At 32.0% G+C, this 72,089-nt stretch overlaps 5 protein-coding genes and 1 long non-coding RNA gene across 10 annotated transcripts; 3 read left to right on the plus strand and 3 right to left on the minus strand.

The window, feature by feature from the left end:
• Positions 1–2,872: 2,872 nt before the first annotated feature.
• LOC112800551 (SKP1-like protein 1A) lies at positions 2,873–3,922 on the plus strand. Its single transcript, XM_025842877.2, has one exon. The coding sequence runs from the start codon at positions 3,133–3,135 to the stop codon at positions 3,571–3,573; it is 441 nt and encodes a 146-aa protein (XP_025698662.1). The 5' UTR covers positions 2,873–3,132; the 3' UTR covers positions 3,574–3,922.
• A 2,468-nt stretch (positions 3,923–6,390) lies between these two features.
• LOC112800552 (probable beta-1,4-xylosyltransferase IRX14H) lies at positions 6,391–10,529 on the minus strand. The gene is made up of 3 exons (XM_025842878.3): positions 9,090–10,529; positions 8,249–8,797; positions 6,391–7,018 (listed from the first exon to the last, which is right to left on the minus strand). Exons 1-3 carry the CDS (start codon positions 9,830–9,832, stop codon positions 6,769–6,771), a joined length of 1,542 nt encoding a protein of 513 aa, XP_025698663.1. The 5' UTR covers positions 9,833–10,529; the 3' UTR covers positions 6,391–6,768.
• An 8,314-nt stretch (positions 10,530–18,843) lies between these two features.
• Positions 18,844–22,491, plus strand: LOC112800554 (uncharacterized). 2 transcript variants are annotated; one of them, XR_011881761.1, is made up of 3 exons: positions 18,844–19,484; positions 19,576–21,457; positions 21,733–22,491. It is a non-coding gene; the product is annotated as an uncharacterized lncRNA (long non-coding RNA). The 2 variants fall into 2 exon arrangements; XR_003201423.3 differs by having other exon boundaries at positions 18,850–19,484; positions 19,576–19,726.
• On the minus strand, positions 20,185–22,203 carry LOC112800553 (soyasapogenol B glucuronide galactosyltransferase). The gene is made up of 2 exons (XM_025842879.3): positions 21,724–22,203; positions 20,185–21,473 (listed from the first exon to the last, which is right to left on the minus strand). The coding sequence occupies exons 1-2, from the start codon at positions 22,201–22,203 to the stop codon at positions 20,451–20,453; spliced, it is 1,503 nt and encodes a 500-aa protein (XP_025698664.1). The 3' UTR covers positions 20,185–20,450.
• Positions 22,492–23,397: 906 nt separating the features above from the next.
• Positions 23,398–25,539, minus strand: LOC112800555 (soyasapogenol B glucuronide galactosyltransferase). The gene has a single exon (XM_025842880.3). It carries the CDS (start codon positions 25,445–25,447, stop codon positions 23,948–23,950), a length of 1,500 nt encoding a protein of 499 aa, XP_025698665.1. The 5' UTR covers positions 25,448–25,539; the 3' UTR covers positions 23,398–23,947.
• Positions 25,540–57,208: 31,669 nt separating this feature from the next.
• On the plus strand, positions 57,209–61,257 carry LOC112800556 (uncharacterized). Of its 4 annotated transcripts, none has more exons than XM_025842883.3 (10): positions 57,209–57,670; positions 57,780–57,842; positions 58,012–58,096; positions 58,355–58,414; positions 58,624–58,705; positions 58,945–58,996; positions 59,934–60,046; positions 60,132–60,201; positions 60,665–60,750; positions 60,834–61,257. In XM_025842883.3, exons 1-10 carry the CDS (start codon positions 57,332–57,334, stop codon positions 60,874–60,876), a joined length of 993 nt encoding a protein of 330 aa, XP_025698668.1. In that variant the 5' UTR covers positions 57,209–57,331; the 3' UTR covers positions 60,877–61,257. The 4 variants fall into 4 exon arrangements, with proteins under 4 accessions (XP_025698668.1, XP_072092756.1, XP_072092757.1 ...); XM_025842885.3 differs by having other exon boundaries at positions 57,210–57,670; positions 58,627–58,705; XM_072236655.1 differs by having other exon boundaries at positions 60,665–61,008.
• Positions 61,258–72,089: the final 10,832 nt, after the last annotated feature.

The following is a 72,089-nucleotide window of genomic DNA, read 5'->3' on the forward strand; positions in this document are numbered from 1 at the left end:
TAATATTATATCCTCAAGTTTTTATAACTTTCAAATTAGTTTTTATATAATAATCTCTATATTTATTTAAAAAAATTATTTGTTTATTTTCTATTAACATATTTAAAATGTATATTATTATATTAATAATAACTTACATAATAATATTTTGATAATCACATTATGTACTTTAGATATTCTTTTCTTATAAAAAATACTTATTTTTCTTCTAAATTTACGTTAAACTTTTATAAAAATATCTTATATCTTGTATTCTCTAAAAGTATTGTGTCTTTCAAATAATTAATAATTTATCATTGATTTTCAAATTGTTAAAATTTTTTGAAAGAATTAATTTTAATTAATAAGATATGTGATCATTTTTAACTAAACACGCTATAAATTATTGGTACTTTATAATTTTATATGTACTATTGGATATTGTTATATTTTTTTATGTAACTATCATATTAAAAATAAAATTGTGAAAAAAAATTTATAATTATATATATATATATATATATATAAAGTTTTTAAAAACTAACTCTAATAACTATATGTTAATTATTTTTATAGAATGAAAAAAAATTATCTAAAATTCGGCCCCTCTATACTAAACTTTCTGGATCCGTCCAACATTAGTTAATGTTTTTTTTACTTAAATAGTATTTCCCAACTTGACAGGTTAAAGACTAATTCATCGCGAATTTGAACTCTATTTAAGGGTCTACCGCTGATTAATAAGTTATTACATACACAAGGCAGAGTTCGAACTCCCGACACTTACTTAAACAAATAAATGAGCTGGCCACTCGACCAACTCAAATTGATTACCATTAGTTAATGTTAATCACGTAACTAGAGATTCAATCAACGCTTAGTTATAGGACCACATTGGGCCCTAAGGCCTTTGTACGGGTAGTAATCCTCTGTGTGGATGCCACCATTTTGGATGATGAAAGTACAGGCTTTGTCCATAACCATAAGGCCCTCATTGCAACCATTGTGAGATCTGTCGCAATTCACAAGTTATAGCTCTGACAGAGAAACAAGCTCACCGGTGACGACTTTTCTTATTGCTTTTACTGTTGTCATTGCTGAGAAAATACAACTTCCTGTCTGAAAACTTATAAAAGGCCCAAAAAAGCTTACGGTCCAACACCCGTGTAATAAAATAAAGAGTAAAATATTATTTTAATTAGTATGAAAAAATTTATTAGCTAACAACAATCTTTTAATGAAGGCCATCATTAGTACATGTATAGTAAAAGAGTAATACTAAATGATCAATAAAATTTATTATTTTTTTAGTATTAAATTATAAATTTTAGACTCTAAAATCTAATCCTAATAGTATAAAAGTGTTTATACTATGATCTAAAATGACTAAAATTAAGGCATAAAAGTGGATTTATAACTGCTGTTGGAATAAAATTAGAAATGTTTGTGAATTGGATACGATTAAAATTTTGATTTAATACATACTAAATTTATCATATCATATCTATTATCCACATTTTTTATATTCAGAATTGATTTATACTAATAAAAAGAATAAAACTTAGTTTTCACTATAAAAAATTTTTATTTATTATTTTAATCTTCTTTACTCCTAAAATATTAATAAATTAATTTTTTTAAATAATAAAAATAAAATAATACAGTATATATATAAATAATAATTATTAATTAAAATAAAATATATTATTTATTTATTTATTATCTGATACTGATGTGCAGATCAGATTTTCAAATATATATGTGATATTTGCATTCTAATTCTATTAAAGTACAGATAAATACCACGAAATTTTGATATGATCCAATCTATAAACACTCATAGCTAAAGAGTTCGGATGTCAGGATTGGATCCAACCTGACTTGAGGAGCAAACAACAACTCTCTCTATTCACCCTTAGAGGAATAACCACCTCAGTGTAAGTTGACTTTCACACAATACAGAGAATAACCATCTACTATCTTTAGAAAAGATCACATTTACTAATGACCAATCATCATTTTACTCTATAAACATCAGAACACTTATTCGAAATGATTTCGAGTATTTCTCATTCTATTCAACTTAGTATTTCTCATTCTACTTTAACTCCGGCTAATTTGAGTATTATAATCTGAATAAGTTTAGTGTTCTTGACATCTTATCCCATGACAACAATAAAGACGTCTCACGGGCTGGTGGCAAGCGGGAAAATCCGCTCCAGCCTGGCCTGCCCCGCCAGAAGCTCGTCCCACCCCGCCTAGTGAAGCGGTTCTAGAATTCCACCCCGCCCCACCTAACTGCGGGCTGGCGGGCTAAGCCCGCCAAAGCTCCTCTTTTTTTTACTATTAACTACTGACTAATATATATAATTTCACAACGATATTAATAAATTTATAATTTCTAATTGCATAAAAAATTATACTTTTTTATATTCACAAATATTAAAATCTTTATAATTATAAATATCTAATAAATATAATTATAAACCAAGTTTTCATCCAAAACATAAGTATAAATATTTTCTTCAAAGCAAAATAAACATAATCCAAAATATAATTATAAATATTGTGTCCAAAGTAACATAAACATAATCCAAAACATTCAATTTTTATCTTCATACTCTTATAAATTAGGTTTTGACAAAAGAAAATTACAAAAATACCCCCCACTAAAAAAACCTTAGCTCGGTGGGGAAGCCCACCCCAGCCCGCCAAAGCCCGCAGTTTAAACTATGCGGGTTAGACAGATTTTTGCTATTTGACGATCCTGATTTTCCAGCCCGACCCGTCCTTTCAGGCGGGTTACGCAAGCCGACCCGGCGAATTTAAGCTCGTTTGTCACCCTACTCACGATCTATAAATTCAGCCCAACAGAATACACAAATTTAATTATAATTTTAATCTTTATCTTATCTTTATTTACTTTTATCTTTTATAAACCAATGTTTTATATATATTTAATTTTACCTTCATAGTTTACAATTTTCAATTAATCAACGATTAATAAAATTTTTTCATTCTCTCTTCAATTAGAAGAAAAAAGAAAGGAGAAAAAAGAACAACGAAATTAGGGTTAGGATTTTAGCCTTCTTTCTTCTTCGTGTATATCTAATTCAGCAAAGAATCTCTCTTTTCTTCTTCAATCGATAATAAATGGCGTCAACGAAGAAGATCATTTTGAAAAGTTCCGATGGCGAGGCGTTTGAGGTTGACGAGGCAGTGGCTCTCGAATCGCAGACGATCAAGCACATGATCGAAGACGATTGCGCTGACAGTGGAATTCCTCTTCCAAACGTCACCAGCAAGATCCTTGCGAAGGTGATTGAGTATTGCAAGAAGCACGTCGATGCTGCTGCTTCCGAGGAGAAGCCGTCTGAGGAGGATCTCAAGATGTGGGATGCTGAATTCGTTAAGGTCGATCAGGCCACGCTCTTCGATCTCATTCTGGCTGCAAACTACTTGAACATCAAGAGCCTCTTGGACCTTACTTGCCAGACAGTGGCAGACATGATCAAGGGCAAGACTCCGGAGGAGATTCGCAAGACGTTCAATATCAAGAACGACTTCACGCCGCGAAAACCAGTGGGCGTTTGAATGATGATGATCTGCTGCTTCTCCTGCTGCATGCTTAGCTTCTGAGATTGGTGCCCTGTGGTTCCATTTATGTTATAGTTGTTAGTTTTACTTTGATGGTTTATCTTGTTTTCCCTATTTTTGTTATGTCAATGTTGGTGACTTGGTGACAAGACTTTCTCTTATTTGGATCTTGAAATTGTAAGTATTTGATTATGGCGGAGGAATGATTTGTTTTTGGGTACCATGTTTTAATGTTCAATTCTTTGCCGAAAAAAATTTATTGATTATTGATTTATGAAAGTAAAAAATTAGGTATATATAGAACATCGGTCTATAAAAAATAAAAATAAATATAAATAAAGATAAGATAAGATAAAAAATTAAAATTATAATTAAATTTGTGTATTCTGTTTAGACTGAATTTATGGACCGTGAGACATAAGATGGAAGAGTTATTTAATACGCTTTTATAAAAAATCTTTTTTTGAGTTATCTTTTTTAAAAGATCTTGTAAAGAAGTAAAAGTAATTTTATGTTTGGATATCTCATCTAAAAAGGTTTTTTTATCTATCAATTATGTTTGGGTATAACAATATAAAAGTACTTTTTTGTTTATTTATTACATGAAAAATATCTTTTTTTTAAGAAAAAAGATCTTTTAAAAAAATGTAAATTACAGCTTCTCAAAAAAGATTTTTTTATTTTATTAGTGCTTTTACTTTTACTACTAAAAATTTGTCAAAAACATTAAAAAATAAAATTTTTTAACAAAATAATAGCATCCAAACATATACTAAACTTATTGGGATTAAGATGGAATAGTGGTTTAATAGTTTAAAAATAGACGTGAAGCCATCTTAAAACAGTCCGTTTCAAGTACACCTTAAAACAATAAGTAAGATGTTGATCTAAAATGTTGGTTAATAACTTAATATTAATAAAAATGTTGGCCTAATATTTTTCATAGTTAAAAACATTATTAATTAAACAATATTTTTGTGTGAATATTTTAATAGTATAATTTTAAAGATAAGACAAAAGCTAATAATGTTTAAGGCTAGTTTGTAGGTGTGGTTTTGATCATTATGCTCATCAATGAATTTCAAGTTATCCTTGAAAATTTTAAATTTTTCATTTTTCCTCCCAACCCATTATGTGTTTTTCGGTGCTTGATCAGCCACTCCTCGTAGATAGCCATGGCTTGGTCATCACTTCGCCAATGCAATTGGTCAAAAGCCAACGAGAGAGTGAACAAAAGGAAAAACATGGTGGATGTCACCATTACAGCAGCCATATCAAGAGGAAAGATCGATAACTAGCTAGTTAAGCATTGAGAGGATTTGGAGCTAGCTCAGGGAGAAGAGAAGGTTGGGATTACTTGGAAAATCAGGTAGAGCTGAACAATAGTTTTCTTGATGAAAAACGGTTAGAACTCTATTTTATTGGGATGAAAATGGCTTGCATATCATAAGGTTAAGTTGACCGGCTACTCAAAACACACATCAATAAATCACTTTTAGTGGCTTGGGTGAAATTTACATTTATTTTGGCTTTACTAACAGATTAAGTTGAAATGAGCAAATGGAAATATATATAAACAAAGTGCAAATTAAGGATCAAACTCATACATATAATTGATAGAATTTTTTAAATAAACGTTTAAAATTAAAAACTTCTTCCTAATATATGTTGGACTCATAGGGTTTGCGTGATATTCTGTTTATTGATAGTTTGGCCCATGAACTCGCTGCATCGTCTTGATTAGGCTGTTCTAGTTTTTCATTCATAGAGATCACCCATTCAGACTCTGCTGATTTCTCTTCATCTTCATTGATGCCAATATGCAATGCTTCTGAAGGCTCCTGCTGAAGCTTGTGCTGCTCTGGAAACTCAGTTGATCCGGTACCTTCATTAGGAGAAGCTGGAATTCCAGATTCTAAGGTTTCTTTGAGCTTCAGGGTGATTAGGTACCAGCTCAAGAGATCTTTGTTGAACACAGCTACCATTTTCTTTTTAATAGTGACTTTCAATGCTTCCTTTACTTTGTGATGATTGGATGAAGACTCAGTTGTGAATCATAAAAATGAAGGCATTTCAAATCAAACTATGGTGTGAAAGGAGATAAACTAAACAGGTTTTTTTTCTTAACATGGTTTATGTAATTGACTTGAACTGATTGTGCAGCTCGTATGGGACCCCTTTCAACCCAAATAAATAGCAGTAGTTATTGTTAAAATATATTAGGATTAATTAATATTTATTAAAATTATTTAGTATATCTAAATATTTGTTATAGTATATTATATTTTTATTATTTTGATTCTCTTAGACTGTGATTGGAAGAGAAACTGAAACTGAGTTATGTTGTATTATATTTAGTCTAAGATACATATGAAAATTAAGAGATAAATTTAAATTTTGAAAAGTTAAATGACAATACTTAAAAAAATATTATTAAAATTTCAGTTTTTATCCAAAAATTTTCAATCACTTGCGTTTCTACTTTCTAGAAGTATTGAAGGTGAAGGGATTAAAATTTTAGTTTCAACTCACCAAACACAATACTAAATTTTAGTATATTATATCATCTTAGTTTCAACTCACCAAACACAATACTATAAATATTCTTGTATATTATATCATCTTACACAATTTGAATATACACAAATATTTTTTTAAATAAACGTTTAAAATTAAAGACTTCTTCCTAATATATGTTGGACTCATAGGGTTTGCGTGATATTCTGTTTAGTTGGATCATGTGCCCCTCTAATCAGGAGTGGACTTTATTGTTGGGAGAAAAAAAGAAAGAAAAACTATAGAAGACAAAGTGTATAATCCTATTGAGAAGAATATGTATTAACATGGAATAAAATTTGAATACAGGCTTCCTGCAAGACAGCAACTGCTGCAAAACTAATTCATGCGAACGGAATATATAGCACCCTCAACAAAAATAAGGAAACAAAAAAGAAAAGAAAAAATCACTTTGAAAGAAAAAAAATTGGGTGAAATCAGACCGGAATGCACAGATGCTGGTCCACCATAAAAGTTACAAGGCCGATGTATGTATCCATTGTCCATTATAGGACATTGGCTTCTCCTTTTGGTTGAATTCAGTTTCATTCTTGTTTCTGAAAGACCAGCATTCTATTCTCTTCTCTTCTTTATCCACAGGCCAGAAAATTCCTCAAATGTACTCTTATTAACATATCAGTTTTGTTGTTCAGAAACAGAAAGCGTAGATGCTTGCACACCTATCACTTTGGTGTCGTGCCTTCTCTTAGTTCTACTGCGCCTTGTTCTTGGTGTTTTCGTTTTTGTAGAATGCTTGTTTATCTGCTGGTCTTGTGTTTGAGCGCCATCTGACATTTTCTCATTAGATGGGAGCTCAGGAGGGGCATCTGGCCATGGAGTTCGCTTCGAGGGGACAGTGATGTCCAGAGGAGGGTCAATTATCCATCTGCATCAAATAGAGTTACCACATATGATCAGCCAATAGGACCAATCTTAGCATGCTTAAAGTTTTTACCTAACAATAGTACAAGCACAAAAATTGGGGTGAGATGGACCCCCAAAATAAACTAAATTGACTTTCAGACGAAACTTTAGGAAGTACAAACAGAAATACCACTTATTTGACTAATACTTCAGTATCCAAGGGAAGAGCATATTACGGAGCAAGAAACATAGCAGTCAGCAAAAGTTGACTTAATGAAGAAAAAGAAGTAAAGGGAAAAACATGGTGGGTGTGAAAAGTGTGAAAAGTATGCACCACCTACTTGTTGCACAGGATGTCCTAAATAGAAGGTAAGGCTTAGAGATTAGATTGATGGTAGAATGAGTGATTGACCAAACATAATCTTGGGCATCTTCTTGAATGTAGAAAAATATTATGTAATGATGCAAGATCCTAATCCAAGCATCATGAAAAAACTATTAATAATTGACTAGATAATCTGGTTGAAGTTTATAGCCATTAGACATAACCGAAAATTCCAACAAAAAAACAGAGGATGTCCCATTTGATAATACTTAGCCTTTCTTCTAGCAAATCCATCTAAATGCAGAAACTGACTTGACATGTAGTCTAAATTAAAATCACCAATTCTTGGAGAAAAAGTTCGGAGTGATGTTGTCCAATTAATTTTAATCAGGAAAACAATCAGAGACTATTGTTTCCTTGTACTATAAATTCTCCTTTCCCTTTGACCATTTTGGTTGTTTCAGGTCAGCCAAATATAAAGGGGAAGAATGTTTTGTATACAGTGACTTTCTCAGATTCAGCTTTGCATGAGACTCTCTACAAGTCAGCACAATAGTATTCCTAGATGTTTTAACATAGACAATATTATATGGTTTCTGAAAAAATTCTGCCCCAGTTTAGCAACAGTTTGATTTACCCAGTGGGCTTTCCTTGACTCGATCTGACCAGGATCATCTTATCTATTGCTTCAAAAGCACTACTTGGTGGGCTTTCCTTGACTCGATCTGACCAGGATCATCTTATCTATTGCTTCAAAAGCACTACTTACGTGGGGAAACTATGAATATCCTAGAAAATAAGTCTACATTGAATGATACCAATGGCCAATTTAAGTATACATCTATATTCCTAATAAGATTATCCCATGGATAGCATCAAACTTGAGAGAAAAAACGAAGTTTCTAAGTCAAAGAGAAGAGGACTTACTGAGCAGGGAATTTGCTGTCTGAGCGAGCTTCAACCCGCAACCACCAGAGCAAAACTTGGCGGCCACAATTCCCAAGTGGTTCTACCATGGAAGTGGTCTTGAGCAAGGACAATGGACTCTCTACCTCCTCTCCAGCCCCGTCCAACTCATCAAGATCCTTAACCCACTCTGGCTTGTCATCAACATCCTTCCATACCAATCTGGAATTCAACACAAATCCAGACCACTCTAGCTTCCTGGGCAGTACAGGTGCTCGGTCATCAATATAAACTGCACTTCTTCCTGCATATCGCAATGAATTGAAGGTGTGCCACCCAACTAACTTATTGGTAGCATTACAAGCAGGACCTTGCACGGGCATTGGGGTGGATTCCTCCTCGCCCTCTCTTTGAATCGTAGCTGAAGAGTCAGTAGAATGAAGAAGTATCCCAACCGAAACAGCACCAATCCACTTCACATTTTGGATTTCATCAAATAGCTCCATACTATGCATATTACTATCATCAGCAAACATCACCACGCCATCCAGCTTCTGTTCCCTCACAATCCTGTTTGGTCACATGGCAACAAAATCAATCAAAACATTCCATTAAGGAATCACGCCATAAAATAAAATCGCCAATAATTATACCGTTTTCCACTGTATTAGGCACCACACAATACAAAGAAGTGGAAAAAATAGTAACGTTTCATCATTAATCCATAATCAAGTTTCCATAATAACAAAAGGAGAATACTAGGGGGAGTCATTTTAGTTTAAAAAAAAAGAATAACAGAAAGCAACTGGAATTTCGATCAATGAAAAACCAAAAAAGAATAAAGAGCTCAGAATTCACGCACCCCAAAGCATGAAGACGCATACGAGACTCCAATTTGTGTCTTCCCTCCCAAGAATTCGGCATTGTTTGCCTAAACCCAACGTGGATAGTTCTGAGTCCCGATTTAGCAATGATGGAAGCAGTTTCGTTGGTGACGCCACCAGCCTCCACCACGATCCAAACCAGATCGTACGGCACCAGCATCAGAGAGTGCATAACGCCGGTCAGGTGAAGCTTCTGGAAGGTTCTGGCGTAGGTCGGGGTGACCGCGATCACCGTCCTAGGGTTCTTCACGCCGAACAGCGCCCTCTGCTCCCTCTGGACCCGCTCAAGTATCTGGTGAGCCTTCATTACTTCCACGGGATCCGGATGCGGCCACGGCCGGATTCGGATCCCGTGCCGCCCGACCACCACCCTGCTGGTGGAGCTCGCCACGACCGCCGTCATGTTCCCAGGGACGCTGTCGGCGGCACCGGTGACGGGAGTCGAGCGAACGTCGAGGTGAGAGGCGATTTCGGCTGCGCCGCGGAAGGGAGCGGTGTAGAGGTTGGTGGCGGAAGTGGAGAAGATAAAGAAGAAGACGAGACGGGAGAAGCGGAAGCCAAGGACGAGGCTGATAAGGCAGCATACGCCGTGGAGTACGAGCCAGAAGACCGCCGCCGGCGACTTTACTGAGCCATCAGCAGCGGAATCGAGCTGCGCGGATCCTCTGAAGCTGTTGCTCCGGCGGTTGAGGTAGCTCTGCTGCAACGCCGAGAGCTTCATTCTGTGTGTATATGTAAGCGCGCGCGTGTGGCACACACACTGTGAAAGTCACGCGGATTCAAATCAAAGGGAGGATTGAAGTGATAGAAGGTTGTTGTTGGTGGCTAATGAGTTATTGAGGTTGGGGATTTGGTTTTTGAAGGGGATGGAGGAGCAGGTTGGAGATGGTGGTGGTGGTGGCTTTTGCTTTAGGTTGCTGCTTGCTCCTTCCTCTCTCATTCAATCCTCCTTCATTTCTTTCGATTTACGGATAACTTCTTCTCTTTTTTCAAAATTAAAAATGATTAATCACTCTAACCACTTTCCGCTTCCACAATTATTGAAATGTAAAATGAAAAAAATGAAGAAAGGTAGACTCATTCTTCGACCTTGTTGGTAATTGCTAGTAGTATTTGTATTACTGTTATGCTGGGGCTAGCTAGCCACGTGTACGCGTGGACACGTTCTATTGGATACAGTAATATTTAGATTAGCAATTTGGTAATCCAGTCTTGTTAGTAGACTGAGAGTGACATATTAAGTCACACAGTAATTAGAATTTTTTTTTTTACCTTTTTTGAAGTTATCTGTATATATATTCAGCCTAATAAGTCGTCGGAGAAAAAGGTGTGTTAAAATCATTGAAAACTATAGCGGTTAATTACTTTAGATTGAAAAAATTAAGTCGTGTCTCTTATTGTTTTCAATTTCTTTCTATATCGGTACTGGTATGTGTTGCCAATTACAATAATATATACGGGTAACGTTTTACTTCTAGGATGTGAATAATTGCCAATATTTGACCTTGTTCAAATCAAACCTGTTTCCCTATAAAATCCACCCTCAACTTCAATCATGACTTTTTTTTCCAAGCCCCACAATTGTAAAATTTTCATCTACGGTTCCTATACTGGGCTTTTTGCAACGGTGTGTCAAATTATGGATGAGAGTGACAGAAAATCAGTAATGTCTTATATCTCTGTGGCAGGTTTAACTCGTGCATCACCACTCACCAGCAACAAATTCTGCCCATAGAGTCAATTATTTGCTGCAAATAATAAACAGTAGCAGGTGATTTTTATTTTAGCCATGTTACGGCAAAAACGAAAGTAAAATAAAAATTAAGTAAATAAATTTAATGATACCAACCCCTGGCATATGATTATTATTAGGTAGAGTGATTGGGTTCGGTGGGTTACATTGCTTCAGTTACAAACTCAATGCATCCAAACAAGAATGTAAATGAACCATATATAAAGGGTTCCTTTAGAATGTGGCTAGCTATGTATACTTTGAAATTCCTCCAACTTATCATTACGAAATGCTAAGGACAAGTTTGCGAAAGCACAAAAACTTTAACTCTTTTATGTATATATATTTTTTATTAAACTATATGATATTACATTAACATGCAACGACGTGTGATCTGCCATTCAAAATTCAAAACAGAGCAAAATACGGTTGGTAGGTTGCCATCTGTCAAGGTCTTTGGTCCCAGCTACCCATACTTGCGAACAAAGGGAATTATTCTTAATTAATCAAATTCTTAATAGAAATGAGTTGGGCGTGCTTCGTTTCATGTCTTGTTTTTTTAATTAGGTGGAGACTGTTGCCTTACTTGATTACTACATTCCACCGTTACTTATGCCATAACACATGGGTTTACATAGAGTTAATATTTAATTTGGTTTCTAAATTTATATATGAGTCTTAATTTAATTTTTAAAATTTTAATTATCTTTATTTAATCTCTAAAATTTATAAACGTACTATATATTAGTCCCTAAGACGATTTTTAGTATAAACGTTAATAGAGTGTTGTTATAGACAATTAAATGTCGCGTTAAAATTTGTAAAATAATTCAGTTTTAGTTTTGGTATTTAAATAGCTCAAAACGGCATTGTATCACTTATTTTATTAGGTAAAATTTTAATAAACACTATTTACGATATTATTTTTGAATTATTTGAGTGTCAAAATTTAGTATGACTTCCAATTGTTTACGATAATGTTCTTTGTACATTAAAAATTATTCTATGGATTAACATGAATCATGTTCACAAAATTTAAAGACTAAATAAAAACTGTTAGAGAATCATTAGAATCAATTTAGATCAATTAGTATCGTCTATATTTATATAGCATCTCTGTACATTAATTGTAGGATTCTATGTCTTTATTATTTTGATTCATTTAGCACCTATAAATACCCCTTGTATATTGTACCTGACACACAACTCAATAATACACTTTTCACATCATTCTCTCAGTCTCTTGTTTCTATCATGGTATCAAGAGCTTAGGTCTTTTTTTTTTTCAATGAATATTAGTTCATAGCCTCTTTGTTTTTTTTCTTGTCGGCAGTGTTCTTTGGCCTCCTTTTTCGTTCTGTTTTTGACGCTTTGGTTCGTCACCCCCATAACCATCTTGTTCGTCTTGTTGTCGTGATTCCAACGCAACCAGAACCGTCGCCATCCGCCGCCAGACGCGCCTCCACGCGCCGCCGAAAGACGCTGCCACGACCAGGTTGATCTTCCTCCAGATTCCACCCGTGCCTCTTTGCTCGCAATTTTCGAGCTATTTCCGACGCTTTGGTTCGTCACCTTCGGCATCATCGTGTTCTTCTCTCCGTCAGCTTTCCAACGCTGCCAAGATCGCCGCCAACTACCACCGCACGCGCCCCCACGCGCCGTCATAAGATTGCTGTCCACCACCATTCTTTCTCATCCAGAAGCTTCAGCAGCCGTTGGATCTTCGTGCAGATCGGACGTCCCTGGATCGTCCACGTGTCACAAGGCAAGCTGGTTGGATAACCTTGACCCGCGACGACCCGACCCGACCCGCCTTTGACCCGCGTGCCACCTGTCGACAGCGTGCCTTCTTCCACCAATCTGGTGCTGCCACGTGTCGTCACTCGCTGACGTGGCACTGACGTCGCCGCTGACGCATCGCTGATGTGGCGCTGACGTGGCTGCCAAGTGGACCCTCCCTAAGGTTTTTTGGTGAGCTCTTTCCGATTCCGCGCTCTGTTTTCTCGTTTTCTGCTCCGAATTTGCTGTTTTCTTCTTCCTTTGCTATTTGTTCTATTACTATGGAAAAACCGGATGTCTTTCAGCCTATCCCTGTTATTCTTAATGGCTCCAACTATGCACATTGGGTTGAAGCCATGCGAGGGTTTCTTAAAGGGAGAAAATTATGGCGATATGTGACTGGTGATATTGCTTGTCCTGTTAAGCCAACTGTATCCAAAGATGGTGCCTCCAAATCCAAGGAGGATGCTGAGAAGGAGAAGGACTATGCAGAGAAATTGGAAGATTGGGATAGTAAAAATCATCAGATTATCACCTGGTTCCGCAACACTTCTACTCCTGGCATTCACTTACAGTTTGGGCGTTTTGAAACTGCTAAAGAGGTATGGGATCATTTGGCGAAACGTTACACTATCTCTGATCTCTCTCATCAATACCAACTGCTTAAGGAACTTCATAGCCTTAAGCAAGAACGTGGCCAAGCAGTTTTTGATTTTCTTGCTCAGATGGAGATTATTTGGGATCAGTTGACCTCCTGTGAGCCTGTTCTTAAAGATCCCATTGATGCTAAGGCATATGAGGATTATCGGAACCGGACACGTCTCATCCAATTTCTGATGGCACTTACTGATGACTATGAGCCGGTCAGGGCTTCTCTTCTTCATCAGAATCCCTTGCCTAGTCTTAAAGATGCTCTTCCTCGTCTTAAGTCTGAAGAAACGCGCTTGGGATTGCTTCGTTCTAAAAGTGAAACTGTCTTTGCTGCCACCGACAGAAAGAGAAAAATCTGTCGCAATTGTAATCGGCCTGGGCATTCCTTCTCCGACTGTCCTTCTATTGAATGTCGTAAGTGCAAACAAAAAGGCCACATTGGCTCCAACTGCCCGAAACTGTTCTGCCATTATTGTAAGCTCTCGGGTCACTTGATTGCTACCTGTCCTACTCGACCACCACGCTCAGATCAGAACAAGTATCAACCTCGTCCCAACAACTCTTCGCATGTGCCTGCCTCTGCTGCTGCTGCTACTACTGAGTCCACCTTTTCCACATCTCTCAACACACCTTCTGTCTCTCCATCAGATATTGAAACCCTTCTCCGGCAACTTCTCTCTTTTTCTGGTAATACCCCCGCTACTCTTTCCACCCCTCCAGGTAATTCTAAATGGTATTTTGATTCTGGTTGTTTCAATCATATGTCTTCTTTGCGTAATCTTTTTTCGTCGTTGTCTCCCACTACAAATGCACCTTCTGTTAACACTGCTAATGGCTCCCTCTTGCATGCAACACATCACGGGGTTATTTCACAGTCCAATATTCATCTTTCTTATGCTTATTTTATTCCAAAATTGAATTTTAATCTTATCTCTGTCGGTCAGCTTGTTGAACTTGGTTTTGATGTCATTTTTTCAAATTCTGGATGTCGTGTGCAGGATCGTCGGACGGGAAAGATCATCGGGACTGGATGTAAGGTTGGACGCTTATTTGAGCTCGAGAACCTTCATGTTCCCTCTACCAATCTCTGTGCTGCTTCCTCTCCATCTACTCTTCACTTGTGGCACCGACGTCTTGCCCATAGCTCCTTAGGCAAATTACGTCCTCTTATATCTACGGGTGTTTTAGGTCAAGTTCAAAATGAGTATTTAGATTGCATTTCTTGTCGCACTGCAAAACAACCTGCCTTATCCTTTACTAATAATACCTCTATTGCATGCTCTCCTTTTGATCTTATTCATTCTGATGTTTGGGGACCCGCTCCCACCGCTTCTATGGGAGGGGCTCGATATTTTGTCCTCTTTATTGATGATTATTCCCGTTTTACTTGGGTCTATTTGATGACTAATCGTTGTGAGTTGCCTCAGATTTATATTAACTTTGCCACTATGGTTCGAACTCAGTTTTCAAAGGTCATTAAAATTTTCAGACGTGATAATGCTATGGAATATCGTGACTCCAAACTTTTAAATTTTCTCGCTGAACAGGGTACTTTGTCCGAGTTTTCTTGTCCTGGTACCTCTCAACAAAATGGCAGAGCTGAGCGTAAACACCGTCATATTCTTGACTCTGTCCGTGCGATGCTTATTTCCTCTTCCTGTCCTGAGCGTGCTTGGGGTGAAGCTGTCCTCACTGCTGTTCATGCTATCAATAGACTCCCTTCTTCTGTTCTTGGTAACACTACTCCCTTTGAGCATCTTTATCGTACTTCTCCTGATTACAGTTCTCTCCGTGTTTTTGGTTGTGTCTGTTTTGTCCTTCTTCAGCCTCATGAACATAATAAACTTGAACCTCGGGCTCGCATGTGTTGTTTTCTTGGGTATGCTTCTGAACATAAGGGTTATCGTTGTTGGGATCCTGTCTCTCGCCGTATTCGTATATCTCGTCATGTTGTCTTCTGGGAACATCACATGTTCTCTAGTTTTTCCTCCTTTGAGTCCATTCCTTCTACTCAATCACCGTTTTTTACTAACCCAAATGTTGATCTCTTTCCTAGTGATGATACTACAGGGTCTACTCCAAGTCCACCACTCGAGGCTCCTGATCCTCCACCTTCTCCATCTCCCGATGATTCCAGTCCGGACGGCGATTCCGCTCCTCGCGTCATGCCTCCTCCTCCCACTCGTTCTTCTAGGGTAAGGAATCCCCCTCCTCATCTTCTTGATTATCATTGCTTTTCTACTATTCTTCATCAACATGAACCTAAGTCATTCAGAGAAGCCTCCACAAATCCAAATTGGCAACAAGCAATGCAGGAAGAAATACAGGCACTTGAAAAAGCACACACTTGGGATTTGGTTGATCCTCCTTCTGATCAGGAAGTTGTGGGCAGTAGATGGGTATACAAGATCAAGACTCGCTCTGATGGCTCTATTGACCGTTATAAGGCATGATTGGTTGCTCAAGGTTGTACGCAAGAGTATGATATTGATTATGAAGAGACTTTTGCTCCTGTTGCTCGCCTTACGTCTGTTAGAGCTCTCCTTGCCATTGCTGCGGTTAAAAGATGGTCTCTCAATCAGATGGATGTGAAGAATGCATTTCTTAATGGGGATTTGAAACAGAGAGTCTATATGAAACCACCTCCAGGATATCCTTGTCCTTCCAGTAAGGTTTGTCTCCTTCGCAAGGCACTTTATGGACTTAAGCAAGCTCCTCGCGAATGGTTTGACAAGTTCAGCACTACCATTTGCAGTCTTGGCTTTATTTCTAGTCCTCATGAGAATGCACTTTTCATTCGTAAAAGCGACCGTGGAGTTGTTCTTCTACTTTTGTATGTTGATGACATGATCATTACTGGAGATGATGTTGATGGTATCTCTGATCTCAAGACCTCACTTCAGCGTACCTTTGAGATGAAGGATCTTGGTTCTCTCAGCTATTTTCTTGGTCTCGAGGTCCTCTCCACAGATGATGGCATTTATCTCTCTCAGGCTAAGTATGCTTCAGATCTCCTTGCTCGCGCTGGGATTACAGATAGTCGCACTGAGTCTACTCCTCTTGAGCCTAATGTTCGATTTACCCCTATGGATGGCACTATTTTGGATAATCCGACACTTTATCGCCAGTTAGTTGGCGGTCTCGTCTACTTGACTGTCACCCGACCAGACATTGCCTATCCAGTTCATGTCCTCAGCCAGTTCTTGTCTGCTCCCCGTACTACTCACTATGCGGCAGTTCTTCGCATTCTTCGGTATGTCAAAGGCACTCTTTTTCATGACCTTTATTTTTCTGCCCATTCCTCTTTGACCCTTCAGGCATACTCTGATGCTGATTGGGCTGGTGATCCCACTGATCGTCGTTCTACTACTGGTTATTGTTTGTTTCTTGGCGACGCTCTCATCTCTTGGCGTGCTAAGAAGCAAACGTTCACTGCTCGCTCAAGCACAGAAACTGAGTATCGTGCCCTTGCTGACACCACTGCTGAGGTTATCTCGGTTCGTTGGCTTCTCGAAGATCTGGGTGCTCCTCAGTCGTCCCCTACTGATGTCTTTTGTGATAACCGCAGTGCTATTCAGATTGCCCATAATGATGTGTTTCATGAACGCACCAAACACATTGAGATTGGTTGTCATTTTGTTCGGCAACAAATCCTTATTGATGTTGTTCGTCTCATTGCTGTTGGGACACTGGATCAGACTGCTGATATCTTCACGAAAGCTCATCACCCGACTCGCTTTCGGATTCTGTTATCCAAACTCAAGTTGGTATCCTTAGCTCTCACTTGAGTTTGAGGGGGGATGTTAGAGAATCATTAGAATCAATTTAGATCAATTAGTATCGTCTATATTTATATAGCATATCTGTACATTAATTGTAGGATTCTATGTCTTTATTACTTTAATTCATTTAGCACCTATAAATACCCTTGTATATTGTACCTGACACACAACTCAATAATACACTTTTCACATCATTCTCTCAGTTTCTTGTTTCTATCAAAAACAATTAAAACTAAATTAAGACTTACATACAAATTCTGAGACCAAATTAAATATTATCTCGTCTACATAAAACCGTGGGTAAATTTGATCAATTTTGTTTTCCAAACTTTGTAACAATATGATCATCTAGAAACTAGAAAGTCTCAACTGGTTACATATTTGTTCACAAATATTCAAATTCAAAGTCCTGTAAACGAAATTTATATAAAAAATATTTTATGCATATAACAAATTAGTCTCTATATATATATATAAATAGTTAATTTTTAGTGTATATATAACTTAATTTTTTTTGTCCATGGTATTTTTCAGTTTGATAGAATAAAGATTAATTGATCAATAAATTATTGCATGCACAAAGTAATATTTAAATTCTTGATATTTATTTAAATAAATGAGTGAATTGATCACTCGACCAATCCGAATAAATTAATTTCAATGATTTTTATATGCTTCTAGTATTTTTACCCGTAATAATATTACGGGAATATAAATTTTTTAAAATTACCGTCCACTTTGTTCTGACAATATAGATTATGCATAACACAAAAGATTTATAAAATCAAACTATTTTTACAAAAAAATGTTTTAGGTTGACAAAAGTCTTTACCTAAAAAGACTAAGGTATCTGTAGATAAAAAAATCAAATAATAAGATTTTTAGTTATAATTTTTATATAAAAAGTCTAATTTTTTATTAATAATTAATTTTAATATTCGTGATCTAAAATTTAAAACAATTTAATATGTATATTTTTATATTTAATTAGGTATTAACTATTAAATCTATTGCACAAATAAAAATAATTAATTTTTATACTTACTATTTAAAAATAATATTTTTTCTCTCTATGTATATAAAAATATAATATTAGCATAAAAAATTATACTAATACTTATAAAATTAACTCAAAATTAATTTTTTTAAAACAATTAAATCTTAATTCTAACTTTTAATTATAACATTAGTATTTTCTCTAAATTATATATAATAAATATTTGAAGAAGAGAAATAAAAATATAGATTAGAACGGTAAGCGGTAAAAAATTAAAACTAAATGAAAAATTAAAAAACTATGTATATAATAACAATAATAATAATATTTTTTATTTAAATTATATTATTTTATTAAATTTATTTTTTGTAAAAGAGAAAGATAGAAAAAAAGTAAAGAATGAGAGAAAAGAGAGAGAAAGATAAAGATGAAGAGTGAGAGTGAGAGTGAGAGTTTGTTAATTTTGAAAGAAAAAAATTTATTTTAATTGTAAAAAAATATCGGATGACATATTTTGATTTGTCAAATTATTAATATAAAATATAAATTATATATAGATTAAAAATAGTAAAGGGAAATAGAAAAATGGAGAGAGATAGATGAGAGAATTTAGGAATGAAGTTTATTAATTTTGAAAAAAAATATTTTTTTATTTTAATAAGAGAGTGTCATGTGAAACATTTAATTATTAAATTAGATAATAATAAATGATGTGCCTATAGATTTTTTTTTATCAATTTTTTTGGTCATGGGCTTGCATGCCCAAATTAATGCCCAGACACACCCACCCTACCCAAGTCCTAACCCGACGAAGCCAACAGAATTGTTTCCCACTCATTTGCTGAGAAAGACACTCATCCCCAGATCCCCTCTTCAGTAAGGCTCGCCACTTCTGCCATGTCACTCCGCCGAGGACTCTGATAAACCGCTGCCATGTCCGGTGCTTCTGGTTTCCATTGACAGTGAACATGCCCGTTCTTCTCCCCTGGAGGTCCTTGCTGATGGAGCTTGTCCTTGCCATTCTCCGTCGCCGGGAGCACGATTCCGGAAGTCTCCTTCCACCGAGCCTGAGCCGCCCCATTTACGGTCAGATGCTTCTTTTTTTTAGCAGCGCCGTTTGCTAATCTGTCCTCCGATCAGCGCCGTCTTCCTCAACAGACACGTCGTCCCCTCCATCAGCCTGGTATCCGTTGCCACCTCCGGCCTCCACCAAAGGTTGCATTGATACCGCGCCTTCAAGCCCGCTGCTTTGCTCCTCCGCTTCCGAGGATCGTCGTCGCTGCTTGCTGGTTTCTCCGCTTTGTGCTTGTGTTCCTCGAAGCATCTCTGCTGAATTCTGCACCAGAGATTTCCTCCTTCATCTCTGCAATATCCATTAGAATAGGATCCACTTCCCCCAAACTACCTTTCGATTTCAATGTTTGTATTAAGAGTAAGCAATCTGATTCTATCAAAACATTGCTTAGTCCTAAATTACTTATTATGATCATTGAATTTCTTATAACATTTGTTTCTGCCGCCAGGGCTGAACATGAAGCAATAATCTCTGCTGCTCCCAACAGAAGCTTTCCATCTGTGTATCTGATCACAACCGCGGTTGCTGCCTCCCCTGTGCTTGCTCTGAATGCTGCGTCAACATTAGCTTTTAACCAACCCTCTGGCGGTGCTCTCCAGGTAATGTGCCCCACTCTCTATCTCTGCTGATTCTGTGTTTGTTGATTATGTCTGATTGTAAGCCCAGTTCAGCCTTAATAAGGTGGGCAATACTTGTACAGTGTACACTGAAGCATAGCTGAAATTAGGATTTAGTTTAAGGGTACATTTTAATAATAAAAAATTCTAAATTTTTAATAAATTGATATATTGAAAATATAAAAAAATAACAAAATGTTTTTTTTTAAATAATACTTTTAAAATCTGTTTTTACTTTTTAGAGCGTATGTTATCAAAGACTTAAAAATTTCATGTATATGTTTGATACTTTAAGGTTCTCTCTTGCATAGTGTGCATTTCCATTGTTTTGGAATTAAAAAGCTCAAAGGAAATACAGTTTCCTAAGGGTTGAGGGAAAAAACTGCATTTTATTCTGCAAGTTGAATCAAAGGCATAAATCCAGATTACAGACAGAACAGTTGTTGTGCCAGAAGTTCTAAGCAATAAATAGAACCCCCTGAAACATGCATTTAAAAGGGTTCTTATTAAAAATTGGTAACTAATTTAAAAGAGACTGTCTGTTTAGAGATATAACTATTAATATTGTCTTTTTTTATCAGCTTAAGCCTTTGGAATAAGTGGTTTTATGACATGATATCAAAACTCTAGTTCGATTCTTGATAAACACAAAACTAAAATAAACCTAAAAGAGGCTCTTGTTTGAGTGGTTCATGACACTGCCATCTCACTTTCCATTAATCCTATCAAGTTTCAAAGACTCGAGTTCCTGAATTAATTGAAGAAGATTGGTGTGAGAAGAGCCACCAAACTTTATTGCTCTTTTAGCAGCATCACTAAGCTCTCTTGCTCTTCTCCTCATTTCAACACTCTCCTCTCCATTACCCATCAACAAAGCTATGGCCTTTGCAATCTGATCCTTCTTCACAACCTCTTCGCCAAACTGCTGCCACTTTCTCCATTCTTTCACTCCAACCGCCACCCCAATCTTCAACGCATCAACCAAAAGCTTCTCATTGAAGAACTGTTCAGCAAACATAGGCCATGTGGCCATGGCCAAACCCGCGTTCACGCTTTCCATCACCGTGTTCCAGCCACAGTGAGTTACAATTCCTCCAATGGCTGGATTCTCCAGTATCAGCAACTGTGGTGCCCAACCCCATATCAAGTAACCTTTGTTGCTTGCCTTCACTCTCTTCTCAAATTCCTCAAGAAAACTCCCATCTTCACCATCTTTTTTCTTAACAACCCACATGAAATCGTGCCCAGAATCTTCAAGAGCTTGAGCTATCTCAACAAGCTGCAAAGAAGGGAACTTGCTCATACTCCCAAAGCTCACATACAGAACAGAATTCTCAGGCTTTGAATGAAGCCATTTAAGACACCCAGAATCTTCTTCTTCTTTTCCTTTTTGTTCAAGCTTGGCTTGTCCTCTTCCGGCTTTATCAGCAGCATCTTGGTTCGCCCACATGGAAACAGGTCCCAAGCTCCAACTCTTGGTTCCCATGGCTTTCTTGTAATGATCCAGGTACTCACCTTCGAGCTCGTAGAAGCTATCAAACACGGATCCGTAGCTTCTTCTCTCAGAGTCCCTAATCATCTCCATCAAATGGGTGTAGCCGTTGGGTTCTCTAAGCCAATCCGGCAGCTGCAAAGGTGTCATCTTCAGGCGGTGCGGCAAACCAGGCAATGAAAACTTGTCATCAGTGCTGTCGGATTTTATGTCCTTATGAGGTGCATAAGTCTTGACCTATATATGTTTCACAAACATTAATGAAAGCTTTATTGGTCTCACACTCTACAAGTTTAAGAGTGCAATGTTTGTTTTGCAAAATAATTTTCATCAACAAGCAAGAGAAAATGTTCATTTTGAAGCAAAACAGTAAATGAATCGGATTAACAATAATTTCTTGAGTCTATAAATAATTTTTTAACTCCTTATAATAGATGTTATTTTGACATTAGTATTTTCATAATAATCAAATACTCAATTTCTTAACTGAGTGTAGTGCCGAATGAGCGAAGCAGCTCCCGGCAAGTAAGATCAACCTAGGAATCCCCAACCTGGCTGCTGCATCTACAGTCCAAGGGTAGAACATGTCAGTGACAATGCAATCTGCCTCCAGTTCCTCAAACAAATTCTCAATCTCCTTTTCCAGCAGATTCAGTCCCTTTCCAATTTTGGGAAGCATGTCCGGTGCCGTATCGGCGTTGAATGTTTCTACACCAACCGGAAGACCGACCTCTGCGGCTGGGAACTTAACGACGTGAGTTCTGATTGAACGGCCGAGTGAGGAGTCGCGGCCAACAGAGCTCTGGAACAATGAGGCGGCTACTGGGGTGGCTATTATGGTAACATCGACTCCGTGCATAGCGAAGAGTCTGGCTATGTCTACCATTGGTATGATGTGGCTTGTTGATGCGAATGGTAAGAACATAACTTTTATCTTAGTATCAACTTCTTCTTTTGCAGATTCCATGGGAACCGGTATAAATTAAAGTTAACTTCTACAAAAATAGATTTTAAGAGACACAGTCCTCTGCTGCTAAACTCAACTCCAATGTCTTTATATTATACTAAACATGTTTACTCTCTTTATTTTCCCACATTAAAGTTCAAATAAAATTAACAACGTTGTACCACGAGCTGCGCGTTGTAATAATATATTGTCTTTGAATCTTTAAGGGACAATATTAAAATACAAATACCAATATGAACACCTTTGTTGTATTTAAGATTTTAAATAATTAACTAAGGCACCCAACTCTATCATGCATCTCATCTTAGTATATAAATATTTATTATCTTATACAATTTAATTTCTTTCATACATCTCATCTTATAACTTGCTGAAGACATTTTCGTTTTGATGGATATACAATTTGTTTGAGTATTATATTTAAACTGAAATAAAATAAAATAAAATATTGTCTGTACTACAGATAAATTTAGAGTTGAAAAAATCATAAAATTGTATTATTATCAATAAATATCTGTAGTGCCTTTTGTCTTGAGCTGAAAAACATACATTTTCAAGATGTATAAATGATAAAAAAATTAGAATTTTAAATGAGGCTTATTTTTAATGTTAGTTGTGCATTTTATTGATGAAGAATTACAAGAAATTAGATTATTATTTTATAATGTCATCTGCTTTATCTTCAAATTACTTGTAACAGATAAATATTATCTTAGATAATTATAAAATTTTTACACAACATTAGTATGTATAAATTTGAAAAAAAAAATATTAGATCATAGTTTAAAGTAAATATTTATTTTAGATTTTTTTTTTGAGAATACAGAGAGTACTATTTTGTAAGCTTCACTTTTTCTTGTCAACTTATAAGAAATATAATGTAAATCTAAACAACTTATAAGAAATATAATGTAAATCTAAAAATAAATTTAAAGAAATAAAAAAGTAACAAATTTAAAAATAAAAAAATAGATCTTAGAAAAAACACACACACACAAATTTATTATTTTTAAGTAAGTCACAGATTTAGATAAAAAAATAACAATATTCAATAATTAGCATGTTACTATTATAACTTTACCCCTTAATAAGATGTATTTAAAGGAGAAGAAAATAGAATTTGCGATAGAGTTTAAGCAAACAATAAAATCCAATTCTAGATTTACAAATGTCTCAAAGAAGGCAAAGAAGGAGTATCTCATCCAACTCAATTTGTCTTTTCTCTTTCATATAACTGGTCAAACGATGCAACATTTGCAGTTGGATCCTGATTCAAATCTTAAGTTTACACATTCATAATACTGAGTCTAGTACATCACTTGCAGTATTGGCTTTGTTTATTGCATCTTAATTAAGGCATCGTTATGCTACTAGAAAATTGCTTTTTAAAAATAATTAACCAAAAACAATAATAATTTATCTAAAACAAATTTTAATTTTTTGTTTTCTTCCTAATATTACTATTTTTATATAAGGTGGCAAGACCCCATAGCATTACCACTTAATGGGGGTGAAAGATAAAAATCTTATATAAAGTGGAAACTCAGGTGAAGTTGATAGTAAAAATTGTTAGATGATTTGACTGATTTGATTAAAATTTTATCTAATGGCTCTCGGTATCAACTTCACCATCAACTTCACCCAGCTGAGTTTTCTCTTTATACTTTTATGGTTGGAAAAAACAGTGGAACGAGGAAAACGAGTAGTGAGATATTCCTTTTTCTTTTTCTTCTTTTTGTTGTTGTCAATAAAAAGCGTTGTTGTGTGGTTGAGCCTTGGAGAGTTTGAGAGAGTGGAGCTCCTGAATCAATTCAAGAATGTTGTTGTGTGAAGAACCACCAACCTTAATAGCCTTCTTCGCTTCAACACTCAGCTTTTTCGCTCTTTTCCTCATCTCTGAATCTTCTTCTCTGCCACCCATCAAAGAAGCTATGGCTTTTCCAATGTCTTCCCTACTCACAACTTCGCTCCCAAACTCATTCCAGTTCCTCCACTCTTTCGCACCCACCGGAACCCCAATCCTCAGCACATCCACCACCAGCTTCTCATTGAAGAAATGCTCCGCAAACAGCGGCCACGTCACCATCGGCAGCCCCGCGTTCACGCTCTCCACCACCGTGTTCCACCCGCAGTGTGTCACCAACCCTCCGATCGCCGCATTCTCCAATATCAGAAGCTGCGGTGCCCAACCCCATATCAGATACCCTTTCCCGCTTTTCCTCACTCTCTTCTCAAACTCTTCAAGAAAACTACCACCTCCTTCTTCTTCGTTCTTTCTAACCACCCAGATGAAGTTATTCCTCGAACCTTCCAATGCATGCCCAATCTCAACGAGCTGAGAGTTAGGGAACTTATTCATGCTCCCAAAACTCACATACAGAACTGAATTCTCTGGCTTCGTGTTCAGCCATTTGAGCCACCCTTCTTCTTCTTCTTGAGACTCTGTTTTTGTTTGACCTCTTGCTGCTTTATCCGAAGCATCTTGGTTGGCCCACAATGAAACAGGGCCTAACCCCCAACTCTTGGTGCCCATCACCTTCTTGTAATGCACATAGTAATCGCTTTCGAGCTCGTAGAAGCTGTTGAAGAGGGAGCCATAGCTTCTCTTCTCTGACTCTGCGATAGTCCTCATCAACTCCGTGTAGAGATTCGGTGTTCTAACCCATTCTGGTATCTGCAAACGCGTCATCTCCAATTCATGCGGCAAACCAGGTAGCACAAACTTTTCAGAGTCCGAATCAACCTTGAGGTAGGGTTTATAGTGTTGAACAGAGTGCAGTGCAGATCTAGCAAGGTAACTAGCTCCATGAAACATGATCCTGGGAATCCCAAGCTTTGCGGCGGCATCAACACTCCAAGGGTAGAACATGTCGGTGACAATGAAATCAGCATTGAGTTGCTGGAAGAGGCTCTCCATCTCCGGTTGGAGGATGGCGAGGCCCATGAAGATCTTGGGGAGCATGTCCTTACGGGTGTCGACGTTGAAGGCTTCGACGCCGGCGGGGAGGCCCACCATGGAAGCAGGGAACTTTAAGCAGTGAGTTCTAATGGGTCTTCCACGAGCGGAGTCAAGGTCAATGGATTTCTGGAAGATGGTGGCGTTGTGTGAGGTGGTGAGAATGGTGACGTCGACGTCGTGCATGGCGAAGAGCCTGGCCATATCAACGAGGGGGATGATATGACTTGTTGAGAGGAAAGGAACAAAAATTGCCCGCAGCTCATGATTTTCCTTTTCCATAGCCATAGATTGTGAATAAAGATTTTTTTTGCTTGGCTAGTTTTAAACACTGCCTTATTATAAGCCCACTGGAAGGAATCCAATCTATATATTCATATTCAATATTCACTCTTAGGCACGCAAAACGCACCTAAAGCGGGACACTCGTGCTACAATTTTATAATCTTATCTCAATATATTAAAAAAAATAAAAATATTATTTGTACACTAAAATCAACTATTAAAATCAACTATTAAAATATTTATATATAAATATATATAGTTTAATTTTTTTAATATGTATTTATATTTTGTCAACGAGTTATATTTCAAAGGACATAGTTTTTCCTACTCAACTAAGACATTACGGATTGTATTCTATACTGGTGGCTGTTTTGTTTTTTATTTTAAAAATGTGATTGATTTGTGAAAAAAATATTTATTTTTAAATATAGAAAATAATAAAAATATTTTGTATTGGTTAATTTATTTTTAAAATATATTTTTAATATTTTTAAATCATAAAAATATATTTTTATTAAATGTATGATTTTAGTTATTTAATTTTTTTATTAAATGCACCATTAATTTTTATACGATATCAATATAAAATAAATTATTATTTTTATACTATTTTAGAAAATTTTGGTACCTCTTGTGTATATAGTTAGTTTTATATGTTCTATAGCATTATATAACAATAAAAATATCAATTAAAACAAAAAATTGTAACTAAAATTAGTTTTACACCAAACGAATTAATTAATTAATATCAAAATTTATTGATGTAAACATTTTTTAACAAATAATTTATTAATAAAATAATGAATAAATAACTATTAAAGTTTAAAAAAAATTAAAACAAAAGTCAACTTTCTCATCAATATTTTTACGTTTTTATGTATTCTTTTCATTTTTATTATCGATATTTTTATAATTGATTGTCAATTTAAAAAATTATTTTCATAACAAACTTATTAAATGAGATAGTCTTGTCTTTGGAAAAATGAAGGTCAAAAATAAAAAAATTTAATAAATACATATTAATTCGAAGAGTACTCAATACTAAACAAAATAAAAAATTAAACAAATACATATTTTAATTATACTTGGAGCTTTATTTTTTTCTTTAATGATCTTATTCATATAGCTCAAAAATACAAAAATTAAGCCTAAAATAAAAAATAAAAAAATCAAATGAAATAAAAAAATTGAAAAAAAATTACCTTTTCAAGACTTTAATGATAAAATATGTTGTTGGATACTAAACTTTAATACTAGATTAAAAGAATTGAGTCGATGACCAACAGAACTAATGGCCAAAAGTAATATATTCTGATGGTCTATAATATTTTTCAATTGAAAAGTTTTTGGGGTCATCAACTTTTAGTATTTTTTTTTTGCCATCATTTAATTTGACCAGCATAAACATTAAATTGTCTTTAATAAATAAATTTTATTAATTTATGTGTACAACTTTTTACAAATTTTGGGTGAAAACTATATTGAATCATGTATATAAAACTCTAAATTATTGCTAGACCAGGCTCAAAATAATAATATTTGTTCGACATGTAGCATTGCTTTTCTCAGTTTATAATTTAGAATATTAAAATAAAAGTTTATAATTTAAATTTTAAATTTAAAATAAATAAAATAATTTTTTGAAAATTAATTAATTTTGAGTGAAAAAGTTTATTACTCTATTAAAGAAAGACCGAATAGATAAAATAGAAAAATTGTATAACAAGTTTTAAGCTTCTAGTGGAGGTCTTATAATTTAAAAATTTTTCAATTAACTTTGTGTATTGTATATTTTTTAAACAATAGATTGCCATTAAAAAAACCATCAATATTAACTAATAAACAAAAAACAAAGTTCAATACTTATATTTTTTTAAGGATAAAGTATATTTTTTGTCTTTAAAATTTGACAAAAATTTTAAAATATCCCTAAATTTTATTTTTTTTCAATTTTGTCCAAAGTTTTCAATTTGCATCAAATATATCCTTGAACAGTTAATTTTTCAAAATTTAAAGACCAATTCAACAATAATTTCATAAGAACAATCATCAACACAAGCAAATCAACTATAATTTTCATGAATTTTTAAAAATACTATAATAGACATAAATGTAAGCGTCAAATTTAAAAATTAGTTAACACATGAAGTTATATATTAGACTTTTAAATTTTTAAAAGTACAAACTAACTTTGAAAAACTCCACTTTAGGTGCTTTCAAAAGCACCCTGATCTTTTAAAGACTACAAGCACAAATACATGGTCTTTTTTATTTACCAAACACAAAATGAGGAATTTGAACTTTTAAAAAGCACAAACACCTCTTAAAAAATTTTTACCAAACCAAACTTAAGTTTGTTATGCTTCTAATTGCTTTGAGTTTGGCTTGCAATCTGTTTTAATTTTTTTAGTACTAAATTTGGCCTGTCATTAAATTTGATCTGGCCTAAAACCTGTTAGATCTGACAAAATTTTTTTTAACAAAAATAAAAAATTTAAAAATTATTTTTTAATCAAAGTAACTTATATGTAATATGTCAAATTTAATATTTATAAAAAATTTTAAACGTTTAAAATATTTATAATAAAATATAATAAATTTAAAAAATCTAATAATTTGTTAATAACAAGTGTAATAACTCGTGATAAGACTGAAATTATAATTTTAAATTTTTTTGTTAAGATTAATTTGAATTATAATAATTTGATTAATAAAAATGTAACATATTATGTACTGTTTATTTTTTCTTAATATAGTATTAAATTTATTAACTCTAAAAAGTTATTAATTAGTTTTAGTAATTTACTTTTTTCAATAAATCAAACATATATATTCAATGTGATCATAAATAACTTGATAATACTTAGACCCACCAACAAATTTTTATATATTGTTTTATTGTCAAGTAAGAATATATCAAAATCAGCTCAAAATAAATAATAAATTATTAGAGAATTTTAATGCATAAAATTTTCTAACAAACAATAAATAATTTAAACTCACTAAAAAATAACTCAACACTTTTCTTTGATACCTGCAAAACATATACCTGAAATAATATTATATCAATGTTATATACAGTTTTACAATCATCGACCATATTTACTATACGTGACTCCTTTTTAAAAGTTATTTTACATACGTGTGCAGTCGAAGGATAAATTACTGGACTTTATTTTATTTTTCTAAATTACTATAATTATGCATTATTCATTAAATGCTACTTGTAATATAATTGTAATATTGTAATATAATTATAATAAAGATATTTTTCTAAAATAAATTTATAAGAGAAAATAGTGCTTTCATTTTGGAGAGAAAATGAATTCATGAGGAATTGACACTTCACTTTTATTAGTTGATAATGTATTAAATATTGATTTTATATAATTATAATAAAGATATTTTCCTAAATTAGTATAATCATGCATTATTCGTTAAATGTTAATTGTAATATAATTATAATAAATATATTTTTCTAAAATAAATTTAGAAGAGAAAATAGTGATTTCATTTTAGAGGAAAAATGAATTCATGAGGAATTGACACGTCACTTTTATTAGTTGGAGCAAAAATTCAGTTTTAGTATATTTCTCGTTATTATATATTTTTCTCTAATCCTATATTTCCTTCGTTTTCAGCATTTTGAACTGGGTTTAACTTATCGTAATTCTCACTTCTCAGTCATTCTATTAGATGTAGTTGATAACTATTGAAATTTTTTGATTAACATAGGAGAAAAATATATTATTATATGATAGAATTAATATGAATATATTTTGTTATTAAATACACAAAGTTCATGTAAAATAAAATTATAGATAAAAAAGCAAAGAAAATAAAATTAAAATAGCAAAAACGATAAAAAAAATTACTTTTACAATTTTGTTGTCATTTTTATGTATAGAAAATTAGAAAATAATAAGCTTTTGACTAAATTAATTTTATATTTGTTGTATTCAAATTAAATAAATAATAAATTATATTATTTTAATTTATTCCTTAAATTTATATATCATAAAAATCAAATCAATATATATAATTTTAATTGTGTAATACTTAAATATCTAATCAAATCAATTAGTTATTATAATTAATACATCATAATGAACTGTATTTAATGAGTTAAACAAAATAAATTAAGAAACACTCTCAGAAATATGTTACGTTGACTCTATCATTAAATGTAAAAAAATCGATTTTTATATAATAGACGGCGAGAAAGAGAAAGATAAATATTTTAGATCCTAGGTTGTTTCATTTGGATGTTGTAACGTGGGTATCACATTATTTTACTTATTCTATCCTATGGACCTTTTTGCAACTCTTTTTCAGTATGAATAGAATTTCACTATCTTTTAGTAATAAATTAAAATCCAAAATAAAACTGAAAAAAAAAGTAAAGAATATAAAATTATTGATTGAAATTTTATTTTATTTTTTGTTATTATAACAGATATTTTTATTTAATATACCAACACCGAACAAAATTAATCGTAAAAAAAGTATAAAATATAAATAAATATATTGAATTAAGAGATAAAATTATATTTGTTATCTCATTTTTACTTTTAACAGCACAATAGAATATCATGTACTCAACATAATTTAAGATGCAAATTATAATTAATTATATTTTTTATTTTAAAATATTTAAAATTAATCTTAACATAAATAAAAATAATTTAATATATTAAATAAATTAATAGAATAATATAAGTAAACTATTTTTTTGATTAATTTTGTTGTTTTTTCTGACTACCTTTAAAATTATGACTTTTTTTTTTTAATATGACCGTAAAATAAAATTAGAATTGTTGGTCTACACCATTAAAAAAAATAATACTATGCAATTACATTTGTACATATAACATATTTCTAAATTTTTATATACAAAACTTAAGATTCTGTATTTCTTTGTTTATGCCATAAATAAGTATTATTTACAATGATTTGTATTAATTTAAAAATTTAAAAATGTTTGTATGTATTAATTTTATATTTAATATTAAAATATAAAAATTTATTTTGTTATTTTACCATTAATGTATGCAGTATTACATTATAAAATATAAAAATTAAAATAATTATTATATAGTTTAGATGGATTGAATTAAATATACAAATGTAAAATAGAATTGTATTATTAAATTTTAGTAATTTTAATTAGTTAATAATATAAAATAAGATAGAAGTGACTATTTATAATTGAATAGTTTTGGTTGATTAGACTAAAAAAATCGAAAAACACTCTAAATAAAAAGCCAAATTAACTTTAATATTAAATTCATTAATACGATTTTAATTTTATATAATAGTTAGATAATAAATTAGTAAAAACAAATGGAAGGATGGTTTTAATTAGTATTTGATAAAATATTTATTTAGAATAATTAAAAAAATAAAAGTATGATATTATTAAAAATAATACATTTTTATGTTTAAAATACATTGAAATAAAATATTTGTAAAATATAAAATTTAGAATAACATAGCTTCATGAAAATTAATCATTAATCAATTATGAACTAACATAAAATTATAATACAATTTATTGACGCAAAATAATCAGTAATTAATATTAATAAATATAAAAATCATCCAAACACTTTGATTAAAAGTATGAGTGGTTAATTATTATTTATTATTAATAATATTTTATTCATAACTAAAACTAAAAATATAATTATTCGGATTTAGATTTTAGAAGAATAAACGTACAAGTAACAAATAATCTATTTTATCATGCATATTATAAATTATTGAATTAAACTAACTGATATAATGAATTATAATTAATTAATTGGTATAAATTATAATAAATTATATGATATTTAAAAAGAAAATAAAATGAATAAGAAGAAAATAAAAAGAAATAGAAGAGATAAAAGACTACAATAAAATAAATTGAGTGTGAGAGTTTTATTTTTTTTTTTACAAATTTTATATCACATCCGTTTCAATAATAATAAATAAAAATACATCAACTTGATATCTAAGAGAAAATGATAAGATAAAATCATAACACAGTTCTAAAACAAAAGCTTAAATTAAACCATAATATCATTTCACAACACAAATTAAAAGTAATTTCACAATATAATATACCACACAAACAGGTAAATGACTTAAGCTTAATTACGAAATTTTTTTATTTATGCATACGTGATAACACCATGGTCTATAAATATTTCATGTATAACATATCATATATTGCTCTGAATGATAAGCACGGAAATTGAAGAGTGTGTCGTGATTTGTGTCCACGATAGTTGCCTTCTTGCGATGACACCTCATAGGAAGAAAAAGAATTGTTGTAAAAGCTACCTAATAAAAGAGTAATTGGTCTTTTATAGTGGTAAAATAAAAATAGAAAGAATAAAATTTTATATTTTTATATTCGGAATAGAATTTGATATTTATCGTAATAAAATTAAATAACTAATCAGTTATAATTCATGTATTTAAATAAATAAAATAAATTAAATAAAAATATTTTTAAGAATTAATCAAATCAGTTAGTTGATACAAATAATTAGTATAATTGATTTTATTTGATTTATTAAATTCAAAAAATAAATTAGAAAATAATTGATTGAATTAATTAGTTGATATAATTAATTTATTATAATTGATTGGATTTAATAAATTAAAAAAATAAATAGAAAACATATGAGACAATGATTTTTTTAACTAAATTAATCTGAATTTGCTGCATTTAATCATTATAAGTAACAAATCATCTATGCTATTATGTACCTTATAAATTAATGAATTAAAATAATTGATATAATAAATTACAATTATTTGATTCATAATAAATCGTGTGATATTTAAATATCTAATCAAATCAATTAGTTGATATAATTAATTTACTGTAATAAATTGTATTAAATGAATTATAAAAAATAAATTAAGAAACATGCTTAAAAGTAGTGACGGATCCAAAAATTTTAAATAGTGCGATAAACATATAGCATATAAAAATAATAAAAAAATATTTATAAATATATCAAAATATATAAAAAATAAATAATATAAAAATATTAAATATTAAATAATTTTTATGTAATCATTATCAATATTAATATATTGATAAATAATAATATGGTTACTAATTTATCTTTCTATAAATTAAATATAATAATAATAAAAAATGAAATTAATCAAAATATAAATAGGTTAAAAATTAATCAAAATATAAATAAGTTATCTTCTAATCAATAATAAAAGTGAAATATTTTTTTTATGAATTATATACAATAAATGAGATTTTAGAAAAAAAATCTATACTAAATTTCTCATATTCTCATTATATATTTTATAGATTATTTAATTATTTAATAAAAAAGACAAAAAATTAATTTTAAATAATAATAATAATAATAATATAATTAGTTACTTAAATAGATAAAAGTACAAAATACATTAATATTTTAATTAATTTTTATTTTAATTATGTTTGAGAACTAATTATCAAAATAGATATCCAATACAAAATTCTTCAATTTACTGATAAATATTAAAGTGGAATTGAAAAAAAAAAACAGAGATATAACCTTTAACTAAACAAATTTATTAATTAAATAATGTTACAATAATATTTTATTTTTATTAAGTTAATTTAATATATAATTTTATCTTATATTTTTAGATATAAATTAGAGTCTAATTTTAATTATTGATAGTATAAAATATTTTATATAATTATTTAATTATGTCTATTTTTTTTGGATTATCATTTAGGTGAATGTAATCGATATAAAAGATAGTTAATTTTTATGATATGATATTACGTCATTGAATATTTGTGTAAAACTACTTTACACTAATAGTGTATCAAAATTATAAATTGTACCTTAAAAGGTCAACTTCGATGAAAAACGAAGAATACATTCTTATTCTATAAAGTCGTAAAAAAAATAATAAATATAAAATTATGAGTTGACTCTCAAATTTAGATTCATGTACCATAGAAAAACACTATATATAGACTTTAGTAAAACAAAAATAAATATGTAAATTATTTATTATTAAGATAAATTTTTTATTATATACAATAATTACACATCATATATTAATTTTGTTAAAATTATATAATTTTTCATAATATGATTAGAATCATTATCTTCTATCATAATCCGAGAAATCTCGGACAATGAATAAGAATATTATACCTGATATACACAGACTGAAATAGAAATATATGTCTTGAAATTTAGAAACATAAATTCTATTATATCTTCCTAAACAAACCTAAACAACTCTACACTAATAGTCTGTGCCATGTCTTTTTTTTCAAGACTTATATTTAGGAACATATAGAATTTTAATAATAATACATGGATAATTGAAATAGTTTATATACGAATTTATTATTATTATTATTATTATTATTATTATTATTATTAAATAATAAATATATTAATATTTTTAAAATTAATATAATTAAAATGACTAAAAATATTTAAAATTAATGTGCATTATTAATATCATAAAATTTGATCATTTTATGATTAGATTCAAATATTCTTATCATGATTACTAAGACTGGTGCAATTATCATATTATTATCATATATTATTATTATTACTATTATTATTATTATTATTAAAATAATTAAAAGTATTTTCAATTAATAATTGATAAATAGTTTAATAATGCATTAAATATTAATTTGATATAATTATAATAAAGATATGTTTCTAAATTAGTATAATTATGTATTATTCATTAAATATTAATTATAATATAATTATAATAAAGATATTTTTTATAAAATAATTTAAAATAGAGAATAGAAAAATTCATTTTGGAGAGAAAACGGAGTCGCGAGAGATCGACACCTCACCTTCATTAGTTAGAGAAAAACCCAGTTTTAATATATTAAACAAGTTTAATCACCCGTGTCATGCACGTGATAAGATTGAAATTATAATTTTAAGTTGTTATGTTAAATTTCATTTTAATTATAATAATTTAATGAATAAAAAAATAACTTGTATGCGTTGTTTTTCTTTTCTTAATATAGTGTTAATTGTATTAACTATAAAATAGTTATTTAATCTACTTTTTTCAATAAATCAGGCATATATAATCAATATAACCATAAATAATCTAGCAATACTTAAATCTACCAACAAAATTTTATATGTTGGTTTATTGTGAAGTAAGAAAATATCAAAATTAGCTCAAAATGAAGAACAAATTAATAGAGAATTCTAATGCAAAAAGTTTTGTAATAAACAATAAATAATTTAAACTTACTGAATAACAATTCAATGTTAGCCTTTAATACCTGCAAAATATATACATGAAACAACACTGTATCAATATTTGTGTATAAAAGTATATGATTATCGTAATTATAAAATTGTTTATATATATATATATATATATATATATATATACATATTCTAATTACAAACGATATGAATTTTTAATGGAGATACTGGATACTAATAGAAAAAATTATATAAATAGAAATTATTTAATTTCAATTTCAATTTCATATAACAAAACAGTGATTTTCAAAAATTATAAATTTTTTTTTGACATATGTATTATGCCATACGTATAAATTATACGGGTTATTATATAAATTCATATATATACATAACAAAACAGTTTAATATTATATATTTTTTACATTAATTATATGTCAATATTTTGAAAAAAGAGATAAAAGAAGATATATATAAATATGTATTATATTATTGCTATATATGAAGCAATTTTATATTACTTTAATTATAGAGACTTACTATAATTATATAAAATTTAATTTGAGAAAATAATTTCCATTGCCATAATAATATACTAAAACTGTTAGTATATTATCTTCTTTATGATTAATTGAATTTATCAATGATTTTTCCGTGTAAATCGCTATTACCCAGCTTTTAATAATGACTTAATATACAAAATTTGAAATTGGAAATTGTTATTACTAATTCAATTAACTGGTTAATTGAGTAATAATTGTCAAATTATTAAGGTGCAAAATCATTGATTTACTCAATAGATTTTCATATATTATTTATATTTCAAGTAATAATTTAAAATTATATTATTTACCCAGGTAATAATACTATTATTATTAAAAATTATTTTTTGCATTGATTTTTAAATCAATTATTAAGTAATTATTTTTGTTAAGGTAATTGTTTATAAATTATTTCAAATTATATTTTGTTAATATATAATTATTTAGATTATTACTCATGACATTGGTATAATTTTATTTTATACCAATTAATTAATTATAATTATATGACTCGAGTGTAATTTCAATTTTATCTACGGATTATTTCCTGTAATAATATACAATATATTATTTACCGTGATAATTTGATTTGATTGATTTCTATTTTATTTATGTACATAAATGATTAAAATATATAACATAAATATCGTAATTATTATAATTCCATGATATAATTATAATTAAGATATTTTATCATAATTAAATATTAATTTGATATAATTATAATGAAAATACTTTTCTAAAACGATATAATCTACTATTATTCATCCACTAATTATTTGGCAATAAACCTTAATATGATTTTTTACATCTCCGCTATGAGAAATAACTATTTAGATATACCAAATAATATGTAACATATTACTACCTGTATAAGTTAAGGCACAAAGACAGAATTTAATTAGGGCGATTGAAACTTTCACCAAACAGAATATGACCTCAATCGAATAAAAAAGGGTACTCGATTTTGTATTAATTAGCTAGTCAAAGAAATAACATACTCATCCATTATTCATGTTTCATTATATTTTTTAAATAATATATAGAAAACATATATCCTGTGTATAAAAATGTGACTATTAGTAATTTTATTAATAAACTTTTTTTAAACTATTACTAATTTCAATTTTAATAGAAAATCTGAGGAAATAATTTCACTTGACATAAATAATATACTAAAACTGTTAGTATATTATCTTCTATATGGTTAATTGAATTTATCAATGATTTTCCCGTGTAAATCGTTATTACCCAGTTTTTAATAACTACTTAATATACAAAATTTAAAATTGAAAATTGTTATTACTAATTCAATTAACTGGTTAATTGAGTAATAATTATCAAATTATTAAAGTGCAAAATCATTGATTTACTCAATAGATTTCCATATATTATTTATATATCAAGTAATAAATTGAAATTATATTATTTACCCAATTAATAATACTATTATTAACAATTATTTTTTGCATTGATTTTTAAATCGATTATTAAATAATTATTTTTGTTAAGATAATTGTTTATAAATTATTTTAAATTATATTTTGTTAAGATATAATTATTTAGATTATTACTCATGGCACGGGTATAATTTCATTTTATACCAATTAATCAATTATAATTATATGATATGGGTGTAATTTCAATTTTATCCACCGATTATTGGTAAATAAATTTTATTCCAATTATAAATAAAATCTATTTTTATTGGTAAATAAATTGTTTTTAGGTCAACAATTTAATATATGTGTAGGTTTATTTTTTTGTCAAATATAATAAAAATACAAATAAAGAAATAAAGGATAAAAATAAACTTAATAATATCTGACACTATTTTATTTTATTAAATTATTTAAAAATAGCACATCCACAAAAAAATAATCATAATATATAAATTGAGGCAATAATTTAAAATTTTATAATTATAATTTAATCAAATACTAATAGTAAAACCAAATTACCTAAATAATATTGAACATATTCTAGTCCTTAGTCACGTATAGTCTAGAATCATTATTGTAACGACAACCAACTGAAATAACATCGTAAGTTTCAATATTTAGAATTCGTGAAAAATCAGACCATCCTCTTGTTAGATAAGCTTTATCATCCGCTATCCATGCAATGCAGCAAGGTATAGAATTGCCACACCGAGAAACCAAACTAACTCTTATTCCCCTCAATGGCATTGCATGCATGCAAAAGAAAGCCGGTAATTTCTGAAAAAAATCAAAATATATTAAAAAATTATTCTAATAATGAACGACTTAAACTAAGAAAATTCAAATATATTACCAATCGTTGAAATTGCATATCTGAATTTGTCATGGATTTAGCAAAACTGAACTGAAACTGAGGGAATTCAATTTCATTATATGCTCCACTTCGACGATTTTCGGGCAGACGTTAAAAACATGGAGGGGATGAAACTTGAACTTGCCCTATAAAGTTTCGTGGATAGAATTCCTCAATTAAAAATCGAGCTCCTCCTAATAAATGTAATTTTAACCACATTCCATTGGGTTGGTCATAATAGGTGAGTAGATCCAACCATCCTTCGGTAAAGTAGAGACTATTGCCTCTTCTTTGAACGCTTACATCCATGTAGTTGGAACCCGAATCAGTGAAGACAACTCGATGAGGTATTTCATGGATGTGATGCATTGTAAATGATTGTGGTAAAAGACAATCGAACTGGAACATTAGACGATAAGAATAACTTAGAGTAACAACAAATAAAAAATTATCAAAAGAATAATATAATAGAATGAGTATATGAAAAATATTATAAAAAATTATAAATTGTACCTTAAAAGGATCAACTTCAATAAAAAAATGAAGAATACATTCTTATTCTATGAAGTAGTAAAAAAAACACTAAATATAAAATTATGAATTGACTCTCAAATTTAGATTCATGTACCACAGAAAAACACTATATATAGACTTTAGTAAAACAAAAATAAATATGTAAATTACCTATTATTAAGGTAATTTTTTAATAATGCATTAAATATTGATTTGATACAATTATAATGAATATATGTTCTTAAATTAGTATAATTATATATTAATTTCATCATATCACGGGTAACAAAGATTTTTTTATTATTAATATTACTATTATTGATATTATTATTATCATTAAAATGAATAAAAGTATTTTTAATTGATAATTGATAAATAGTTTAATAGTGCATTAAATTTTGATTTGATACAATTATAATGAAGATATGTTTCTAAATTAATATAATTATATATTATTCATAAATATTAAATACAAAATAATTATATTAAAGATATTTTTTATAAAATAATTTAAAAAAATTATTTGATATACGTGAATCGGGTAACAAAAATTTTTATTATTATTATTATTATTATTATTGATATTATTATTATCATTAAAATTATTAAAAGTATTTTTAATTGATAATTGATAAGTAGTTTAATAGTGCATTAAATATTGATTTGATATAATTATAATGAAAATATGTTGCTAAATTAGTATAATTATATATTATTCATTTAGTATTAATTATAATATAATTACAATAAAATAATTTAGAATAGAAAAAAAATTTATTCGTTTTAGAGGAAAAACAGAGACATGAGAGATCGACAGGTCACCTTTAATAGTTGGAGAAAAATTCAATTTTAGTATATTAAGTAGATAGATAAAAAATTATTTATATATTTATTTATGTTTTAACAAATTCAGTTAGGTCTAACCAGCCAATAAATTAAAACTAATTAGTTAGCTTGAACTATTTTGTAATAAATTAGCCGAGATCAGGTGAAATACATGCTAGGTTGTAGGTCCGACTACTTGACCTATTTTCACCTCTAGTCATGGACAAATATGATGAATAAGTTTTAGATTTTTGGTTTGATAATCTCTGATCAAACAGATACTTTAAAAGCAATTTTGTATAATATTCCAACTTTTAGCATATCATGCTTAAGTTATAACGGTGTTAAAAATTATGAGTTTTTAAGCTGTCCATAAATCCTATACATATCTATATAAGTTACATGTAATATGAGCCTGTCGTACTATATGCAAACATTTAAGGAGTCGAGAAGGATTATCGTTGTGTGTCACAAGACGGATAGAAAACTAAGAAACCAATATACATATATATTAACGTTACATATAATCATATAAATCATGTCTCTATCACAACACATGAACATATGACACCTTGAGTCCTGATATATGAAGAAGTTCTTAGTCTAGTATTCAGGTTAATTATGACAGTAAAATTTTATCCCTCAATAAAAGACTAAAGGAGAGAGGGAAAAAGACTCTTGCCTCTTAACATTGTGTCCTATCGGGTGCCTGTTGGGTTTTTCTCTCCTTTGTGAGGCCCAAGCCCAACATTTTGGGGGTGTATTCTTTCACCCTAGTGTCACAACCCTAATTCAGTTTTTTGAGGTTTTTTGAGAGAGAGAGTAGCCACAAAAGAGAGAAAGAAAGGAAAAAACAGAATTCCCGTTTTTGTCCAAAGCAGCAAATTTCAAATAGCAGTTTCTCAGTTGTTCACCGTTGGATCGGCTTGAAATTTAAACTGCATATTCCTATCATCTTGTTCTTCATTTTGATCGGTGGAGATGTTGATTGGAGGTTTGCAGTAGGAGAAATTGGTTTCGCAAGAGAGAAATTAGGTTTCCCGTTTTTACACAGAGCAGAAATTTTGGAACGGCAGTTTCTCATTCTTTCACCGTTGGATCGACGTGAAATTTGAATTGTAGATTCTTCACATCTTGTTCTTCATTCTGAACGGTGAAGATTTTAATTGGAGATCTGCAGAGGAAGAAATTGGCTTCGACATCAGCTCTGTTTTTTGGGTATATTTCATCTTCTTGCCTATTATTTGTGAGCTTTGGTGCATTGATGTTTTGGTTGGTTATATGCACGTTTTTGTGCTTTGTTTGAGACTCTCTTGTATCTCATTTGATTATAGTGGAGCTATTTCATTGGTCTGGACGACCCGTGGTTTTTACCTCTCACATTGAGGGGGTTTTCCACGTTAAAATCTTGGTGTGTTCTTGTTATTGCTTTACTTGCTATATTTGCTTGTTATAGTTGCTGCCATATTGTGTTGTGAGTGCTTCCATATTGTTCTTGTGTTGGACATTGTTGTCGTTTCCGCTACTAGGCTCTTTCATACTGGCATCAGAGCTTGTTGGTATTTTTCTGGGCTTGTGATTCTGTGAACAATGGAAGCTAATACTAATACTAGTAGGATGATCACTCTTAATGGTCCTAATTATGATTTGTGGAAGTCAAAGATGGAAGATTTGCTTTATGTCAAAAATTTTCATCAACCAGTTTTTGGTACAGAGAAGCCTAATGATAAGTCTGATGATGATTGGACTTTGTTGCATAGACAAGTCTGTGGATATATTAGGCAGTGGGTTGACGATAATGTGTTGAACCATATTATTGGAGAGACACATGCTCGGACCCTTTGTATTAAGCTTGAACAGTTGTATGCTCGAAAAACTGGGAATAACAAGATGTTTTTGATCAAGCAGTTGTTGGCTTTGAAGTATACAGATGGGACATCAATGACAGATCACTTGAATAATTTCCAAGGAATTATGAATCAGTTATCTTTCATGGGCATCAAGTTTGATGAAGAGGTTCAAGGATTGTTACTTCTTGGCTCCTTACCAAACTCGTGGGAAATTCTCAGAATGTCATTGTCCAATTCTGCTCCTGATGGTGTAATCTCTATGGATCTTGCCAAGAGTAGTGCTTTGAATGAAGAGATGAGAAGAAAGTCACAAGGTACATCGACTACACATTCAGATGTTCTTGTTTCTGAGTCTAGGGGGAGAAGCAAAAGTCGAGGTCCTAAAGGTAGAGATCAAAGCAGAAGCAAGTCTCGAGGAAAGTATAAGAATATTGAGTGTCATCATTGTGGTCAAAAGGGACATGTAAAGAGATTTTGTTGGCAGCTAAAGAAGGAGAAAGCCAAGGCAAGTAAAGACAAGAGCACAAATAAAGATGATGGTAACAAGGAAGACAAGGTTAATGTAACTCATGATGATTTTCTTGTTGTTGAGGAGTTTGAATCTGTTAACCTTGTTGATAATAGCACTAGTTGGGTGATTGATAGCGGTGCTTCTATTCATGTTACATCTAGGAGGGATTTGTTTACGTCCTATACTCCTGGTGATTTTGGTGACGTGAAAATGGCTCATCAAGGTGTTGCAAAATGTGCTGGTGTTGGACAGGTTTGCTTAGAAACCTCCAACGGTACCAAGTTGACTTTGAAGCGTGTGAAGCATGTTCCGGATATTCGGTTGAACTTACTTTCTGTTGGTAAGTTGTGTGATGAAGACTTGGATAGCTCATTTTCTCGTGATAGCTGGAAGCTCACCAAGGGTTCCATGGTTGTTGCTAGAGGTACAAGACACTCTACTCTTTATTTAACTCAAGCAAAGATTGTGAAAGATGTTGTTAATGCTGCTGAGTTTGTTGATGAAACTGATTTATGGCATAAGAGATTATGTCATATGAGTGAGAAGGGTATGAATATGTTATCCAAGAGGAATCTTTTATCTGGTTGTAAGGTTGCTTTGCAAAAGTGCAATCATTGTTTTGCTGGAAAACAAAACAGGGTCTCTTTTAAGAGCCATCCACCTTCAAGGAAGCCGGAGATACTTGATTTGGTGCATTCTGATGTATGTGGGCCGATGAAGACAAGAACACTTGGAGGGTCTATCTATTTTGTAATCTTTATTGATGATCATTCCAGGAAATTATGGGTTTACACTTTGAAGACCAAAGATCAAGTTTTGAATGTGTTCAAGCAATTTCAAGCTTCTGTTGAAAGAGAAACTGGGAAGAAGTTGAAATGCATTCGTACTGACAATGGTGGTGAGTACTCAGGTCCATTTGATGCTTATTGTAAAGAGTACGGTATAAGACATCAGAAGACTCCTCCAAAGACTCCTCAGTTGAATGGCTTGGCTGAAAGGATGAACAGAACACTGGTTGAAAGAGTTAGGTGCTTGTTGTCACAATCTGGATTGGCAAAATCCTTTTGGGGTGAAGCTTTGAGCACTGTTGTTCATGTCTTGAACCGGACACCATGTGTTCCCTTGCAATTTGAAGTGCCAGAGAAGGTATGGTCAGGTAATGATGTTTCTTATGATCATTTAAGAGTCTTTGGATGTAAAGCTTTTGTTCATATTCCTAAAGATGAGAGATCTAAACTTGATGTAAAGACTAGGCAGTGTATTTTTATTGGCTATGGCATGGATGAGTTTGGTTACAGGTTTTATGATCCTGTTAACAAGAAGGTGATTCGAAGTAGAGATGTTGTCTTTGTTGAAGACCAAACATTGAAGGATGTTGATCATGCAGAGAAGCCAATGGTTCAGCCTAGTGATGATTTTTCTGAGCTGGATATTACTCCCTCTATGCCTATGGTAGAAGATGGTAGAGTTGAAGCTCAAAATAATGAGCATGATACAGGTGCAGGTGAAGACGAAACAGTTGATCCGATACTTGATGAAGTTGGTGATGATGATCAAGATGAAGAACCAACTTTGGAAATTCCTGCAAATGCTCTCAGAAGGTCTACAAGAGAGAGGAAGCCTTCGTCAACGTATTCTCCACATGAGTTTGTTTTGTTGACTGATGGGGGAGAACCTGAATGCTTTGGAGAGGCTGTTGAAGATGAAAGCAAAGCTCAATGGCTTGAAGCTATGCAAGAAGAAATGAAGTGCTTGCTTGAGAATGATACCTATGAGTTGGTGAAGCTACCGAAGGGTATGCGAGTTTTGAAGAACAAATGGGTATTCAGAATCAAGAATGAAGAACACAATTCTAAGCCTCGGTATAAGGCTAGATTGGTTGTTAGAGGTTTTAGCCAAAGAAAAGGTGTTGATTATGAGGAGATCTTTTCTCCTGTTGTGAGGATGTCATCCATTCGTGCTGTGCTTGGATTAGCAGCGTCTCTTGATTTAGAGATTGAGCAAATGGATGTGAAGACAACTTTTCTTCATGGTGATTTAGATAAAGAGATCTACATGGAGCAACCGGAGGGCTTTGTTGTTAAAGGAAAGGAAGATTTTGTGTGCAAGCTTAAGAAGAGTCTTTATGGGTTGAAGCAAGCTCCAAGACAGTGATACAAGAAGTTTGAATCTGTTATGGGGAAGCATGGTTACCGTAAGACAACTTCAGATCATTGTGTATTTGTGCAAAAATTTTCTGATGATGATTTTATCATTCTTTTGCTTTATGTGGATGATATTTTGATTGTGGGCAAGAATGCTTTGAGGATTAATGAGTTGAAGAAACAATTGAGCAGGTTCTTTGCTATGAAGGACTTGGGTCCTGCCAAACGGATTTTGGGCATGACTATTACTCGTTATAGAGATTCCAAGAAGCTTTATTTGTCACAGGAGAAGTACATAAAGAAGGTGCTTCAAAGGTTTGGCATGAATGATGCCAAATGTGTTGCTAGTTCTTTTGCTCCTCATTTTAAGTTGAGTACCAAGCAGTGTCCAACTACTGATGAGGAGAAACAAGCAATGGATGAAATTCCTTATGCTTCAGCTGTTGGAAGCTTGATGTATGCTATGGTGTGTACTAGACCAGACATTGCTCATGCGGTTGGTACAGTGAGTCGTTTTCTCTCTAATCCAGGTAAAGAACATTGGAATGCTGTTAAATGGATTATGAGATATCTCAAAGGTACAACTAACTTGAGTTTGAGTTTTGGTGGTGAGAAACCTTTGCTAGTTGGCTTTACTGATGCAGACATGGCAGGAGATATTGATTCTCGAAAGTCTACTTCAGGTTATTTGGTCAAGTTTGCAGGGGGAGCTATTTCATGGCAGTCAAGGCTACAAAAGTGTGTTGCACTTTCTACCACAGAGGCAGAGTTTATTGCAGCAACTGAAGCATGTAAAGAGTTGTTGTGGATGAAGAAGTTTCTTGTAGCACTTGGTTTTAAGCAAGACCGTTATGTCTTGTTGTGTGATAGCCAAAGTGCTATTCATCTTGCCAAGGATTCTACTTTTCATCCAAGATCTAAACATATCGATGTTAGGTATCACTGGATACGGGATGTGTTAGATTCTAAGTTGTTGGAACTTGAGAAAGTTCACACTGATGACAATGGTGCTGATATGATGACAAAAGCATTGTCAAGAGAAAAGTTTGAAACATGTTGTTTGATCGCCGGAATGGCGAGGGCCTCCACCTAGTCGAGAAGGGGGAGATTTGTTGGGTTTTTCTCTCCTTTGTGAGGCCCAAGCCCAACATTTTGGGGGTGTATTCTTTCACCCTAGTGTCACAACCCTAATTCAGTTTTTTGAGGTTTTTTGAGAGAGAGAGTAGCCACAAAAGAGAGAAAGAAAGGGAAAAACAGAATTCCCGTTTTTGTCCAAAGCAGCAAATTTCAAATGGCAATTTCTCAGTTTTTCACCGTTGGATCGGCTTGAAATTTAAACTGCATATTCCTATCATCTTGTTCTTCATTCTGATCGGTGGAGATGTTGATTGGAGGTTTGCAGTAGGAGAAATTGGTTTCGCAAGAGAGAAATTAGGTTTCCCGTTTTTACACAGAGCAGAAATTTTGGAACGGCAGTTTCTCATTCTTTCACCGTTGGATCGACGTGAAATTTTAACTGTAGATTCTTCACATCTTGTTCTTCATTCTGAACGGTGGAGATTTTAATTGGAGATCTGCAGAGGAAGAAATTGGCTTCGACATTAGCTCTGTTTTTTGGGTATATTTCATCTTCTTGCCTATTATTTGTGAGCTTTGGTGCATTGATGTTTTGGTTGGTTATATGCACGTTTTTGTGCTTTGTTTGAGACTCTCTTGTACCTCATTTGATTATAGTGGAGCTATTTCATTGGTCTGGACGACGCGTGGTTTTTACCTCTCACATTGAAGGGGTTTTCCACGTTAAAATCTTGATGTGTTCTTGTTATTGCTTTACTTGCTATATTTGCTTGTTATAGTTGCTGCCATATTGTGTTGTGAGTGCTTCCATATTGTTCTTGTGTTGGACATTGTTGTCGTTTCCGCTGCTAGGCTCTTTCAGTGCCATCAAGTTTTCAATGGATCTTTGTCTTCATTCCTAAGTGGTTGTTTGGTATTTTCCCAGTCCTCTGCTTTTACTACGTCAATCTAATCAAATATGATTGATTGTGTCTCTCAAAGGCTTGAACTGGTCCACCAACTTTAACATAGGGTTGGGATTGGCTAGAATTCTTGGTCGAAGCCATGGTGGAAAGTGGAAACCTGGTTGAGGTGGAATTGGACGTTGAAGAACCTTAGAGTGCAACTCAGCGTGAGAAAGCGCATACTGTAAATCCGAGGCAAAGAAAAGGATAAAGGGTAGAAAGGAGAAAAGTCTTTCATGTGAGCAATGAGGAACCCATAAAAACTTATTAATGGGGCAAAAACATATAAAGTAAGATTTAGGTATAAATATTTTTTTTGTTTTCTACTGTACCAAAAAATTAATGATTAATTCATCGTGGAAAGAGTTTGTTATTGACTAATAAATTATTACATATATGAGATAGAATTCGAACTTCTAACATTTACTTTAGTAGATAATTGAGCAAATTATTCGACCAATTCAAATTGATTTAGATATATTAAAAAAATTAAATTAAAACGGTCTATATGTAAAAAAAAAAAATAAAACAATACACGCAAATGTCTACACATATACTCATTTATTATAGTATTTAAAACAATAAAAAGATAATTTCACAGATATATTATATAATATTCCAAAATAATAAAAAGATCATTTATTTTCTATATGCTTTTAAACAATTATTTATCTATTTATTATCTTTTATTTAATTGTGAAGTTCATTTATTATAGCATTGATAGTATAAATAATTTGTTTAACTAAAATAATTACTAAAATGAAGACCATTTTAAGAAAGAATATTAAGTATATTAATATATAAATAGTATATTTTTTTATCTTAAATAACTTTCAAAAAAATTAATAATAATTTGTTGTGTTTAATTAAAAAACTAAGTTTTAATTTAATTATTAACTACAATTAAGTAGTTGGTATCATAAAGTTAATTATCACTACTTTTATAAGTTGATTTATTTATTTATTTATTTTAAAATTTTATACTAAATCAAATTTAACAAGATAATTATTATTGTATATTACGTTTAATAAAATATTTTTTAACATAAAACACAAAAAAATAATTTAAATTTTATTTTAGGAGTAAAACATAATATAATAAATGGACAAATATATAAATCTAAGTTATATATAATCATTAGGATTTTTTTCAAAAATTTTTTGGAAACAAATGTCTCCTCTTATTTGTACATCAGTCGTCGGACCCTGTTTTCAATGTATACATACGAACTCAGACCTTATCTAAGATGAATGTACTTCAATAGTCCGGGTCATACTAATGAAACGATCTTAGGATAATCCTTTGCGTTAGGAGTTAGGATAGTCACGCATATACTAATTTGACTCTAGGCCTACACTCTCAATCCTCCTATGACTAGAACTTTAGTTCTATAGCATTCAAATAGCCACAATAGCCAAACATAGATAAATAACAAAATACAATCACCCAGCACAATAACAAAGATTATGCAGCAAATAATATAATATATGTCTGTCCTAGCCTCTGAAGTAGGCTATAAACTCACGTATCAGTGACTACTTACAATAAGAAACAATGTGTATTCAAATATATATATCTTATTTGAAGTTCTTTAGTTTTTTTTTTTTTTTTTTTTTGTAAGAAACCCTTTTATCTTTATCTTGGCAAAAAAAATTTATTTAGTTATTTTTTGTTTTAAATTATCATTTTGTTTTTAGTCTTTTATAAAAGTAACTTTTTTGTTTTTTAAAGTTTACAATTACCATTTTGCTCTCAACTTTTTATAAAATAACTTTTGTATTCTTTAGACATTAAAATTATCATTTTATTCTTGATCTTTTATTAAATGACTGTTATATTCCTTAAGCTTAAAACTTACCTTATTACTCTTAAATTTTTTCTTAAAAACTATTTTGCTCCTTAACCTCATAATTAGATTTTTACTGTTAATCTTTATCTCAATGGTCTTCATGTCCTCAAGTTTTAATATTATTTCTTTATCTTTGAACATTTTCATAATTACTATTTTATCTCTGGTCTTTTAAATATAATTATTATTTTGTCCTTAAATTTATCATAAAACTATTGTGCCCTAAAGCTTTATTATAATTACTAATTTATTCCTATATTTTCTTTAATTTATATTTTGTCTCGAAATTTTTATGAAATTATATTTTTCTTCTACCCTCCAATTATTTATGTTTTTATCCCTTTAACTCCTTATATTTACAATTTTTATCTTAGTACTTTATTACACTTTTTTCCTCTTTGCTATTAATATATTTATTTGTTGCCTATTACTTCTTACAGAAATTATTTTTAATATGGAAATAGAGACGGTATTTTGGTTGAATATTGATACTTGAAGTGTATTATAGTATTATGAAAATCATTTAACACGCACTCTACGTATTTCAATACGTCCCCACGTGTTGGCCAATATGTTACCACGTGTTCAACACGCTCTCCACGTGTTGGCCAGGATACTGTCACGTGTCCAACACGCTCCCCACGTGTTAACTTCTCACATATAAAATCCATCCATCTATAATTACACCAAATAATCCTATTTCCAAAAAAAAAACAACAATATTTTTTTATATAAAAAAATCAGCCTAATTCTTATACCTTCTTTTTCTTTACTTTTACTAAGACATGTTTTAGGACACGATTAGCTAAATTCTCTTCAAACTTCTTTTAACTTTCTTAAATTACAATTTGACTTTTAGATTATGTTTTAATAAAGACTTTTAAACACTTTTTTTTGTAATTTTTAATCTCTCTCTCTTTTTTTTTTCTTTTACTTTAGGACCCATTTTTAAAAAGTTTTCTCTCAACATTTCAAATTTATCTATCTTAATAAAACTTTTCATAATTATAATTTGTCTCCGAGTATCATAAACATAACCTTAAAGCTTTTAAAATCATTTAATTTCATGCATAATTTATTTAACATTCAAATATCATCAAATACACATTCAAGCAATTAATTACATTTATTAATCATCAATTCACAATTAAAGACTTTCATGACACATATAGAAAAAGTATTCTAACTTAATTATTACTTCAAATTAAAAAAAATGTATCACTTTCTAATGGTTCTTAATTAGAACATCCAAACACATAATTTCAATAAAAAATACTACAATGATCATTCATAAAGTCATGATGCTCGAATTCATCATGAGAAAAAAGAGAGACATTTTATTACCTTCGGAGTTTGAAAGCTTCATATTCTTGCTTCTTGGAAGTACTAGGACATGTGATTCTTAAACAAAAAAAATATAAAAAATGATTCACCTACCCTTCTCTTTAGGCATATGATAAAAAATTATTGAGAGAAAAATGAGAGGATTTTTTTTACTAGTCTTAATAAAATTGCTATTGATTTGTACCCACAAAATCAGCCCGACGTTATATTTTTAAAATATCATGTCCAACAAATAGAACGCGAGATACTAGGTCAAAGATCAGGTTAGTTAGTTTTAGGATAAGTTTCTGTGCTTAAGCTCGGATACGGGGCTGAAGATCTCGAACCCACTAATGTACCTCTTCATCTTAAATAGCGCTATACTCAAATAGACTCAAGGTGGAACGAATTCCACTATTGTGATAGTTATTAAAATATTATTAGCATTTCTGTGTAGAGACTGACTTAAGCATCGGAGTCCCTTTTGCAGGTGCTCCACACTGTTCGAACGAGGATGGAACCGATGGCACAACCCTCAGCTGAAGAATACCACAAGCATTCTAGTAGTTGTCACCGACCTATACCTCAGGTTGAGAGCTGAGACATGAACATTTAGCACCCACCGTGGGACCCTCGCCTCTTTTTTTAATTTTTATAACACCTCTGTATCCACCTTGTACCATTTTTTCTTTGCAGAAACTGAAGCATGATGGACCTTTCAGAGACTCAGCAACCTCCTTAAACCAATGCCGACCTCATGGCCGCTAATTCCATCCTGTTAGCAGAAAATCAATGGATAGCCGAGCTATTAGCAACAATGCAGGACAATGGAGAAAGAAAGAATGACAACAAGAAGCCAAATGCCAATCAACACGAAGAGCATCAGTCAGAGTCTAATGCAAAGACAGGAAAAACACCCCCCAAAACAGGAAGACGACGAACCAATCCCTTTTCCGAAGAAATAATGAATTTCAAAATGCCTAAGAATTTTACACTACCAATGACTTTGGAACCATATAAGGGGATCGAAGATCCTAAAGTTCATGTCACAAAATTTGAGTCTATAATGTTTCTCAATAGTGACTCCGATCCCATTTTGTGCCGTTCTTTTCCAACTTTTTTAGATGGAGTTGCCCTATTATGGTTTTCTAATTTACCTGCAGGATCCATAACCAGTTTCAACGAGTTTGCCAAGTTGTTCATAAATCATAAATCATTTTACAGCATCCAAAATCTATGTGCGAGACTCGGACTACCTCAGCACAATTAAGCAAGGACAACACGAAAGCCTGAAAGACTACATGACATTCTTCACAACAGTAGTCATGGAGATTCCTGACCTTAATCCAAAAGTGCAGTTACACGCTATCAAGAGTGGCCTCCGACCTGGAAAATTCCAGGAAGCTATCACCGTTGCAAAACCGAAGACATTGGAGGAATTTTGAGACAAAGCGACTGGACAAGTCAAAATAGAGGAGCTACGCGAAACTCGGAGGAATAAGAGACCACCGTTCAGGAAGGAAGAAAACAGGCCTTACAGGTCCCAGAATAAAGATTCTAAAAAACCTTTTAAGCTAGCTCCGAAATTTGATTCATACACCAAGTTCAATACCAAAATTGACGACATAATCAAAGAAATCCTTCACAATAAGCTCATAAAGCCGCCAAGCAGAGCAGGAACGTACCAAGACCAAAGGTATGTCGACAAAACAAAGAACACTAACCTTTCGAAGTGAAAAACTTTTCCACACACCACAAAGTTTACCAATGCAATAAACACTATCACACGATCAAATTCATAGTCAATCCCCAACCGTCGGATTGATAAACTGTTGACATGACCAACGCATCATTACCTGGAATCTAGGACCCACTAACACCTATTTCCAAGCATCCTTTCAACATCCAAGTGACAATAAATGCAACCCTTCATTTCCTTCATTTCCTTTTTTACCTTTTTGTTTTTTATTTTATTTTCCTTGTTTTTTATTTCTTGAGTGTTATTTTCTAAACATTTTAAGACTAAAATTCGGCAACAAGTTAAGCTTGGGGACTCGGACATAGGCCAAACAAGGTATAACAACGGTCGACACTAACCTTAACATGCTCCCGACCAAAGCAAGTCATGCTTGGGAGCTGTGATCCGTACCCACAAAACTGGTCCAACTTTAGACCTCTAAAAGACCACGTCCATCAAACAGAATGCGAGATACTAGGTCAAAGATAAGGCCAGTTAGCTTCAGGATAAGCTTCCGTGCTTAAGCTCGGATACGGGGTCGAGGATCTCGAACCCACTAACGTACCTCTTCATCTTAAATAGCGCTACTCAGATAGACTAAAAGCGAAACGAACTTCACTATTGTGATAGTTATTAAGATATTATTAGCATTCCTGTGTAGAGACTGACTTAAGTATTGGAGTTCCTTTTGCAGGTGCTCCACACTGCTCGGATGAGGCTGGAACTGGTGGCACAACCCTCAGCTGAAGAATACCACAAGCATTTTAGTAGCTGTCACCGATCTATACCTCGGGTCGAGAGCTGAGACAGGAACATGTATAAATGAGAATAGAATGTTCAAATGAATTGATTAATTGGAACGAATTTTAAATTAGAGTCTTGAATCTTTCAAAAATCAAGATCAAAGGTTGGATGAACATAGCTTTCTCTCTCTTTTCCTCTCTTATTCTTATAAGACGATAAGAAGAAAATGATAAAGAGAGAGAATGATGGTGAGTTATAATGAAAAAAGAGTTAAAATTTTAGCTCTCAAAATATTTTTTTAAGAGATAATTATCAAGAGCTGTAATTATTCAAACATTAATTTATACTTTATCTAATTAGTTATTTTATATACCAGTGTTAATAATATTGGTATAATAAATGATCTCAACTGTAAAATATCTTTAAAATATTTTGGTACAGTTTATTTGAACAATGAATATTAATAAAAAATTCATACCGATTAAATTTAGACCAGATAAATATACGAGGACAATTTACCTAAATAAAATGATTAAAGAAAACCTTTACGCAAATACAACATTGACAAATTCCAGATGCAAATGCAACAAACGCAATTGTATGTAATCCGCGACACCCTCTAGCGGAACCCAAATGCACATAATCCGCTACACCCTGTCGCGGATTACGTTGAGGACTTGAATACTCATAAACCGCTACACCCTATAGCGGTTTATGATCATATGGTGATGAACCCTATTCCACTACACCTTCTAGTGGATTATGAAGAGTGTGGAAGTAAAGAAGATGCCTATATATACCTAACAAGTTGTGTAGAGTGTCATTTTTATTCATTCATAACTTGAGAGTGAAGAGAGCTTTTTGGTGTTAGTGCACTCTACCGGAAAAATAAAAAAGAGTAAGAAGCACGATGTGAAGTTTACAGATAGAGAACCATTGAGTGTTTTCGTCAGATCGTCTGATACACTGTTGGATTTGAAGAGCAGTATAAAACATTCGTGTTACGATCAGATGAAGATATGCAGGTGATGTTTCATTGTCGTCGGAATTTCTCGGAAGTGAGGATAGATACACAAGTTGTTTGCGAAGTTGGAACATGGGATCGATAGTTCTAGCGCATCCGCGCCAAACCCTCAGTTCACCACGATTGGGGGGTGCTTCCACCTCGATGCCAATCGTTGCACCTGAGTGTTTGTTGGAGTATCGGCCAGCTGGTCCAGTTGGGGTATTCACCTCATCTCATCCATCTCAAGATGTAGGACGTGAAGGGGAACCGAATCAGGTAGAAAATGCGATGCTAGAGGATGATTCCAACGAAGAGCCTGCTGACATTGGAAGGGACAACAATGATGAAATTCCGACAAACCCAGCACCATGTCAACCACCGTCAAGTGCCGGCACACATTAGCAACCTGCACATTATTCTACCCTGGACCCGGAAGCCACCGGCCAACCGACGGAGTTAGCACCAACCTTTGAGGATCAAGGGTTGCACGAGGGAAATTCTGTAGCTGAATTTCAAGTTGGCCAATCTTTCCACAGTAAGGAGGAAGCTGTGCTTACTATAAAAGATTACATTATTCGGTGCGGTGTTGAGTACAGAGTGATGGAGTCGGATCATCTTAAGTACCATGGGAGATGCAAGGAGTTCGGGAAGGGTTGTACGTGGATGATTTGCATCAGCCTTTGAGCGCGGAAGGGAACCTGGGAGGTTCGACGGTACAACGGACCACACAAATGCTTGGTTACATCGATATCAAGCGACCACCAGCAACTTGATTATCACCTGATCTGTGCGAAGATCTTTCCTCTGGTTCGAGCCAATGCAGCGGTATCGATAAAGGTGTTGCAAGAAGCTACCGAAGGAACGTACGGGTTCAAGCCAACTTACAGGAAGACGTGGTTGGCAAAACAGAAGGCGATAGTACAAATATACGGGGACTGGGAAGAGTCCTACGCCGAGCTACCTCGTTGGATCCTTGGTGTGCAGTCTACCATGGAGGGGACGGTTGCCTTGTTGAAGACATCTCCAGTTCGAGTCGGTGATGACGTCGATGACTCAACCGTGTACTTTCATCGTCTTTTCTAGACGTTTCCTCTTTGTGTTGAAGCTTTCTAACACTGCAAGCCATTGGTCAGCATAGACGGTACTCATCTGTATGGCAAGTATGGAGGGACTTTGCTCTTGGCCATCGCTCAATATGGGAACTCCAACATCTTGCCTATTACTTTCAGTCTTGTGGTAGGGAAAAATGCCAAGTCGTGGTCTTTCTTCTTGACCAACCTGCGTCAACATGTGACTCCACAACAGGGGATACTGGTCATCTCAGATAGGCACAACGGCATCAAGGCTGCACTAGAAAACCCTAACAGCGGGTGGTAACCCCGGCCCGCATGCATACCGAGCATTTTGTATTCATCATGTTGCAGTTAACTTCACACTCAGTTTTAAGGGCATGGATGCAAAGCGTTTGCTTGTGAAAGCTGCTTATGCGAAGACTGAGGCAGAGTTTCACTATTGGTTTGATATAATGCGGGCTGAGAATCCAGCAATGTGTGATTGGACGAACAGAATAGAATACGATAAGTGGACTCAGCATCAGGATGGTGGCTGACGATTCGGTCACATGACGACCAATATATCTGAGTGTGTTAATTCTGTTCTGAAGGGTAAACAGAATCTTCCGGTTACTGCCCTTATGAAGTCCACATATGGTCGGCTAGCGGAGTTATTTGTGATTCGTGATCAGACGGCAGAGGCTCAATTGGCCAGCAGTGTCAAGTTCTGCCAGTCTTTTATGAAGGCAATGGAGCGCAACTTGAAAGACTCCAGGTGCTTCACTGTCACCCTGTTCGATAGACACCAGTCTAAGTGCACCGTTGCCGAGATGACACCGACCGGGAGCTTTTCACTTGGGACGTACCGAGTTTTCCTTTAGAATTGTACATGCGACTGTGGATACTTTCGGGCTCTCGATTATCCATGTTGCCATGCGATTGCATGTTGTGCCCATTCTTGCTTGACTGGTCTATCTATGTCGACGAGGTCTACGCCATGCAGAAGGTGTTCAGGGTGTACCAGATGGGTTTTGTGCCGCCAATACCAGAGAGACTTTGGCCACCTTATGATGGTCCGACCGTTATTCCGGACCCTAGCTTAAGGTGTTGTCGTGATGGGCGAATGAGGTCTACCAGAATCTGGAACAACATAGATAAGGCCGACCCTAACCGACCGAAGCGATGTGGGCTTTGCAGACAATCTGGGCGCACGCGTAGATCTTACCCCCCAGAGAGGCTCCAGCGTTTCTGGTAGTTCGTAGGACTTCTAGTCTTTGTACTTCTAGTTTTTTGAATTTGATTTTTTCATGTAGCAATTTATGTTTTCGGGTGTTAGTATTAGTGCCTTTGGTGTGTTAGTGTTAGTGTTAGTTCTGACCTATTTGTATGACTTATGACATTTTTATTTCCTTTAACTGTTAATTGTTGTATGACTATTACATTTGTATGACTTATGTAGTAATTTAATCTGTGTTAGTGTTAATGCCTTGTGCCTATTATATTTCTACGGCTTATTATTTATGAAGACTGTATTTGTATAACTTCGTACATTTTGCATCACGAGTTGTTACTATTAGACTGATATTGTTGAATATGTTCCCAAGCTTCCACACTCTTCATAATCCGCTAGAGGGTGTAGCGGAATAGGGTTCATCACCATATGATCATCCTATAGCGGTTTATGAGTATTCAAGTCCTCAACGTAATCCGCAACATAGTGTAGCGGATTATATGCATTTGGGTTCCGCTAAAGGGTGTCACGGATTACATACAATTTCACTTGTTGCATTTGCGTCTGAAATTTACCAATATTATATTTGTGTAAAAGTTTCTTTCAATCATTTTATTTAAGTAAATTGCCCAATATATGATCTAAAAAAATTATTTTATCATTTGCTAATAAAATAATATTTTTATAAATAGTAATTCTAGATTTTTTTTATTTTTGATTCGGATACGTTTCGTTAAACGGAATTAAATTATAATACATAATTTTTTTAATTTTAATCATAAAAAATTCCAAAATTTTGTGATAAGAAATATTGAGTCATTTAACATTTTAAATGATAGCAGACATCAAATTCATATTTTAAAAAGTCATGAAGAAAATTTTTTCTCTAAATCTATGTTTATTTGTTTATATAAATTATATTTACTAAATTTTACAAAAACATTTATTATGGGTAAATCTAACAGATAAATCTTGACGATTTGGAGGGATAATTTTTTATTTTTCTATCTTTTTTATCGGTGCATCAAATTACACTTCAATTTTAAAGGACATTGTATATATATTCTAAAGATAAAATATATTTTTTTATCTTTAGTGGTTATAATTTTTTTTTAAAAATATTTTTAATATTTAATTTTATTTAATTTTGTTTATGATATTTTTTATTGTGTCAAAATTACTTCTGGATGTTAATTTTATTTCAAACGTTAGAGATAAAATTAAAAAATATCCAAAAATACTTTTAACATAAATTAAAAATATTAAAAACAAATTAATTAAATAAAAAATATAAAAAATAAAATAAATGAAACTAAACATTAAAAATATTTTTAAAAAAAAATCACAAATATTAAGAATAAGAAGTATATTTTATCTATATTTTAAACATATACGAAGGGAAAACACTTTTTTTTTCCTCTCTACGTGTGTATATTATTTTTGTTTGAGCGTTTTTTTGTTTTTTATAGACACGAGATAGTGTGATTTTTTTGTTTTTTGTGTAGATTGTAGGTAGGGATGTCAATACCACTCGAATTTTTGGGTATTTATCTCGCACTGGGGCGGGTTTTTAGTGGGGTGAGTTTTTGAGAGGAGCGTGACAGAATCGGATTTAAGTAATATCTGCTTTTATCTGCCCGCTATATATATATATAATATATATAATTTTAATATATAATAGGTATAATATATGTAAAATAATTAGTAAATGATTAATAATATTGTATTATATTTAAATTTTTACTTTAATTTATGTTATGTATATGATGATAGTTATATAAATTTTAAAATTTTATTTTATTTATTAAATTTTAATATTTATAAGGGCGGGATTGGTACCCGCAGGAACGGATTAAGGTTCAACATTTTACTATCCGCAGGTAAAAGCATGGCGGGTTTTATGTGGGTTGTTGTACGGTGGAGCGGGGTCGGATAGAGCAAAAACCCGTCCCTACCCGTCCCGTTGCCACCCCTAACTGTATGCATTTATGACAAATGTTAATGCTTTCTAAAAAAAGAGTGAGTGCAGCATTTTTTTAAATTTTAAATCTAAATTCTAAATCTTAAATTTTAAATTTTAAATTCTAAAATTAAAATTCTAAATTTTAAATCCTAAATTATGAATACAAAATTTTAAATAATAAATTTTAAATTTAAATTATTGATATAAAATATAATAAATAAAAAAGTTAAAATTGATTTAATTAACAAGAAATACAACACTTCTCATTTAGCAAAGAATGTTTAAGTTTATAGGTAACGTTTGTTTTGAGATACTGAGATTTAGTATTATGTTTGTTGATTCTAATTTAATTTGTACAAAGGATAAAATTGAAATTAATTAATTGAAATGAAGGTATTTTAGATATAAAATGTTATTAAAGTTTCAGTTTCTGTCCCTAAAATTTCAGTAGTATTTCAGTATCTCAAAAAAATAGAGACACAGGAGACTAAAATTTTTAGAGATAGAGACTGAAACTTTAATAACATTTTATACCTAAATACCTTCATTTTAATTAATTAATTTCAATTTTATCCATTGTACAAATTAAATTAAAATTTTATTCTTGTTTCAATTTTTGTCTCCCACTTTACACTAAATAAAATAATAAAACTTATTTTAATTTCTATCTCTTAGTCTCTTGTCTCTCTATCTCAATCTCAATCTCAATCTCAGTAAACAATTGATTAACAAAAATAACAATCTCTTTTAGGATGGGCTTTGTAATGTGATGATCCATTGCTACTTAATCCGTAGCCTTAGCCCTTAGCCCTTAGCCCAAACTTTCTCAGCAGAAAACGAAACCCGCTAAACCCCTGACCAAAAACACCCGCCAAAAAACAGTTCCGAAACAGAATTATTTTTATTTTTAAATTGAATGATTATTGTTTTTTGATAAAGAAGAAAAAACAAAGAGGAACAGGCAGCTAGTTTTCTGGTAAAGGGAAGAATTTTGAGAATTTGTAGCTTCTATATTTTCTAGGGCTAAATTTTTTGCCTGAGCTTCGAATTCGAAATGGACGACATGGCTGCGTACTACTCACAGCCCACTTATCAGTATTACCAGCACCCTCCTCCCCCGCCCATCGTCGCGGTGGTGCCTCCCCCGCCGGGAGCGGCTCACCCGCCGGTGCACCACCTCCACACGCAGTACGTGCCTCACCCGCAGACGCCTCCGCCAATGTTCGCCTCATACGGCCCTCCGATTCCTCCTCAATCCCCCGGCAACGAGGTTCGCACTCTCTTCGTGGCTGGTCTCCCCGAAGACGTGAAGCCCCGCGAAATCTACAATCTCTTCCGCGAGTTCCCTGGATACGAATCCTCTCACCTTCGAAACCCTACCAATTCCTCTCAGGTTTCATCACTACACTTTTTTTTTTCTCTCACTCTCCGTTTCACGTTTCTTTTCTTTTCTTTTTTTTCTTTAAATGGTTATTTTATTGATTTGTTATTACTGGTAGCAGCCATTTGCTTTTGCTGTGTTCGCCAATCAGCAGTCAGCAATCATGGCAATGCATGCTCTCAATGTAAGCATCTTAATCCTAATGTGATATTTTTGTGTGTTTGATTTTATGCTTAAGTGGTAATGAAAATTCGTGTTTAGTTGTTCGGCTTGATATGTTCTTTTCATGTGGTTGCTATGTAATTGCTATCTTAAACTTCAATTGGTTTGTTTGTTTGTTTGTTTTCTTGCAGGGGATGGTATTTGATCTTGAAAAGGAGTCAACTCTTTATATTGATCTTGCAAAATCCAACTCCAGAGCTAAGCGCACAAGGATAGGTACCTAACCACCTCTTCTTTTAGCCATTCGAGGGGAAGAAACAAGATTATAATCCAAATATTAGCTCATATATTTCTAGTCCTTGTGGGTGCACATGCCTTTGTTAGTCAAATAACCAGAATGAAAGCATATTGGTTGAAAACGGTTATTTTTCTTACTGATTTTTTTGGGCCTTGTCTTTAATTGAATTATTTTTATCTCTTGCATTTCGTGTACTTACAATTAAATTTTATTGATTGGCTGACCTTGACAAGCAGATGATGAGAGAGCTGGCTCAGATAAGAAAGCTAGAGGATCATGGGCGACTTCAGATTCTGGTAAGATGATGTTGTTAGCTTGTTTTAGTGCACAAGATGTTCTTGATGTATGTAGCTTGTGTGAACACTTTTCAGTTTAGTGTTGTGGCGTTGTTATGTGCAACTCAATGTCTAATCTCTTGCTTGGAGACCAGTTAACTACTGACCACACGAAAGACACTTTTACCTATGAGCTCACTTTGCACATGTTTTGCACTCTCCGGCACTAGCAGGTGTTAGCAGCATTCACATGCCTGGAATGGGTAATTCTGCTTTCAACACGAACACGATTGGTTATCCATCTGCACAAAGGTCATCTGCACTACTTAATCACAGCTTTATTATGTGGGAGTGATTGCTTCTTATTCACCCAAAAATAGCACAGTTTTCGAATTGAAATGTTAGTCTAGCCTCAATTGGGGAACCCTGTCTCTACCGGAAGAAAAATACATTCGTCACTATGGCATGTCATGGTTTCATTTTGTCAATAGTTCTGTTGCATTAGCATTTTGTGCTATCTCATCTTATTTGTTTATTTGTTCTTTGAGTAGTCGCGGAAATGCTGACGGTAACACTCTGAATGATGGTGTATTTGCAAATCTGGTTAGTGCTATGAAATATGAAGTACTTACTTTATCCATTTTTATACATCATCTGGAATTGTTTCCACACTATTATAGTATTATGTGCTTCAAATAGTTATACCATTTAGTTTTATTCACACTCTTGTCATCCTCTTAAGATGCATGCAAAAGTTCTATTTTCCTTAGCCTGCTATCTCCCTTATTTTTTTATTGTTATTATTAGTTATTGCATTGATCTTAAGTAATAATTCAAAGACAATAGCTATTTCTCGCATGCAATTATCAATTGTGCCACTTCGTAATAAATGATCTGTGTCTTTCAATTATAGACAAATAGTATTCTATTTTTGTTGCTAGCGAGTATTCACATGATAATTTGATCTAGTTTTTTCCGTGATTGAATATCAAGCATTACAATGGGCCTGGGGGATGTAGTCATAGGTGGAATTTTATATTGAGTATGTTGGATGATGGTAAGTTAAATTTGTAGAGTGAGTTTCTATCATAGGATTCAACAGTTGCCAATAGAAGATGCCACTTGAGCTATGCTCTTGAGTGGAAACTTTCCCTTTTATTCCAACTTTTTATAAGCTTCTTTACTCAGACAGTATAAATACTTATGATGACTGTATAATTTGGGTAAAAAAAAAATAGGTCCTTTAGTTGATTAGGTGGTTGTTGTTCAGACTAATGCATTATGTGATTATCATGTTACTTTTCTGAAGAACACTATGAATGCCTTTTCTTCATCCCCAACATGCATCTGGCCCCATTTGTTTGCTGTTAGGAAAATGTGGGGTTGGTCACTCATATCAGCATGTTGTATTATGGTCCAATTGTTGCGTCTAATCATGCCTATTATTGTTATCTCATGCATTGGGAGCAATATTTCATTTTAAAACTGTTGCATAATTCACTTAAACTAACTGTTTTCTTTTGTATCTTTATTTGGACAGAAAAAGTGTTCAACTCCTTACATTCCACAAAATTCGACCCCATGTGCAACATTATTTGTGGCTAATTTAGGGCCATCTTGTAATGAACAAGAGCTCATGCAGGTGTTTTCTAGGTTAGTGTATATTTATCAGGTGAATGCGAATTATTTCCTATTTGTGGAGACTGTAAAAGCTGAATTTTATTTTACCTAATATCAGATACCCTGGATTTTTGAAACTGAAGATGCAGAGCACATATGGGGCTCCAGTTGCATTTGTTGATTTCCAGGTCTTCCCCCTTCTCTCTCTCTCTCTCTCTCTCTCTCTCTCTCTCTCTCTCTCTCTCTCTCTCTCTCTCTCTCTCTCTAAAATGCTTTCCCATTCGCTGCCTGTTATTTTTGTACCGCATATTTGACAATTAAACAAATGGGAGAATAGGACGTTCCTTCCTGTGTCCATTTAAAAAAGTAAATAGACATCATATGTAATGATGGTAAACACTTGAAAATCTGTTTAAAAAAAAATGCATAAAATTAGATTCCACCCTGTTATGCCTAGATAAAATCCATGGATTGCCATGTTGGACTTAGCATGATTGTTCATAGACGTGTATGGAACAGTCTTGTAAACCATAACCCTTAAATTTCTGAATCTGATTCTACAATTCAAGGGGAAGGCAATTTCCCTCCCTTGAATATTTTCCTCCAAATCCCGTTTAGTTTAGTTTCCAATCCCTGTTTGGTCATGTGCAGGATGTTAATAGCTCAAGTGAGGCTCTACACAATCTACAAGGCACCATTCTTCATTCCTCAGCAGCTGGCGAGGGAATGCGATTAGAGTATCCTTTTGTCACCTCTTCTGCATATTCTTCCTTTCTCAATAATCTCCAATGTTTGGTATTTGCTTAATATGGACTTTCAGATATGCAAAATCTCGGATGGGTATGCGGAAGAAGCGGAAGTAAGTTTGATAATTAAAATGTGAAAAAGGCAAAAGGCAATGTGATGGAAGAATCGCTGGTGAGAAACCCTTGTGTCTGGTTTGCGTTATCAATTCAACTCCGCGGACATTTTCGGGCACAAGAGCATGGAAGCAAGCTGAAATGCTAACCATTGAAAGTTAGGGCAGTGTTAGTTTCCGACCTATTATCTCTTCTTTTTTGGCGGCTTCTTTGTTTTTTTTTTGGTTTTGTGGGCCCGGGGGTGTGGGGTTTAGGGTTTAGGGTGGGGACTGAAGCTGTGTTATAATGTTATGATGCTTTGTGATATTTGTAGTTCAATATAATTTTGGTCATTGGACATATAATGGCAACATTCGACATTTTATTAATATTGCATTTGCGTTACTTGCTTTATTGGGTAAAACGAGGTACGTAGTGGAATGGTGGTAGAACTAATTTTATAACTTCGTATTGTATTTTTAAATTAGTATGGTCAAATAGCTTTGATTTATGATGTCTTAATAATGTTCAACTATAAAGTGTAAAAGTAATAATGTTCGAGTACCTCATCCAATTCAGAAGTTCATAAAACTAAACTAGCAAGTTCAGCGAGTTGATTCGGTTCTTTTAAAAAATTATTACTGTTGTAAAATAAATAAATAAATAAGGAAGACAAAATAAATATAAAATAAAGAGGTGTAAATAAATAATTCTAGTATTAATATTTATCATAATTAATATTTTAATATAATAAAAATTATTCATATATATATATATATATATATATATATATATATATATATATATATATATATAGAAGAGTATTTGTAATTGTTATTGGTTGTGTCATTTGCTTCATATCACGCTTCTATTTATATGCATATAAAAGCTATGCTTTCAAACGTAATTAAATTTGGTCTTGTCTTGATAAGCTTAACTTTTATATTGGAAAAGTTAGCCGCCTAAAATTGTGAAGGAAGTCACAATTCATTAAATGGGCATCCACCCATGTATATCACAACAATTACATAATTTTAGGGGTTAAGTATGATTTTGGTTCCTAAGATTATGTTTGATTGAAAAGAAAGAAATAGAGAGAAAGGAAAGAAAGAAAATGAAAGAAATTGAGTGGATTTTTATTTTTCTTAGATGTGTTTGGATGGAAGGAAAATAAGAAGAAAAAAATGTTATAAAAAAATAATTTTACTCTTTTTTTCTTCTCAAAGATAAATGTTATTTTATTAATATAAAATAAAAGTGTTTCCATAAGGAAGTACAAAAGAATTGGGTATTCCCATTTATCACCAACTGTGACTGAAAGACTAAGCGCTTAAAGAAGAGTAAAGTAAGAGTAAAGAAAATTAGCAGCATCTATCAGGTATGGCTCACGAGTTCACGCACTAAATTGCTGGCTTTTTTCACTATCTCTGGTGCCGGGCTTATTACCTTCTCAAAAACACACCGATCCCTCTCAAAAATAATTTTACTCTTGTATTATAAAATATATTGAAAAAAATGAAGGGGTAATATTGGAAGTAGAGAGAGAAAATTAGTTTTCTCTCCATTTTTCTTTCTAATATTGGAGAGAAAAATTTTTTCAATCCCTTTTCTTTCCTTTCTTATTTCTCTCTTCAACCAAACAAAGAAAAATAATCATTTTTCTTCCCATTTTTTTCCTCCATTTTTTTCTTTCCATTTTCCCTTCAAACAAACATAGCCTAAGGTTGTAGACAGAAAATATTTTTCGTCTCCAACTTTTTTCATACAAAATCGTCCCTAATGTGCAGCATAATTTTAAAATCGTCCTTCGAACCAAAATACTCTTCTCATCTTCTTCTTCATCACATCATCTCTTCTTCTTCATCAAAAGCAAAAACAGCACCAGCCCTTTCCCTCCTACCTGGACTCCCCCTCCTCCCTCTCCCCCACTGTCAAAATCATCTGTCACATCATCGCCACCACTCCCTCTCACTCCATCGAAAAATGTTTCCATGACTCCTTCCTCTCAATCACTCCTTTCAACGTTGAGCACCTAGCCTCGCAGCACCTCACCCTCGCCGCGACGCTCCTGGCCCACACACTTGTGTTCCTCGTCGTCGTTGGGGAGCTGGTGGTGGTGGTTGTGTTTGCATCGCGCCTCCCTTTTTCTTTCCTTCCCTCCTTTTCTTGTTAATATTTTGTTTTGATGATGATGATGATGATGATGATTTTTTTATTTCTTGTTAATGATGATGGTTTTGGTGATAAATTTTTGTTTTGATTTTAATTTATTTGAGGTTATTGTTGAAGGTTGTTTCTTAATGCAGATGGTAATGGAGTGGTAGTGGATGGGGTGGTGGTGGTGGTAAGAAGAGAGAAAAGGAGTATTTTTATCATTTAAAAAACTAATCTATCTAAAAAGATGATTTTAAAACTACCATTGAACCTTAGAGACAATTTTATATGTAAAAAAAGGTTAGAGACGAAAAAAAATTTTCTGCTTGAACTATAGCCTATAGGGACCAAAATATACTTAACCCTAATTTTAGTGATTTTCTTTTTACTCAATATCTATATAAATAAAAAGAATTATACCACATTCATATATTTTTACCAAAATTATCTAAAATTTTAAAAATTAATATATATATATATATATATATATTATTCCGAGGGTTACCTGAAATATTGATTTGGTTCTTAACGTGAGGTCCAGATCTCTTTGTATAACAGTGTCCAACTTGTTGATGCCAAGGTGTCGCTTGTCCGAGTTCTTCGTGAGGAGGTGGAGGGGGGTAGTACTTGACTACTTGTAAGAGACTCCGATACTTAAGTTCGCAAGGACTTGAGGCAAATTTTTTATTCGATTCGAACATGAGTATACCTGAAGGGTGTCAATGTATTTATAGTAGAGAGTTGATGACCACCTTTGTCGGAGTAGTTCCATCTTTCATGATGGATAACCATTCCTTTGATCTCAAAGAGTTTGTTAGGATCTATCTTTTAGGAAGATAGAGATAGTGGGAGAGATTTGGGGAGACCATTACTTATCAAATAAGTACAAATGGGCCCTTTCACTCTGTCCAACCTCTTAAGGAGATTGGATATTTGGTAGAGGCCATCATTTGGGGTGGGCCTTTTGTCTTTGTTGGGCTTGGATTTGTTTATTGAGCTAAGGTATGAATAGTCCCCTACTTGAGTCCTGATCCTTTTGTAGGTCGGGCTCAAGCATTCTGGGACTTCTGTTTAGACGTCGGGTGTTTTAAAGTTCTTGAAAATTTTGGCTCGCACGATCTCTTCTATGAATGGGTCTTCTCTGCCTAGAGGACTTTCTTCCCGATCCGCTTGGATATTTCGATTGCGAAGGTCGGCTTCTAACTTCAAGAGCTTTTCTTCCAGCTCCCTTTGTCACCTTACCTCTCTCCGCAGTTTTTTTCTGCTTTCCGTTGTTGTTCCGACTCATACTTGAGTTGTTCTAGCCGATCTTGCTAGCCTCGGACGAGACCCAGTATTTCGGCTGTTTGTGGGGGTTCTTCCTTTTCAAGGTGACAGACTTCCGAATGAATCCACCTTGGTTGGGGGTTTGCTGATGGTCCTTCCCCATGAGGATCATGCGTCTGGTGTGGAGAAGGTAGTATAATGGCATTGCCCTCTAGTTGGGGTTCGGCTTTAGATTCAGATGCCGTGTGGCCGTCTTCATGCTAGTGGTCCGCCATTATTATAAGGTAAAGTCCAAGTCCCCGACAACGACGTCAATGTTCCGAAGGTTACCTGAAACGTTGATTTGGGACTGAACGTGAGGTCCAGATCCCTTTGTATGGCAGCGTCCGACTTGTTGATGTCGAGGTGCCGCTTGTCTGAGTTTCTCACGAGGAGGTAGGGGGTGGTACCTGTAAGAGAATGCAATGCTTAGGTTAGCAAGGGTTTTAGACAGGTTTTTTAGTAGATTCGAATGTGGGTATACTTGAGGGGTTTCATTGTATTTATAGTAGAGAGTTGATGACCACCTTTGTTGGAGTAGTTTCATCTTTCATGATGGATAATTGTTCCCTTTATTTTAGAGAGTTTGTTAGGATCTATCTTTTAGGAAGATAGAGATAGTGAAAAAGATTTGGAGAGGCAATTACTTATTCAGATAAGTATAAACAGGCCCTTTCGTTGTGTCCAATCTCTTAAAGGAGGTTAGATATTTGGTAGAAACCATCCTTTAGAATGAGTCTTTTGTCTTTGTTGGACCTAATTTTCTTTATTGAGTCAGGACATATATATATATATATATATATATATATATATATATATATATATATATATATATATATATATATATATATATATATATATATGTGGCAAAAGAGATTATATATCTAAAGGCCTAAACAAATCTATTTCTTTCTATTCAATTCGAATCTATTTAATTCACAAATTAAATGAGTCTAATTAAATTGAACAATTTTTAAGACTTGATTTAGTAAAGTTTTTTCTTTTTAAAAGTAGCTTATAAAATCTGTCTTTTAAAAGCCAAATTTTTAAAAAATGCACTACTTGCATTTGGTAAAATCAAACTAAAAATAATTTTTGATAAATACAAATATCATAATTTTATTTGGTAAAATAACTTTTAAAAATAAAAAAGAGTATAATAGACATATATAAAATAAAAAGAATATTTTTGTGCTAATAACTAATAAAAATAATTTTGAATATTTATTATTATATATAATTATATTAGATTTTTTAATTTTTATAAGTATAAACTAACTTTAAAAAATTCTCCCTTAAATATTTTTAAAAGTATTTTTAATTTTTAAAAATTATAAGTATAAATACATAAATTTTTAGTTTACCAAAAACACAAAATAAAATATTTATATTTTTTAATTTTTTTTTTATCAAACTAAATCTAAATAAATTGTGACCTATACTTGTTGATTTTTATGAGCTATCCGTAGATGACTTGCAAATTGTCGCTAGTCTTGGAAGCAAAACTTCGATAAATCCATTTATTGGGAGCAAAATTTTTTAAGGATCAAAATAATTGTTTTAGTTAATTTAATCTATTGGGATGGAATTGTGAATAAGAGCGAAAATAATGAAAAGAATAAGGGTAGTGGTGATGGCAGATAGCTTGGAAAAAAATTAATAAAAATAGAATATGTCATTGGCGGTGGCACATTGCATGAAAGAATAATAATAACAATAAAATACTCAATCGGTGGTCGCCGATTACCAGAAATAAAAAATAGAAAGAGGAATTAATAATAACGCTATTTGACCGAGGTTGTAAACAAATAGTTAGTGTAGTGTTAACTTAGCTTACAATATTTTGGTCCCTACCTCATACCCTTTGTGTACACAGACACACTCTAAATTAAAAGAATAAAAAATTATCGTAGTTAAATAAATTAACGGATTTGCTACTCATTTAAATATTTTTATCAAATAAATCTAATTAAATTAATCTAATTTCAATAAAAATTACTTACATAATATATATAAAAATCATGCATTTCTTTTTTTTGTATTTTTTTATATATTTTTTTATTATCGTTATTTTATTTCTACTGTTAGTTGGTACAATGATTTTATTTATTTATTTATTTTTTGCCTCTTTCTCCTGATAGTTATTGATGCATGTTTTTTTTTTATTTTTTTTATATTTATTAAAAAGATGAAATAAAAAAAAGATGATAATGATAAAGAAAAAAGAAGGAGAGAGTTTTAAATGATGAAGAATATATAAAAAATAGCACTAAAATTTTTTAATCGTAACACAGAAAACTTTTTAATTTTTACACTGAAAATTTTTAACTGTAACACAAATTTTTATTTAAAGGTGAAATAAGAAAAATGACGATGATGATGATCAGGAGAAAAAGAGGAGGAGGAGGAGGAGAAAGAGAAGGAGGAAAAATTTTAAATTATGCAGAATTTATTAAAAATAGTTCTGAAAAAGAAGATGATGATAATGAAGAAAGAGGAGGAAAAAAAAAAGAGGAAAAAAGATGAAGAAAAAGAAAAAAAAAGGAGGAGGAGGAGAAGGAAAAAAAAGTAGAGGAAGAAGAGAAAAAAGAGGAAGAAAAAAAAAGAGAAGGAGAAGGAGGTGGAAAAAAAAGATGATGACGATCACGACGATGATGATGATAACGACGACAACAATGAAGGTGGAGAAAAAGGAGGAGGAAAAAGAAGTACGGGAATGAGAATGTAAAAAATCCATATATATAAATTTAATTTAGTTGGATTTGATTAAAAAAATAATTATCAGACATTTCTAGTAACTTAATATCCTTTCTATATATAATTACTCATGAAATTTTTCGGTTTTACTGAGTATAGTTGTAAGAACCGAATTGGTGATTAAATCGGTTAAGTTATTAATTCATTGATTATTGGTTTAACCGATAAATTATTAATTAAACCGATAAAATCGGTGTCTCGTAAATAAAAAATATAAAATAATTAAAAATTTAAAAAATTAAAATACATATCTTCACCAATATTTTAAGAATAATCAAATCTCAAATTTTAAAATAATTAATTCAAAGATAGATATAAAATTAGTTAATACTACTACAATAATATCTTAATTTAACAAAATAGTATTTTATTTTGTGCTCTACCTTCTATACTTGATTGTGTTTGAAAGATGGCAGCATTAAAGTTTAGCTTCATTTTTGTGCCATTGTTTCCTAATGTTGTGATCATTTGCATTATCTTTCTAAACTCTTTCAATGTCCATTCTTTGATGATGTTATTGAATAATTTAACGAGGCATTACATATGCCACGTTTAATAACTCTCTCTCAGAATAGAAATATGAAGACATTAAACATAAAAATCAATTTGGAGTAGAGATAAATACAAAATCATACATCCTATTTTTATTCTGGGATAAAATTTGACTAATTTTCTGTTCATCGAATTTTTTTTTATCTTGTGCTTGGTTTTTAACTCTATTATATCTGTCCAGGCATATATTAAAGACAAAAAAAAATTAATTTATTTGTGTTAGTCGAAAAATATGTTTGACTAAATTGAACTGATTTAAAATATTAAAGCATTGATTGGAAGTTAACTAATACAGATTTGATTTTGTACACCTTGTTAAAAGGAGCAAGTCTAATTGAAAAGGAATTTAAATGAGAAATCGAATGGTTGTTCGAAATAATGAATCAAACGGTTGCTCAAGTAAAAGAGTTGAGGGCTTTCACCACGTGAGGAATTAATGAATAACGTTTTATTGGCAAAAGAGCGGGAACGGTTATCAGGGAGTGCGCGTACAAGATAACATTGTATAATTAATGATCGGTTACAGAAGTAGACTGTAAATATTAGAAAGTTTTAGGGAATAAAAGTTAAAACTTTGTTTCAAAAATTACTCATGCACTCTCATATTTTAAAGACTTTCTGAGTTTATCTTGAGTCAATTATCTATAGGGTTTCTTCCACATGTCTTTATTTTTCATTTAAATTTCCTCTAAACTTTATCTTTCAAGCAAGTTTATCTTTCAAGTTAATTTATGTTTCAAGCAATGTTTAAAGGCCAATTCTATGGTACCTTTTGTTTGGTGTCTAACTTTTGCCTAAATTACTTTTTATAATAACTTTAAAATATTTAAATTTTTTTAAATTTTTTACTTTCAAATCTAAAATTAATTATTTTACCTATTTTAGTAATTAGGCAATACCTTTTAGACACCATAGCAAACACCATGTTTAAATTTCAAATGCAATTTACATTTCAATACCTTTAATTTTCATGTCAAAGCCCTTTGATCCAGTCGAAGGCACCTTTACCGCTTTCTTTAAATTTCAACACAACATTTTCGATTTCGACCAATTTCCTTTTTGAATTTATTGTTTTTAATTTCTTTTATCTTTTTATAATTTTTATTTTCTCGTCATTTCAACACTCGTCTAATCGAAGACACTTTGATACACTTATAGAAAACTGGTACCTGCAAAAGAGGAGTTAGTTTCGCTCCCTGACCATTAGAATCGAACCACCATCGATTTGCTAAAAATCGACAAAACAGTTTGTTGATACTTTTTCTTGCACTTATGAACAAATAGCTTTACTGAAGTTATTTATGTGTTTCCAATGTTTTTTGAAATAACCTCCTGAAGTTATGCAATAATATTTTTAGTGCTCATTATGCTTCTGAAATTGACAGGATTTCGCATTAATTAACAAATTCAACAAGTTATAATCAACAATATAATATAAATAGATTTATAATCAACAATTCAGCATCATTAATTAGTTATTCACTCACTTAATCAAATTAAATCCAACTGAATAACAAAAAAAAAAACAGAAAGAATGTATTTCACTTTCACTTCACGAAAGTACAAAAGTAAGGAGACCAGCCTGGATGAGCACAGCAAAGCAGACTCTGACGAGGGAGAGGTAGCAGCGACAGAGAAGACGCGACGACAACGACAAGAGACGAGGAGCAAGAAGACGCGATGAGGCAGGTTGCTTGCGAGCCAAAGATACGATGGCACAGGAGAGCCACAGATGCGACATTGTCGGAGATGCACTGAAGCCGGCAACGAAGCAGAGGAGACGGCCAGTGATCGTCAGTTCTGAAGTGAGATTCAGAGAGACTGAGAGACTACGGTGTGATGAGGTGAGGAAGAGAGACAGTTTTCGAGCTTCAGGGGAGGGGTTGCCGTTTAGGGCATTAGGCATTAGGGTTAGGATTTTTCCTTTTTTTTTAACGACTAAAACGATGTTGTTTTGGTGAGGAAAAAAAAAGAGAGTTTTAAACCGGCCTAATTACACAAAATTGTCAATTCGGTGATTTTCATCAAAACCGGACAATTCAATCCGATTCTCTCGGATTCTTTATCTTATGCGGTCGAATTACTTAACTGGACTGATCAAGTGACTGATTAGTTGAAAAACAGTCTGTTATCAAACAAAACAGAAAATAATCTCTCACAATTCTAATTTTAAAATCAAAAATAAAAAAATTAACTTAGTTGACTTATACCATAATTAACTTTCTAATTTTTTTTATTAAATTAAGTTGTTCTAATGGATTGAATTCAATAAAATTTTCATCTTTTACGTATGATATATTTTTTTAATGGTTAGAATTTAAAGTTCAAATAAGAATTAAGATGTCTTTTATTGCATAATATTATTGACAATTATTAAATTATACTATATATGTATAAAAAAATAATTATTAAATTAATTATTTATATAAAATAAATATTAAAAATAAATTAAATATTATATATATCTAAATTTATAGTAATCGATATTTTTATATACATATAATATTTTTAATATTTTTAAATTATTGGTCTCACACGTTCATAGAAACAAAACAAAAGTTTGCTTAGAAAAACAGTTGCACCCATCTATTTTCATCAAAAGTTTATATATTATTTAGATAAAAATCTTTAGTGATTGTATGATTATATGTTATTTCAGAATTTTAAGGAAATATTCATAATGATTCTTTTGTGTAATAGCGTCACGTCAGTCGTGTGTGTAGTCTAAGGTCTCCCACCGCCTATGTTTGAAGTCAATGGCCAAAATAATTGTTTTTGAAATTTCGGATAAACCCTGCCTTCATCATCGTTATTGACTCCCAAGGCAAAGCTACGTATGTTCAAAGTCGCTAGAAGCTTCTACTGCTAATTCTAGTATACATTTATAGACACCTGTATGTGTGTAATGCTTGAAAGATGAAAATGAAAACTTGTACCGCATCAAACCATAAAACCTTCAACTAAAAACGGGAATGGTAATAAGATCCAGTATTTTCAACACTTTCTACTTATGCTCATGCTCAATTAATTATCGGCTATAACTTGCTAATAATGTTACATATATAATAATTATATTTTTTTATTCGTTAAATTTTAGAATAATAATTTTATTAAAAAACATAAGTTTAATATTTATAATTTTCATTAGCTAGTTTTATTAAGTGGTTCTCTCACATTTTTTAAACAAAAATCCTAACACAGTGTATGTTGAAAGAAATAAAAAAGGAAAAGGATAGATAGGTTTCTGAATTTAATAAATGAAGGATAATGTAATTCTTCCGTCTATTTGTCTTTCATATATCAAACGGAATTAGCTGACGTGGTTGAAATGGTATTTAGATATCTGTTATGGTGCACGCTGGAAGGGAAATAAAGTTCGAAGAATAAATATGTCATTGATGATGAAAACGACGTCGTTTTGTAAATAAAATTCGAAGGACAAATAAGTTATTGAGAATTTAGTTCATTATGCTTCTATTATGCTTCTATTATGAGAATTTAATTTATGAAATTATGCTTGTATTTTGAAATCTAGTTAACTTATTATATTCTGTAATTTAGATTATTTGTATTAAAATTGCAGAAATTGGACTTGTTCTGTTTCTTCTTTTTTCTTAAATTGTATTAGTTAGCATTAGTTAAAATTAGTGCATTTGTGTATTATATTAGAATTTGTTAAATTGTATTAGTTCAGTTTTCATCATACTAGTAGCATTAGTTAACATCAATTCATTTATGCATCAAATTAGTATTAGTTCACTTGTGCATCATTCATGTATTAATTTAACAATTAACATTAGTATATTTGTGTATTATATTAGAATTTGTTAAATTACATTAGTTCAGTTTTCTCATATCAATAGTATTAGTTAGCATTAATTCATTTATGCATTAAGAGTGCACTAGTTCACTTGTGCATCATTCATATATTAAGTTAACATTAGTACATTCGTGTATTATATTAGAATTTGATAAATTACATTAGTTCATTTTTCTCATACTAGTGGTATTAGTTAGCGTTAGTTCATTTATACATCAAGAATGCATTAGTTTACTTGTGCATTATTTGTGTATTAAAATTTGTTATATCAAGGATCAATTGTTGCTTCGAACTTTATTTGCAAAACGACATCATTTTTATCAGCATTGACCTATTTATCTTTCGAATTTTATTCTCCTTTTAACATGACACCGTAACAAACATCTAAACACCTTTCCAACTATATCAACCAATTTTATTTAGTATATGAAAGATAAATAAACAAAAGAATTAAATTATTTTTTGTTTATTAAAATCAATAATTTTTTATATTTAAATTTTATCAAAAATATATTTATCAAAAAATTAAAAAATCAGAAATCTATCTATCGTCTTCCCAAATAAAAACTAGTGCATGGTTAGAATCATACATGAGAATATAGCTAGCCACCAACGTTAATAGTGTCAACAATATAAAAGAAGTGTAAAA

The sequence above is a fragment of the Arachis hypogaea genome, chromosome 5, assembly GCF_003086295.3.
Source record: "Arachis hypogaea cultivar Tifrunner chromosome 5, arahy.Tifrunner.gnm2.J5K5, whole genome shotgun sequence".
Classification (NCBI taxonomy): domain Eukaryota; kingdom Viridiplantae; phylum Streptophyta; class Magnoliopsida; order Fabales; family Fabaceae; genus Arachis; species Arachis hypogaea.

Coding starts and splice junctions, on each gene's coding strand:
- LOC112800552 (XM_025842878.3), bottom strand. CDS start 9,832: ATGAAGCTCTCGGCGTTGCAGCAGAGCTACCTCAACCGCCGGAGCAAC. Junction 8,798..9,089: donor ATGCGTCTTCATGCTTTGGG/GTGCGTGAATTC, acceptor GTGACCAAACAG/GATTGTGAGGGAACAGAAGC. Junction 7,019..8,248: donor GACAGCAAATTCCCTGCTCA/GTAAGTCCTCTT, acceptor TATTTGATGCAG/ATGGATAATTGACCCTCCTC.
- LOC112800555 (XM_025842880.3), bottom strand. CDS start 25,447: ATGGCTATGGAAAAGGAAAATCATGAGCTGCGGGCAATTTTTGTTCCT.
- LOC112800551 (XM_025842877.2), top strand. CDS start 3,133: ATGGCGTCAACGAAGAAGATCATTTTGAAAAGTTCCGATGGCGAGGCG.
- LOC112800553 (XM_025842879.3), bottom strand. CDS start 22,203: ATGGAATCTGCAAAAGAAGAAGTTGATACTAAGATAAAAGTTATGTTC. Junction 21,474..21,723: donor CTCATTCGGCACTACACTCA/GTTAAGAAATTG, acceptor AAACATATATAG/GTCAAGACTTATGCACCTCA.
- LOC112800556 (XM_072236655.1), top strand. CDS start 57,332: ATGGACGACATGGCTGCGTACTACTCACAGCCCACTTATCAGTATTAC. Junction 60,047..60,131: donor CTCATGCAGGTGTTTTCTAG/GTTAGTGTATAT, acceptor ACCTAATATCAG/ATACCCTGGATTTTTGAAAC. Junction 60,202..60,664: donor TTGCATTTGTTGATTTCCAG/GTCTTCCCCCTT, acceptor GGTCATGTGCAG/GATGTTAATAGCTCAAGTGA.